The 72,089-nt window shown below is 41.9% G+C and overlaps 1 long non-coding RNA gene across 1 annotated transcript; it reads left to right on the forward strand.

Moving 5' to 3' along the window:
* The first annotated feature begins 29,763 nt into the window (after positions 1–29,763).
* Positions 29,764–48,279, forward strand: LOC122221126. The gene is made up of 3 exons (XR_006203086.1): positions 29,764–29,903; positions 44,049–44,065; positions 47,751–48,279. It is a non-coding gene; the product is annotated as an uncharacterized LOC122221126 (long non-coding RNA).
* Positions 48,280–72,089: the final 23,810 nt, after the last annotated feature.

A 72,089-nucleotide genomic window follows, 5' to 3' on the forward strand; every position in this document is an offset into this window, starting at 1 on the left:
AACCCTCTTGCACTGTTGGTGGGAGTGCAAATTGGTGCAGCCGCTCTGGAAAACAGCGTGGAGGTTCCTCAAAAAATTAAAAATAGACCTACCCTATGACCCAGCAATAGCACTGCTAGGAATTTACCCAAGGGATACAGGAGTGCTGATGCCTCGGGGCACTTGTACCCCAATGTTTATAGCAGCACTCTCAACAATAGCCAAATGATGGAAAGAGCCTAAATGTCCATCAACTGATGAATGGATAAAGAAATTGTGGTTTATATACACAATGGAGTACTACGTGGCAATGAGAAAGAATGAAATATGGCCCTTTGTAGCAATGTGGATGGAACTGGAGAGTGTTATGCTAAGTGAAATAAGCCATACAGAGAAAGACAGATACCATATGGTTTCACTCTTATGTGGATCCTGAGAAACTAACAGAAACCCATGGGGGAGGGGAAGGAAAAAAAAAAAAAAAAGAGGTTAGAGTGGAAAAGAGCCAAAGCATAAGAGACTCTTAAAAACTGAGAACAAACTGAGGGTTGATGGGGGGTGGGGGATGGGTATTGAGGAGGGCACCTTTTGGGATGAGCAGTGGGTGTTATATGGAAACCAATTTGACAATAAACTTTATATATTGAAAAAAGAAAAAAGAAAAAGAAAGGGCCTGGAATCACGCACTTGAGCGTTTGTGACAGCTCCCAGCTTGAGGGAAGCAGGAGCCAGATTTGTGAGGTCACTGCCTGAAAGTTGCCTCACTCCTTGGGGGGTAGGGGTGGGGGCGGAGTTTGGACCGGGCATGCCCAGATTGAAAACCAGGGCTCGATTGTGCCCCATTTTACCTTGCATTTTGCAGTGCAGCTGGGAAATGGATATGACTATGTAAAATTGAAGGAACGTGGTTCTTTCTGAAGATTCTGTTCTTCGTTTCCGGATGGTGGTCCTGTAGCTTTGTTTCACTGTGGCTCCACTGCTGCCAACTTCCACAGCAAGTATGACCAGTAGAATTACCTCATGAAATACCTATGGTTTAAAGGATGATGGTGTTTTCTTTCTCACCTTTACACTACATGCCCACTATAGGTCTGGATGGTAGGGTGAAGGCAGTCTGTTTATTACAGTCAGGAAGCGACTCTGGCTGCTGGGGAGTCGCCATCTTGACTGTTGCTATTTCCATCCCAAAGCAAAAGACAGAACTCCGGAGGATCTTTCATTGGCTCTTAGAAGGGAAGCGACTAGAAATAGTTGACAAACAGCTTAAATGGCCACTGGGTTTCCTTTGTCAGGCACACATTTGTGTGCTTCCCCTTATTCCCTGAGCTGTCTCTACCAGTGGACTAACCACTCACTCATTCTGGGAGTAGCCGGCTGTCCTTCCCAATGTTGGCAACACAACAGCCAAACAGCCATACCTTGGGGTACCAGGACCTTGCCGCCACGGTCAGACTTTGAGTGCGGGGTGGAAAGTCTGGCATCCCTAAAAGCTGCAGAAGGGAAATGATGATGCCAATCAGAAATGTGTTTGGGGGCTCACTCCACCATGGAGTGGATTTTGGCCAACGACAAAGAGAAAATTTTTCTCTTTCCTATCTTGCAAAAACTATTCTGAGATTTTACCTTGGAGCATTACAAACCTGCTGAGTCAACCGCTGTCTCTCACGGTGGCTCTTGGCCAAGTAGCAGCTGGCATCATAAAGTATCACTTCGAATCACCTCACCTTTTCTCTTGCCTTAAGTTTCTCTTCCTCATCTTCATCAAATTGGGCTTGCACCTCCCAAACAAAGGACTAGCCTTCATCTCTGCTTGAGGCTCTGTTTTCTCAAAAACTTGGGTTGAGACATCTAATCGCATTTGCTCCAGGTTCTGCTTCTACACAGTATCATGAGGAAAGCCTGACCAATCAAAATGGATTCAACATGGAACCTGACCAGGTCACGTTTGTTTAGTAGTTGACCGCCAGTGGACCTCAAAATTGCCACACTAATATTTTTGGTCATTTTCATACTTGACAGCTTGCGCAGTCAGCTTATTTAATTATACCAATAACTGATTCGATAATAATTAATTTTTTTTAAATCGTCGTGGCGCCATTGACATTTTGGAGTGGATAATTGTCGGTTGTGGGAAACTGTCCTGTACGCTGTGAAATGTTTAGCAGCATTGCTAGCCTCTACCCACGACATAACCAATAGCACCTCCTGTTGTGATAACCAAAAAACGTCTCTAGACCTTGTCGTATATTTCCCGAGGGGTGAAAGCAGTCCTAGTTGAGAATTGCACCTGTGAACATTTTGGCAGCTTAAACTGTCCAAGGTAATTACTTTTTAAGCCATGATTTAAAGATACTGAGTTTGTCTTTCATATTGTTACCCTTAATATGAGAATACTATTTACGTAAATATGAACTAACAACTTCTATAGCCTATTTTCCCCAACAAATTAAATACTAGTAATATGAAAACAAGGAGCAATATCGTTCAAAATTAGTGAAGATACGAACTGTAAGACTTACATAGAGGGGTAGAAAAATGATAGATAGATACATAGATAGATAGAAAAGAAAGGATAAAGAAAAAGGAAGAAAGAAAGAAAGAAAGAAAGAAAGAAAGAAAAGATTACAACACACCAAGAGTATTTATAAACAGATGTTATATTGAATATGCTTAAGGGCAGATGATATCTCTTAAGTGCATAGTCGCTGTATTTTTATAAACATGAATAATGCTAATTTTTTTGAAAGTTATTTGTTCTATTCAATTCTTTATACTGTAGCCCTGAGATCTTGTTGGGATAATATTTTCTTTTCCTCTTGGGAAACTTTTTTTTTCTTTTTCCCCTAGGTAATGAAGAAGCATACCTTGTTCAAATTGTCTTGAAATTCAAATGAAGAAGTCTAAATTAATGAGGTTTTACTATGCTTGAACATATGCCGGAGACTGATATCAGATCATCTGCAGATTCTGAACCAATAGCAATTATGTTTGTATCTTCAGCAGTGTCAACCTGAATTAAAAATTGGCCAACTTTATTAAGAATGCCCCCAACACACTGCTTAATTAATTTAGAGATACAATCAAATAATGTAGTTCACTGCAGCTTCTAAAATGATAATGGAGAAACACCATGCTACCTTTTCTTACTTTATTATAAATTCAAGCTTTCTTAAAGTAGATCATAATAATTGCCCAATATAAGTTAGACCCAGTGGGAAAAACTCACGTGGCAGTTTTTTGTTCAAACGTGTTGCTAATTCCTTTATCCATAATGTTCGTTTCTTTACTGTTAAATTTCATTTACACTAATCAATTGCATAGTCTATGTGTTCTACCTAGCCCTCTTCAATGGTCAGACTGATGGGATGGGTTTCATTAAATTGATTCGCTTGCTTGAGTCACTTTTTCCATGTACATAGTCCCTGGCTAAAAATAGGTTCAGATAAAGCTGAAGATACGTGTGGGTGTAGACAAGATGGAAAAAATATGTGTAACACGTCTGAAAGGATGTTTCCTACATGATTAATAGAGGCTCTCTCTGAGCGGTGGGATTCAAGAATTCTTCTTAACTTTTTCTTTATACTTTATTATTTGAATTACTTACCAGAGCTATTGTCCATCAAACTTTTAAAAATATTCTTTCAAAACATTGTTTCATGATTATCAGAACATTATCAGTAAATAACTTTTCCAAAATGCTATTAATTTTCTATTTTTATTTTTAATATATATTTTTGAGAGAGAGAGAGAGAGAGAGAGAGAGCACGTGAGCGGGGTGGGGGGTAGAGAATCTTAAGCATGCTCCCGGCTTAGCATAGAGCCTGACACAGGGCTTGATCCCATGACCCTGCGATCGTGACCTGAACCAAAATCAGGAGTTGGACGCTTAATCGACTGAGCCGCTTGATGCCCCTATGAATTTTCAATATACATTTAATTTTTTTCAAAATACTCCTTCAGAAATGAAAGATGGTGCCCTGTATTTGAAAATAGTATGCATGAGTATAATCATAGACATTAAAGTGATTTCTTCTCATGCTTTTATTTAAATTTGAAATTATGCTGGTTGAACCAAAAAAAAAAAAAGTCTAAGAATTTAAAAAAATGTAATGCTGCCATTTTCCAACATTTTTGTTTTATTTGGGCATTCTGGTCTTCATCTTTTCACTTTTTTACAAGTGTATTTTTACTTTCAATGAGATTAGTTTGGTAAATATACAGATACAAATAAATGCATCCTGTGAACAGCAGCAATGATGTCACACATTCTTTGAGGAAACTTTGTGATTATATACATAATACATTTTTTAAATGAACGTTATATATAACTAAATAATATATAATTGTATGACAAAATGTTTTCTGTGTATTTAAAATGTAAGTATATAAAATAAAATGTACATTTTATATTATATGAAATTATATATCACATAGATTATATAATATATATAAAATACTCATTTATTTAATGAATTGCTCTCTATAATATCTAGAACACACATACGTGGATGATAATACATCAAATAAATCAGTCCTCAAAGGACATAGTGTTGAATTAAGCCATCATTTTTTTCATCAGTTTTATATTATTACTTAAATACATACAAATATAAAACTAAGTACAGTATCTTTATCCTTACAATTTCTTTAAAACTAAAAATTCTAAACAATTCTAAGTGCATTAAATGAAGGCAAAATCATAAAGCCGGTAAAATTCAATATGGTATTATTTTTAACATGGTAGACGATTTTATTTTGGTAAACCTAAAAAGGGGAGGTACGCCGTAGAAATATATAGCCTCAGATACGGCTCCACATTAAATTTGTGTCTGTATTTCAACTTTAATATTGTCATTACAGATTTTGTACGTCATATAATAATCTACGTACTGTGTATAAAACAATTGCTCTAAGACTCGATTTGCCATTCCGGGATTATTGAAACTCAAACTTTATCCAAACTTTATGCGTAAGCAATGTGCCAATACCAATTGTAATGAATCATTGGCTATATCTGTGAGGCTTTCTTGTTCACTTAAATATAACGTTGGTGTTGCCGCACTGCTGATAACTGCATTACGGGCATCTAATTCAATTGTTGCTCAAAGTACACGTAGAAAAATTCTTGTCTTGGCGTCACATTGACTGCTAATGAAATGGAGGGTGTTGTGTCACATAAAACCATGATCCACTCAATACTTTCTGTCTCCAACACAAATGTGGCCTTCATCCTTAACACACTTTTGTTTAAACAATAAACTAAAAAATTACATAATAAATAAATAAATAAATAACTCAGCTGCAATTTGCTTTTATTTCAACTTAATCCATCAGAAACAAACAAACAAAAAAAAGTGCAAATTACAGCACTGAACTTGAGTGACGAAACTTAGTTTACAGACGGTCCAGTGTATGTTCATGCTCTCTTGTTTATAGAAGCATTAAAAAACTAGAAAGTTGGGGCGCCTGGGTGGCTCAGTCGGTTACGCATCCGGCTTCAGCTCAGGGCGTGATCTCGCGGTCCGTGAGTTCGAGCCCCGCGTCGGGCTCTGTGCTGACAGCTCAGAGCCTGGAACCTGTTTCAGATTCTGTGTCTCCCTCTCTCTCTCTCTGACCCTCCCGCATTCATGCTCTGTCTCTCTCTGTCTCAAAAATAAATAAACGTTAAAAAATAATTTTAAAAAAATTAGAAAGTTATTGTAGAGGATTAGAGGTCTCCAGAAAATGAGTCGGCAGAATGTGTTCCAGGTTATAAAATCTTAGTTTAGTGGGAGACATGAGTTTAAAACTTAACTTTCCAGTCATTACTTCAAAATTATTACTGAATGCCTCGTAAGTCCTAAGAAAGTGTTAGGTGCTGGTTGAGTGGAACAGACATGTTCCAAGCTTTCCTGGAACTTGAAATTTAAAGGGAATTAATGTAATAGGAGGAAAGTTAGACTCTCACTTACAATGTGACTTGAACAAGCTATTACTTAAACTCTCTGAGCCTCAGCTTGGGTGGCTGTACTATCACCATCAGAAGACGATCCTTTAACATTTCAATTTTGTTTTTTAATGTTTTATTTATTTTTGAAAGAAAGAGACACAGGGCGAGCGGGGAAGGGGCAGAGAAAGAGAGGGAGACGCAGAACCCGAAGCAGTCTCCAGGCTCCGAGCTGTCAGCACGGAGCCGACGTGGGGCTCAAACCCACAAACCTTGAGATCATGACCTGAGCGAAGTCGGGCGCCCAACCACCTGAGCCACCCGGGCACCCCTGATCTTTTAACATTTTCAAGTCTTGGCCCAAAGGAAAACATTACCAGTCAAGCTTACTTACGCCAAACTAAATCAAATTCAGGATAACTACTGGTAAATCCATTTACAAACTAGTTCAATTTCTATCATAGTGCAACCATTACGGTCAGCAATATCAATGATTTGATAGTTTGTGTTCCCATCGAGACTAGCCTGTTTGAACTCTCACTCCCAAATAATGGTTCTGATGACATTGGCATGCTTGTTATTGAAATCGGTCCTGGCTGGAGTGTGACAGGCCAACCGTCTCGCAGTGGGCTGAGGCACTCCAGATAGATGGGGGTGATAACAGAAAAGCAACTTCTTTAGCTGAAATTCCAAGGAAATTTTCAAGAGAGGTAGCACCTGGTTTCCTAGCTTGGAACAAGGAATGAGAATGACCGGGCATCTTGCTAGGGCAGAATACAGCATGGGTGCTGTAATGATCATCCTGACTTCCATCTGAAAGACATCACCTCTCACAGCGGGTGATGGAATGCTTGCATCACGACACATGAGGAATTAGCAAGGCAGTAAATCACTGCAACACTTACGGTAGGACAGGCTTTGCTTCGTTTCGCTTTTGGTACAGAAAAGAGTTTGAAGAGTTTGAACTGCTAATGCCCTCAGCTTACTTTAGCTCTAAAACCACTTCGCCTAACATTGGTGGATTTGTGCTTAGAAAGTACTATCTAATTTTAATATTAGCTTAAGAAAAACATAATTACGAAGGTAAATCTGTTGAGGGGACAATCAAATTATATCTTCCGTGTGTGTGTGTGTGTGTGTGTTTGCGCGCGTGTGTTTAACCAGATGCCCCAAATGATGACCATTCTTCCAGTACAATGATCATCACATAGTAAGTTTACAATAAACATTTGATGAATGTGTGAAATAAACTCTTCTAATATTCAAAATAATCAAAAGATGAATGTTAGCACTACTGATGTCTAAAATTGCCTGAAATCAGTGTTGGGATCAAGGCAGCGTTTATACAAATAATTTTAAATGACATCTATTTTGAAACTTTTAAAAGACCAATCCACCTTTTTTTTTTTTAAGTTTACGTATTTACTTTTGAGAGAGAGACAGAGAGGAAAGCCGAAGCGATTTCTGTGCTGACAACAGAGAGCCTCATGTGAGACTTAAACTCGAGAACTGTGAGATCGTGACCTGAGCCAAAGTCAGCAGCTCGACCGACTGAGTCACCCAGGCGCCCCTATCTGTTTTGATTTTTTAAATCAGTATATATTACTTTCCGAGTTTGAAAGTAAAACCAGGCTTCACCAGAAGAAAATTTAAAAATATACAAGAGTCACGACAGGATTGGTAACTGTCAGTAATGGGCTTACCCACTGATAACACTGTAGGATTAACGCTTGTATGAAGTTCCCAATTTTTATGCATCTGTGTAATTTAAGTCACACCTATGTGTGCAGAATATTACAATGGTGTCGTGGATTGAACTAGGCTACTTTGTTGTTGCTGCTTTCAGATGCTACCGAGATACCAATCTACTCTTACTGGGAAATAAGGCAAATATTTTCCATAGTAAGTCCAGCTAGAGCATCAAGCAAATATATTAAATTAAATTAAATTAAATGTTTAATATAAAAGCACATTAGCATGCTATGTCTTTAAGAAAAGTCTACTAAGCCAATTTAGTCTTGGGTCAACACAATTCATCAAGAAAGGGCATACAGGACTAAAAATGCTATAAAATGGCTTCTCTCCCCCCCACCCCACCCCCCCGCCCTTAGTATAAAATATTGCTCATTTACGTCCTTTTTATTCAATCTCATTCTTCTGGCTTTGCCGCAGAAGGCAGAGATGCCTGGAAACCTTATTTAAAAATTTGGGAAAAGGAGTGCAGGAAAGTGTAAAGATATTAATGTGTTTCATTAATTGTAGAGAGTATAACCTCATTTACTCAACTGCCCTGGGGACATTGTTGCTCCTTTAAATGGAGAAGCAACTGGTAAATTGGGAACCACGGGTCTTAATGCTTAAAACAGAGCTTCTAGCTCAGAGACAGAAAGTCATGTTCCAAAGAAAGCAGAGTTTCTGCTTTGCCCATTTAAAGCTGAACAAAACGCAGTGCAACTGAAAAATGCAGGGGGATGTGAAACCGCTGTGAAATCCCAAGGGGGAGAAAAAAAAGAGTCTGAGTAAAAGTGGAATTTTCGATAACCGCGTCAGCATTATCTTTCCCAGTGGTGATTGCCAAAACTGTATTTGTTTATAGTTAGTTGAAGATAAAGAACTAACTTGGAGCCACGGGGAAAAAATATTCTCTATTTCCCTGAGAAATAAAAGTGTTCAAGAATCTCTTGCAAAGTCTGGAGATCGTGCCGGACGGGCCTGCCTGTGGGGTATTTCCTGCCTAATGTTGCAGTCCTGAGGGCTCGTGATGGGCTCCAGAAAAACATCAATATTAAGTTGTGCTATCAATTTGAGAAAAGTTCGGGGGTGGGAATGACACACTCAAATGCAGTTTTGCCTCATTAGACGTGAACCTGAACAGCCGAGTGTCTTTCTCAGGCTGAGTTTCTTCAGATCACTCTTGTGGTTTGGGGGGAAATACTGATGACCCATGGCTCGTGAGCCTGTAATTCGTTCCCCCGTGAGTCATGAAATCTCCGCCAGGTTCTGTGTATTTCTTTATTTCTTTATTTTTTATAGAGCTCTGAACAAAAACAAAGTCGAACTCTTTCGTATGGTGTGCAGGATGCTCCAAGCTCCGGCCTTGGCTCTGAAGGCCTTCTTTGTCTTTCTCAGTATCTTTCTCATGAGCCAGTAACTCTGACCGGCTGGTTTACTTCTGGCTCTAACTGAACCATGCTATCTGGACGTGCAGATGGTCCAGAGCTTTGTGGCTTCAGCACCTAACGCAGATCTTTGCACTCAGCAGGCATCAATGCCTGTGTTTACCCGGCCACCACGAGCAAATGTGAAATGCTCATTGTCAAACACAGACACAGCCCCTGTGGATAAAAACGGCCTGGTGCCCCATTTTGGAAATGTTTCATAGGACCTAATTGGCTTTCATACAGCATATGTATGGTGAGCATTTGTCTTGCCTTGTGATTTTCAAAGGAGACAGTCTAACAATACAGAAAAAACACCCAGGGTGTGCAGTCAAGCTACAAGTGAAAGAGATTCAAGGACTTTTTGTGAGCTCCTATTCGAGGCCGTGTACGGTGTTTGCTAACTATGCGTAGGAAAGAATTCCTTCCTTTAAGGAGATTACGAGAGATGGGAAAAGATAGACGTGCCCGCTACCGTTGATTTTTATCAGATAGACTGTGCTAGGTACTGTTGGCAGGCTGAGGAAGGGTGATTCATTCTCACTGGTTCCACCAAAACCTGGCACTGAATGGTGACCTGGAAGGACAGGTAGATTTCATAGGTGGAGTCAAAGTACGGGGTGTATCAGGAGGAAGAGATAAGGTGGGCAAAGATCCAGGAGGGCCAGAGGGTATCTGTAGCTAAGCACCATTGGAGAGGGGTAAAGATTGTCCGGGAAAAATGTTGAAGGAGTAGAGAATGAGCCTTCGTTTTCCCAGGGGAGTTTTTGGGGCTATCACAAGGATGCGATGGCTACTGTTGATGCCGAGGAGGCAAAGCTGGAAGGACCCACCGTTCTGTGATGCTGTCGGGTCCAGAAGTGGAAGAGTTGAGGCTGTTACGGAGCAAGAACCCAAGGCCACGGAGGTCCGCGGGAGTGCTGGACAGTCGAGCCGTGCCTGGCGTCCACGCTTCCCTGGGAACACAGAGCAGGTCACACGATCTAACACAAGTCTATGGACGGTTGATTCATCTACGGAATGGTTGGATGCCACAGGGGGAGGAAAACAAAGTATATAAGAAATGTGCAAATTAACGAGCTTACATTCTAGGTGGGGGAGATGTAAGACGCACACACGTTAACAGTTTGTTTCCTCGGCACGGAGCTAATGAACCTTTCCTGAGCACAGCTACGGCGTTGAAAGTAGAAACTCAAAGATCAATCTACCACTTGCCTTTAAGGCTCTCCAGGTCCACCGGGGAAATGTGTGTATGGAGACAAGTTGTGATTTGATGGGACCGGGATCTTCAAGGACTTTGCACCCTTAAAAATTATTGAGGATCCTTAACGATATTTTGTGCGTATGGATTATATCTGTCAATATTTCTGAAATTAGAATTAGAAAGAAACACCGTTTAAAATATTTATTTACAGGGGTGCCTGGGTGGCTCAGTCAGTTAGGCATCTGACTCTTGATTTCTGCTCAGGCCATGGTCTCATGGTTCGTGTGATGGGGTCCCACGTTGGGCTCTGTGCTGACAACCTGGAGCTTGCTTGGGATCCTCTCTCTCTCTCTCTCTCTCTCTCTCTCTGCACCTTCTCTACTCATGCTCTCTCTTTCAAAAATAAATAGATGAAGATAAATACATAAATAATAAATAAATAAACATTTAAAAATTTGTTTACAAAACTTATCTTTAAATGATAATTATAAACTCATCACATGTTATATCAGAGTGATGATATCATCCCATCTCATGTAGCTTCTGGAAAATTCCACCGCACGCCTGTGAGGGAATTACAGTGAAAAAGGCAAATCATATTTTAGTATTTGTATGCAAATAGTATGGATCTCACAGATCCCCAAAAGAATGTGGGGAACTCGGGCAGCTTCTTGGACCACAGTTTGAGAATCATTACAACAGGATAAGAGCTCTAATGGGAACAAAAAATGGGCACCATGCCGTGGGAACCGAAATTAGGGAACCATCTATACAGTTTGTAATACACGAACTCATAAGAAATGTTACAGGTCTCAGCCCCATATCATGTCATTTAGTATTCAGACAACCATATCAGGTGTAATTCAATACCTGTAGTTTACAGATGGGAAGCCTTTGAAGGTTATAAATATATTGGTCAGAGATAAACAGCAAGTTAGTGGCTGGTCTGGAATGCAACAAGGCACAATGATGATTCTCTCTAGCAGGTCAGTGCATAATTAAATAGCAACATCCGATTCTTAATTAGTCCTTGATTAGTCATTGGACTAAGCTTTTTATGTCCACCATTTGTCCCATTTAATTCTTGCAACAATAGAAGGTAAAACCTATTATTATCCCCATTTTATGTGTGTAATGCTCGGGTAGAGGTCAGGTAACTGGTCTGAAGTCATCAAATTACAGAGGAGTAGACCTCCCGTAAATATCCAGATCTTTCTGATGACAAAACTCAGTTCTCGCGCTATAATTCTGCCTCCTTAAAGAGTAACTACCCTAATCAAATAATAATAAAATAATAGCTAAGGTGCATCAAGTAAAACCCTTTCTATGTAAAACAAAACAAAACAAAACCTCCTTAATTCTAAAAAACAAAAACAAAACTACAAACAAAAAAGAACAACACTTTCCTATGTTTACTCCTATTTTGTAAATGGGTCCTTGTTGAAGATTCAAAATGCTGGAGAATCAAAGGAGTAAGAGACCCGAATGGCACATAAGAACTGAAAACAAACAAACAAAAAAGTTGGGGAAGTCATGGGTCAGGAAAAGACCACGTGTCGGCCAGGTGTCAGGTGTGGGTCGCGTTGCAAACGGGACGGAGGGGACTCTGATCTCCCTACTGGAGGAAGCAGTTAGCTCATGGTTTGAAAAGAACTGCGACCCTCATATTTTCAAAAATCAATATCCTTTGTGTCATTCAAAAGGGGACCGGTCCAACTTCTGCCCGCCCTATTCCTTTCCTTTCTTCCGCACTCAACCAGACTGCAAAGTGGATTTCTCCGCCCAGAGCTCTAACCGGGGAAGATGCCTCGGGTTCTGCTCCCGGTGGCGACATGTCACCGCGGTCGGCTATCTGCAATGCAAATCGCCAGGCTTTGGCATCCAAGATTGATGTCCCCCGGCAAGAATGTACTTAGTTGCTGGGCTGGAGCTGAGTGGAAGCGACACAGCCCTCTCCCCAGCCTCGAGTGCCTGTCAGAGGTAACAAAGCAGGGCTGGGGGAGATATGAGCCATGTACCTTTTTTAACAGCGCGTGGTATTAATGCATCTAAATTTGGTTGGGGCCTCCAAGTCTGGGCCGAGGGCAGATGGCATACCCGAGCTGGGGCAGAGGGCAAGGGGGCTTTCCACAAACTATTCTAGAGACTGGTGAGAAGACACAGAGCCCCGTGAGGCACAGCACCTGTCCGGGTCAGACTCCCATGCACATTCCCAGCGTTTCTGGGCAGCTCCCAGTGGTGTCCGGTGGTCTTCAGGCAAGGACCAGAGATCCCCGGGAAGCCGAGCCTGACTGCTGACATCCAGCCATGTGCTCTCCGTGCAGGGAAGGCGGGGAACTTGAAATCGGGCCAGGCCCTTCAGGTGCAAGAAATTCACAAGAAAGCCTGGAAACGATCTGGAGAAAAATTAAAAATCCATCTGAAGCCCGTCTTTTCCTTTGGACGGTAGTTGTGGCAATTTGGGGGTGGGGGAGGGAAGCAATGGATTTCATTTAATCCACTGCCGTCTGTGGTGCTTTCGATTTGTTGGCAGTGACGTGGGAGGAAGAAATTCTCTTCTGCCAGGGCCCTGGAGATCACACTTGTGTAACCATGTCTTGGCTCATTTTCTAGTGAATCTTTCCTTAGAGGAATGCTTCTAAGCACCCCAAGAGAAAGAAAACGGAAACTAGTGTGAAATAATGTATAACCATGTATCTCCTTTGGTAATTATAAATTACAGGATCAGTACAGAAAACCGAATATCAGTAGAAAGAAGAAATCACTTGTTTGGGAAGTCACCAAATATCTAAATATCTAAAAGCAATGGCTGCGAAAATTTTGCGCGTGGCTTTCTAAATACACACACGCATATGCATGGAGCTTATAATACAGCATGGATACGTTGTAATTGCAAAAAGCAGGAAGTAGCAATTTTCTATCAGGGCTTCCATCAGGGGCTGAGCATTGGATTGCACACATGTACCATGATCAGGCTAACGTTCTCCCAGAGCTGTGCGCTTGGATTTGTTTTGCTATTTAAAAAAAGACAAAACAAAACACAGTAAATATTATTGTGCTTTCATCTTTAGGCATTTCTCTGGTTAAATATAAATTTTTTTGGGGGGGGTAATTTTGGACTCTGTTATTTTCTATAGACCTTTCTTATTTGTCCTCATGAATCCCAGACCTGTTAAGTAAAATGATTGATTTGGAGGAATTGTTCTTTTCTTGGTCAACTTAAAATTGACAACATTTCTACCAACATTCCAACTTGGACCACCTTGGGAACATGCAGCAGGGAAAGGATGATGTAAATGATAAAATCCCGGTGGGGGCGCCTGGGTGGCTCAGTCGGTGAAGTGTCAGACTCTTGATTTTGGCTCTGGTCATGATCTCACTGTCCGTACTGCTGGTGTGGAGACTGCTACAGATTCTCTCTCTCTCTCTCTCTCTCTCTCACCCCACCTCCATGCTCTCTCTCTTTTTCTCTCTCTGTCTCTTTGACCCCATCTCCTACGTTCACTCTCTCTCTCTCTCTCTCAAAATCAATAAACTTTAAAATAATAATAATAATAATGATAATGATAATAATGGTATCCCAGCATTGCTGTTTTTCTCCTGCCATTTGCAGGTTGAGTTTCCACATCTATTCGTGCATGTACCATGTGCAAATGTGTTATCCCCAAAACTCATTTGTAAATTGGCCGGTTGGAACTGGAGAAGTGTTTTTTCTATATAATATAAAAAAATATGTGTCAGTCTCCCAAGAGGGTGAAACAAAGCATACAGAAGCCTTGCAATGATGATATTTAACATTATTGAACACCTTCTATTTGCTAAGCAATGGATACATCAGCCCTCCTCTGAATGGGCCCTAAGTTATAAAATATATAATATATATTAATTTTATATAATATATATAAAATATATAATATTAATTTTATATAATATATAAAATATATAATACATATTAATTTTATAGAATATAAAAATATATAATATTATATAGAATGTATAATTAATATATATTATGTATTTATATTTTATATCATAAATATATATTATATACTTATATTATATATAATAGTATATAATATATATAATATTATACTATATACTATAATATATATAATATATATACTATAATAGTATATATAATAGTATAATAGTATATATTATACTTATATATATATATAAGTATACTTATATTGATAAGTATACTTAATCAATTTAATGATGTATTAGAGGACATAAAATATTTTGAAATTTGCTGTTCTGCTTTCTCCATTCTTTTATTCTCCTAAAGCACTAAAAATAAAAGTGAGATTATATGGGAAAGAGTTTTCTTTACCAAGAGAAATAAAGGGGTGAATTTGAGGTGGAAAGTGATCCTGTGAAGAGTCTAAAGAGCCCCTCCCCCTCCGCCTGAAATACTGTCAAGGACGTAACTAAGAGCCAAGACCAAGGATAACCCTACTCCTTCGCTATGTCGCATTGTCCTTTACAATTTATGAAACTTTATTCCTTGATTGAACAAGTAACATATGTATGCTGCACACCATGTGTGATAGTAGGCTTTCAAAGACACATGGGTTAAAGGCAGACTCTCTTTTAATCAAGAAAAATAGTGTTATCTAATACGACTATATACAGTGGTACCTAACAGACAGTACATTCCCATTAAATGTTTCATATTTTTTGCGTTTATATTTAATTAATAGTGGCTCCCCCTACCCCCCAAAAATGTTTCTTTTGTTCTCTTGACTTTCTTTATTTTTGTTTCTCCTGTTCCCTTCCCAGTGTTCCACCCACCCTCTTCTTTGCCTCCTTTCCTTGGGTTCATGTCCTTGAGTGCCTTCACCAAGCATTGGCGTCCTCATTCTCTCTCTCTCTCCCCATGAATGAGGAAGATGGGCAGAGGGAGAGAGAGAGAGAGAGAGAGAGAGAGAGAGACTCTTAAGCAGGCTCCACACTCAGCATGGAGCCCAACATGGGGCTCAATCCCTGACCCTAAGATCATGACCTGAGCCGAAATCAAGAGTCAGAGTCGGACACTCAACTGACTGAGCCACCCGGGCACCACCCCCATAAACACTGTATTTTTATTTATTTATTTATTTATTTATTTATTTATTTATGGTCTTCTCACTATCTTCTCTGATGTGACCTCTTGGCTCAGTGGGAGAGCAGAGGAGAGAGGACAGGAGGAGACATCTTAACGGGAGCCTAAGACCATACTCTCGAATGCTCCAGAACTTCTAAAGGACTTTTAAACTTTGTAGAAGCCTCTTCTCTGACTATAGGGTTAGTATTTTTAAATTAATTTAAAATAATAATCATAAAAATATGCATACCTGCTTAAAACATTTTATTTCATCTTAAAGAATGGAAACTATCCAATGAATGAAGGATATAAACCACATCGAAATATATTATCAATGATTTTTAGTTTCACATTCTTTAAAATGGTGCAATAACCTACAGAGCTTGCTAAGCAGAATTGCAGAGCCTTTTCTTTGTTTTTACTATTATTTTCCATGAGTGTCATCACCCATACTGAGTTCTCAAGAAATATATTTTTAAGTTTATTGATTTTGAGAGAGATAGAGACAGAGCAAGGGGGTGGGGCACAGAGAGAGAGAGAATCCCAAGTCACACGGGGCTCGAACTCACAAAACGTTGAGATCATGATCTGAGCTGAAATCAAGAGTCGGCCACGTAGTCGACTGAGCCGCTCAGGCGCCCTTGAGAAATCTTTTTGATAATTATTATAAACTGCATGCTTGTGCCCAACCCCATGTATATGTTGAACCCCTTATGGGATGGCTCGTGGAGGTGGGACCTTTGGGAAATGGATAGGTTTAGATGACATCATGAGAGTCCAACCTTCGTGATAAGATGAATATACTTATAAGAAGAGGAAAGACACAGAAGAAATTAGCAAGAGGGCTCTTACCTGGAACCGAATTGATCTGTACCTCGACCTTGGACTTCTCACCCTCCGGAACTGTGAGGAATAGATATTTGTTGTTTAAGCCTCCCAGTTTGTCTTGCTTTTGCGAGAGCAGCCCGAGCTAAGACAGTGATTTTCCTATTGAATTTTCCAGTGAATTTCTATATTTTTCCCTCAAGCCATCAACGCAGTTTTCATAGTAGCAACAACCCATACTCCTAGTTCATCCATTTATACGTTCATTAAAGTATGTGTTTGCAATGGGATAAACCTGGAATACAGATTTAGAGCAAACCTACCTGACTTTTGTTCAGCATAGTAGTCAAGAAAGATACTCTTCTGAATGTTGCTGCTAAGCGGAAGTATGCTGGCCCACCATGCAGTCTCCTCTGCACAGAAACATAGGTGCATAGGGGGAAGTGTCTGATATCCTGCAACTCATCTGGGAGTCTGGTTCAAATCTTACACTCCTCTTTTTTGCCTTTGGGGGTGCCAGATAAAGGAAAGTTCTGTTCTCAAAGGAGGAGCGATCAAGAAATGGAATTGCTAAGTCTTTCCCTATGAGGTAGCCTACATTCTCCCCCTATTTCCTGTAGAAGTACGTGTGTTTCCAAGAGGAGGTGAAAAAAGCCTACAGAGGATCCATGAGACAGGGGCATGGAGAGACCACGAATGAAAAGTGGATGCGTCAGTCTCCAATGGCTGTCCAGGTGGAAGATAAACCTTTGGGAAAGGGGGATAAGAGGAATCACTGATAGAAGGCGGTGTTGACAAGTAACACTCACAGGAATGGGTTGGGTAGAGTCAGTCCTGTTATGATGGACGTTAGAGAATTCCTATAATGAAACCTTTATCACAAAGTGAGTGTTGAACTCAAGAGGGTCTAGACAATGCCCAACAACCAGAGGAGAATGAGGGAAGAGAAGGAAAAGATTGGGAAGCTGACTTTGTAAGATCGCATTAACGAGTGATTGTGATGAGCTACTTTGGGTATACTGATTTTGGAGCCCGTGTAGAGCATTATTTTCCTTTAATACTCAATAATAATGCAATAATACTCAAATTGCTTAGTACTTGTCCGGATTCTTTAAATCAAGATGCTATTTAATAATTTTAGTACTTCTGTGAAGGCTATGCAATTACCATTCCTGTTATTAATTGATAGATCTGAGGCTTACAGAGTTTTAATAACCCAACACAGATATCCTGAAATGCCAACCAAGGTCCCTGACTCCAGACCCCTTGCTAGGAACCGCTGTTGTACTTGGTACTGTCTACACTAACATGTACCCTGAGGGTCCTGGTTTTGTTTTTAACACTTAATTTAGGGGGAATAGAGGCATTTGGGGGGACAGAAAAATTGAGAGACATGCCCCTGGTTGCCCGTTGGTATACAGCCAAAATGCATTCCCCTTCTGCCTGGCAGACAGAGTGGATTCTAAATTCCTCTCCACTCTCTCTGTGGTCTCTATTAGAGATTCCGACAGTTACTAGATAAAGTTAAAGACTCGTGTAGTGATCGTCACACTAATTGGACCGTAATGTATAGCCTCGGTCAAGCACATCTTTCCCAGCACTTCTCTCCGCAGACGGCAATCGAGCCATTTACAGAAGATGCATTGGCTGCCAAGACCCTAGAGCAACCTTAAGCTGCACTGGCCTTTTAGTGGAAAACACAATTAATTTTTATACTGAAGGGCAATTAAGAGAGGGGTTAAAATAAAAATCTTTTGGAACGTTGAATGCCAAAGATTACATAGGAGATGTCTTTCCCACCTGTATTTCAGAAGCCCGCGAGCATACCAACTTCTGGTTGTTCCAAGTCAAGTTGCCAAATGTCCATTTCATTTCGGTAAATGTGAATTGAAATAAATAGCTGTGTTAGCCGTGTTGCTATTCTGAAAGGAGATCACTTACATCAACTCTTTTACCAGCAGTAGCTCTGAAAAACACATGTGTGCCCGGACACCTGTTACATTCATACATTTGTAGAAACAACTACACAGATTTTTTAAACACATGCACACATCCATGGATAACACACCATGTGTTACAAGTTGCTTTAGCTAATTTCAGCACAGAGAACATCTTCCTGGGGGGGGGGGAAATGTTTTTGTTTAAATAAAAGGACACACCAAAAGCAGGGGGAAGACACTTCTTTTATACATCATTTAGAAAAGCAGAGATTTAGCAACTGCTTGATTAGTTGGAAGGAAAAAAAATGTAGTAGTTGAGAAAACCTGGGGGTAGATTTTGGAAGATGTACATTAAAGCTATATTGGGTCACTTGTTAGCAAATTGTCTAACTACCAGTCAGTCACTTGGCCTCTCTAACTCTACTGGTCCTGGGAATTTACTTTTCAGTGAATTTTCTGCTCACATGTATTTTCCCATTTTTAAAAATGGATATATATTTTTCTTAACAACTTACAGAAGGTTTTATAAAATGTGTACCTTGGACACTAATATTTTGTTGAATGCATACGTGGTAAATACCTTTTCCCAGGCTGGGCTGTCTGAGTACATCAATATATGATTAGGATGTGGATAATATCGGTAGAAATGCACCTTGGTCCCATCCATTTTGGCTGGATATTTCATATGCTCTAATGCAGAAATGTTATGAGATACACGTAGAAGTGTTCCCTATAGCATCGTCTGTAATAAAAGCTAATTCTTGCCAAGGACTTATTATTTCCCAAGGACCCTTTTAAGCTTTTCATTTGTATTATGTAATTTAATCTTCAAAATGACTCTGTGTGGTATGATCTATGTCATACCCATATAAGTAAACCAAGGCATAGCAGTTAAACAATTTCCCCCAAATAACAGAGAAAAATAGAGGCAACCAATACGGATTATTGCCCAGGAATTCTGGCTTCAGAGCTCACATTCATAGCCTCCATGCCAAACTGTCATGGGTATAGGACTGACTCCATAGGCTGCAGTTGGTTATTCAATGAAATGTCATTCTTTTAAACAGTAGATTTACATATATCAGCGTAGGTAAATGTCAAAATGACAATGCCAAAGTGAAGGAAAACTTGTTTCAAAAAGGTATAAAAGTAAAATACTTAAAGGAGATACAAAACTATTATGTAGATATAGATATATGCACATACATGTTTCATTTATGCATTCATATGCAAAAATGTGCAAATATGGAGGCATTAACATGTCAACCACAAAAGAGGGGTAAGCTCTTCAAAAGGCGAAAATGAAAGACAATAAATATATTTCTTTCCTTAAAGTAATAAATCTGAAGCTAATATGGCAGAATATGACATCTGTTAAATCTGGGAAGGGGGTACAAGGACAGCCAATATATTGTTTTCTCCACTTTCATGTTTAAAATGTTTCATAAACCAAGAACTTAAAGGCCACAAAGAGGTATCATGTGAAGGTCCTTTGTAAAGCCTAGCATGATATACACATGGAATTTATTTATGTTATGATCATCAAAAGTGAAACAGAAGGGCTTGGTTTCCAAATGGTTGAGTAAAGATTTCTGAAAAGCCACTTTCCTATAAAAGCAAAATGAATTGTAGAAATTAAAGCCTTGCAACAATTCAAGAAATGCTTATTCAAGAAAAACAGCTGAATGTTAACAAAACCCGTGAGGCTTATACTACTTTGGCTTGCCATTATCTCATCACTGTCCTTCCAGAAACTAGATAGCTTTAAAAAGCAATAGTCTCACAACGGTGGTAGCTGTGAAATCAAGGAGTGTAGCGGGCACTGGAGGGGCCAACACAGGTTGGAAGCCCCTAAAAGTGTGAGGGAATTGTCTGAAAGTCCACTTTCCGTGCTTGACTCAGAACCCAGTCTCTGGGAACAGCACTAACCTGCAGGGTATTTGCTGAAAAGAAGCAGTAGCAATTGTTGAATACCATAGTTGCCTGAGGGAGTGATGCTAGTCAGAGGTAAAATCTTAGGGCCTCCCCAGGCTCTGCACAATCCGGAAGTGAAGGCTAAGGGAGACTGCTTGTCAGACCATTGAACACAGGCCCAACAGAGCCTCTCGCCAAAGACTGGGAGACTCACTGGTTCAAAGCACTCAAGGATTTCTCTGTCTAATCATTGGCCTTCCACTATGGTAACTGAGCGGATGTCAGTTACTACACATGATAAAGAATACAAACTTTAAAGAAATAGTCAAGAATATCACTAAAAAGCAATAAAACAAGTACCTGAGAACCTGAGTGGCTCAGTTGGTTAAACATTCGACTCTTATTAATTTCAGCTCAAAAAAAAAAAAAAAAAAAAAAAAAAAAAAAAATTTCAGCTCACGTCACAATCTCATGGCTCGTGAGTTTGAGCTCTGGTGACAGCTCGGAGCCTGGAGCCTGCTTCGGATTCTGTGCCTCCCTCTCTCTCTGCCCCTCCCCCAGTCTCACTCTGTCTCTCTGTCTCTCGAAAATAAATATACATTTAAAAAAATTAAAAAAAAACCGGAGTTGGCAGGCTTATTATATACAGGCATAACTGGGAGATACTACAGTTTTGGTTCCAGACCACCACAATAAAGCCAATATTACAATAAAGTGAGTCCAACAAATTTTTTGCTTTCCCAGTGCCCGTTAAAGTTATGCTTACATTATACTGTAGTTTATTAAGAGTGCAAGAGCATTCATCTCAAAGAAATGTACATGCCTTAATTTAAAAATGACGTATTGTTAAAAAACACTAACCATCCACCGAGCTTTCAAAAATCATCGTTCTGCTGTTGGAGGGGTTTGCCTCAATATCGATGGCTACTGACCGATCCGGGTGCTGGTTGCTGAAGGTTGGGGTGGCTGTGTCAATTTCTGAAAATTAGATGACAGTAAGTTTGTTGCATCGATCTTTCTTTCATGAATGATTTCTCTACGGCACGTGATGGCTGTTTGATAGCATTTTACCCACAGAAGAACGTTTTTCAACACTGGAGTCAATTCTCTCAAACCTGCTGCAGTTCTAGCAACTAAGTTTATGGAATATTATCAACTCTGTTGTCATTTCAACAATCTTCACACCGTCTTCATGAGGGGTGCATTCCACCCGAAAACCTACTTTCTTTGCTCACGCGTTAAGAAGCAACAATTCAGTAATTCAGACCCATCTTCAGGTTCCACTCGTAACCCTAGTTCTCTTGCTATTTCCCCCACAGTTGCGGTGACTTAGACCAATGAGAGCTTTCTCTTCAATCTACAGTGAACTTCTTACAATCTCCTGTTCATGTCGATATTCTGACCTCTTCCTAGGAATCACTAATGTTCATAGGGCACCTAGAATGGTGAATCTTTCCCAATAGATTTTCAATTAACTTGCCCAGATCCATCAGAGGAAACTCTATCTATGAAAGCTATAGCCTTGCGAAATGTATGTCTTCAACAATAACACTTGAAAGTCAAAATTACTTTTTTATCCATGGGCTGCAGAATGGATGTGGTGTTAGTATCCACGTAAACAACACAAATCTCATTGCATATTTTCATCAGAGTTCTTGGCTTGTCAATAAGCAGCAATATTTTGAAAGGAATCTGTTTCTGAACGGTAGGTCTCACCAGTGGGCTTAAAATATTCAGTAAACCATTTTGTAAAAAGGTGTGCTTTTCATTTAGGCATTGTTGTTCCATTGACAGAGTGGGCAGAGAGGAATCTGAATAATTTTTTTAAATTGTTTAATGTGTATTTGTTTTTGAGAGAGAGAGAGAGCGTGAGAAGGGGAGGGCAGAGAGAGGGAGACACAACATCTGAAATAGGCTCCAGGCTCCAAGCTGTCAGCACAGAGACTGATGCGGGTCTCAAACCCACAAACCGTGAGATCATGACCTGAGCCATAGTCAGATGCTGAACGGACTGAGCCACTCAGGTGCCCTGATTTACCATAACTTTTGAAGGCCCTAAAATTTTCAGAATACTAATGAGCATTGGCTTCAACTTACACTGAGTAGGGTGGCCTGAGGAGAGAGAGAGAGAGAGCTAGGACAAAGCAAAAAATAATAAAACAGGGTCTGCCTCAATTTCACTTCCAGTGAAAAGCTAGAAATGATTACGCTTAGTGAGGAAGGCACTTTGAAGGCCAAGATCAGCTGGAAGCTAGGCCTCTTGCCCCAAAGAGTTAGCCGAGTTATGAAAGCAAAAGAAAAGTTCTGGAAGGAAATTCAAAGTGCTACTCTGGTGAACACACCAATCATAAGAAAGTGAAACAGACTTATCGCAGATACGGAGAAATTTTACTGGCTTGGATAGAAGATCAAACAGCCACAGGACTCCCCGAAGCCAAAGCCTAACCCAGAACAAGGCCCTAACTCTCCTCAGTTCTCTAAAGGCTCAGAGAGGTGAGGAAGCTGCCCAAGGAAAGTTTGAGGCTAGCCGAGGTTGGTTCATGAGGTTCAACGAAAGAAGCCGTCTTCAGGCACCAAGATGAAGGGGCAAGTGACACTATAGAAACTTCAGCGAGCTATTCAAAATTAACTCAGGAAGGTGGCTCCGCTAAACAACAGATACAGGTGAAACCATCTTTTATCAGAAGGCGATGCCCTCCAGGACTTTCATAGCTAGAGAGGAAAAGCCAGTGCCCGGCTTTAAGGCTTCGAAGGATGGGCTGACTCTCTTGTTAGGGGCTAAGACAGCTGCTGACTTCAAGTTGAAGCCACTGCCTATTTAACATCCTGAAAATCCTTCAGGCTCTTAAAAATTATGCTAAATCTCCTCCGCATGAGCTCTATAAATAAAACAACAAAGCCTGGATGGCAGCCCATCTGTTTACAACATGGTCTACTGACTATTTTAAGCCCACTGTTGAGATCCATTGCTCAGAAACAAGGATTCCTTTCAAAATATTACCATTCGTTGACAATGCAACTGGTCACCCAAGGGCTCTGGTGGGGATGTACAACGAGATCATTGTTGTCTTGTTTTTGGCCTGCTCACACCACATCTGTTCTGCAGCCAATGGATCAAGGAGTCATTCTGACTTTCAGGTTTTATGATGCGAGAAATGCATTTTGTAAGGCGAGAGCTGCAGAGGTAGCGATTCCTCTGATGGATCTGGGCCTAAAAATTGGAAAGCTGGAAAGGATTCCCCGTTCTAGGTGCCACTGAAAACATGGTGATTTATAAGAAGAGGACTTTACCTTTTGCAACCATTTTTTTTTATTTTGCTATTTTTTAAAACTTTTGAATTTTGTGAAAGACACTGTTATTGGGCCTCTCTAAATTGTATAGGGTGAAAACAAAAGTTTTCCCTTGATCTCACACACACACACACACACACACACCCCACAGTGCAGATACATGACACTTTTAGCTGGTATGTCAGTAACAGAGGGTAATATAAAAATAAAGAAAGCTGCAACATTTCAAAAAGATGTTTAACAAGAGAAATCTTGCTCACACAGCGTGTATATACGCCAGATGCCTAATTTATATACATACAAAAGAGAATTGCCTGATGTATCAAACACGATTCCAAAAGGGATTAATCTATGAATTTAGGGTTAATCTAATAAAAATATCATGAAGTTTGAACAAGGTGTCGTTTATAGCATTTTCCCAATTGTTTTTGAAAACTATTCGAAATCTACTCGAGTAACATTAAATTACTTCCGTAGACTTCTCATACGTGCTCATGTGTTTAAACATGGCATAAAAATATACAAAAATGTTCATGTCATAAAAAAAGGTCTTTATTATAATTTTAAATGTTTGTATCTATGCCAAATTTCAATGGTTAAAGTAATAGTGGGTCTTTTATTTTTTTTTAATTTTTTTAATGTTTATTTATTTTACAGAGACAGAGAGAGACAGAGCATGAGCAGAGGAGGGGCAGAGAAGGGGGGGGGGGGGAGACACAGAATCTGAAGAGGGCTCCAGGCTCTGAGCTGTCAGCACAAACCCTGATGCGGGACTCGGACCCACAAACCGCGAGATCATGACATGAGCCGAAGTTCGGTGCTTAACTGACTGAGCCACCCAGGTGCCCTTGGACCTTTTATTTAAATCAAAAAACAATACTTTTATTATCTAACTCTAGAGGGTTTGATGATGTGGAAACAGTATATTCATAAGAATTACATTGAATAAATATTTATTAGAAAAATGCTACCTGAAAATTGTAATGCTAAGTCTACTTGAACAAAAGCAATCGTAGTAGTAATTAAATAACAGTATCGAAACCAAAAAGAGATGAGTCAAAATGACTTTATAAAGGCAGAAAACACATGCGGACGTAGTGCTGGGGCTGTGGGAGTTCAGGACCCGGCCGCCTCGAGCTCAGCCGAACCTGCGGGTGTCCCCGGATGCCTGGGTCCCCATGGCCCGACTCTTGTCCTTCCTAGGGGTGCTGACGATGCAGGAAATCCCCTGGGGACACTGCTGGGCCTCTGGGGGCTCCCGGTGGAGCAGCAGGAGCCCAGGGGCCGCTCGGAAAGGGCTGGAAGTTGGACTCTGCGTTGGCCAGCAGGTGCCTGCTCTGATCGTTTTCCTTCCTAAGCGCCTGGAGGTGTCTCTGTGTCAGCACAACTGCCTTCCAGCTTTCTTGAACGATTTTCTCACGGAAGAGGGTCCCCTTTCGACAGTAGGAGGCGTTTCTCTCCAGTTCTCTGCCCATGTCTTCGGCCATCGTCTTGTATAAGTTTCGAATCTGAGACACGGACTTCATGTTTCTACGCGCGGTGCAAAGTTTCTTCTCCATTTCAAAGCAGCGCGTTTCCTCCTCAGACAGTTTTGTCTGGAGTCGCCTGAGGTTCTCTGGATAGAATTCGGGCAGAATTTGAAGCTTCAGCTTCAGCTGCTGAATCTCACTCTCAAGCTGCGAATTTCCCTGACGCAAAGAGGCTTCCTCGGCTTGCAGGCTTATTATTTGTCTTGTGAGCTCTTCCTTCGTTCGCTTTTCTTCCCACAGTTGTCTGGCTATTTCCCGACTCTTCGCTTCCGCACTTTGAAGGGACCCGTTGAAATCAGCATCCTCAGCGACACCCTTCGGATCAGCCTCTGACCATCTCTGAGCATCTCCTGCTTCCTTCTTTCGCTCGACTTCCCCGGGGACGTGACCCAAGTGAGCTCCGAGGAGATCGGGCCAGGGGCTGGTCTTCGGCAGGTTTCCAGTCCTTGATGCGAATCGGCTGGCTGTCGCTTTCAGAGCCCGCTCCATCCGTGTGCGCCACGGCTCCGCCTTTCTTTCTCCTGCTCCTTGTCCCCCGCGTCTCTGCTTCCGTCTCGCAATTTCTTGGGCAAGCGGTTCTGGACCTTCTGCAACGTGGGAGTTTGCATTCAAATCATCCATTAGTTTCTTCTGAAGTTGTTCTCCCTCCTTCTCTGACGCTTTGAACGCGGGGGTGTCACCAGTCACTTGGGGAAGCTCAGGAGGCTGGCGCTTCTGAGCCTTTTCCAGAAAGTCAACGGGGTCCTGGCGTGACAGCCTACTGAGGTTTGTATTTATGGCTGACAGGCACAAGGTTTGTGAGGGGAGAGGACTGGCCTCCGCCCCAGGCCGCCCTAGGGCATCGTCAGCTTGGGTCATGGGTCCCACACTCCCACTGCGCGTTCCACAGACTTCAGTGTGGGCAGAACACCTTTTGCCTAGTGCCTTGACGCTTCCTAAGCTGCGTCGTCTCTTCACTGTCAAAAATAGCACCGCCATACACACCAGGATCTCCCAGGGGAACTCACGGGGACCGGGGACGTGTCTCCAGCCTTCAGAAATCGCCGGCAGAGCATCCCGCAGGTGCTCCAGGACCAGCTGGGAAGTGGATCCGATGGGGCAGCAGGCCCACCATGGCCACGGAGGGCTCCGTAGCTCTGCCTCCGAGGGCCGGGGTCCCGTGGGTCTCCGCTGATGGCTCAGAACCCTGGGGAGTGCTCCGTCTCTAAGGTAAACAGGTGCCTGACAACCGGAGCAGGTCAGTTGGGCCGGGGGAGGGGGAGGCCAGCCAGCTTCTGGAAGACAGTTCCCCTTAACTTTGCTCCGAAATAGAAAGCGGTCTCGCTTACACAGGCACTAGGGGGGTTGGAAACGGCTGATTGCAACCGGGAGCCCAGCCACTCTAGGCCAGTGTGGCCCGACAGCAAACCTAGGCCAGGCCATGACCCTTTCTGTGCACATGATCAAGTCAGGGCCGTGGTCTGGGCCCTGTCCCCGAGTGAGGCTCACTCTCCTGATTGAAAGCTTCCTTCTGATGTAGGGAAGCCTGGAGCTACTCACAAAAGTCCCAGGGATCTGTCTCCTCTGAGCCTCCTCTCCTTTGTGTGAGGTCACCTTCGGCAGGCAGGGACCCAGGAGTGAAGGGTCTCCCCAAACGCATCAACTAAGAGACCTGGATTCCAATCCTAATAAGTCCGGAGAAATCAGTTGGAACTGGCAGCATGTTACAATTTCATGAGTTTTCTGTGGAGCCAGCGTGTCCCCGTTCAATCCAGGAAGGGATTCATCCTGCTCTGAGGGTCATCACAGAGGTCCATGTGGTCTATCCTCGGCCCATGCCCCCGGGGTGGCCCCCAGGAGTGTCTCCAGCCCCTGAAGTCATCTTCAGACATGGGCCTCTGGGCAGGGGGCGGGTCCTTCTTTGGGCTCCGTTTGCCAGTTTTTATTTCAACAAAGCGCATCTCACTCTGCTGGCGTCTCTCTGGCAGGCTCAGCGCAGAGCCTCCTTGTCCATCCCCTGGGACCCCTTCACGAGCAACCTGTCCTCAGTCCCTTTGCTGAGAGGGTGACAAGAGAGCTGTCCGCTGAGGCCAGGCTGGGGGTCCTGAGGGCTGTCGGGGCTCAGACCCCAGAAGCTCCATGGGTGGAGAAGACAGGAGCTCCGACCAGGCCTGATGGTGTAGGGAGGAGGCAGCAAAATCTCACAAAGAGAGTTGTTTTCCTGTTTTCTAATCAGGTGATTTTTCAAAAAGCAGTTTTAGGTTTAAAGAAAAAATTGAGCAGGGACACATGGGTGGCTCAGTCGATTAAGCGTCCGACTTCGGCTCAGGTCATGATCTCACGGTCCGTGAGTTCGAGCCCCGCGTCGGGCTCTGGGCTGACAGCTCAGAGCCCAGAGCCTGCTTCAGATTCTGTGTCTCCCTCTTCTCTGCCCCTCCCCTGTTCGTGCTCTGTCCCCCTCACTCTCAAAAATGGATAAATGTTAAAAAAAAAAGTTTAAAGAAGAATTTGAGTAGAAAGCAAAGAGCACATATACAAGCATACTATGTTTTCTCGTGCGTCCCTTTATTGTGCTTTGCTGATAATATTTTACACATTGACGTTTCACGGCCACCCTTTGCGGAGCAAGTCTATAGGTACTATTTTGCCAGCGACATTTGGAAACAGCATCTGTCTCTGTCACATTCTGGTGATTCTTGCAATATTGAAAGCATTTGCATTACCTATTATGGTGATCTGTGGTCACCGATCTTTGATGTCACTATTTGTCATTGATTTGGGGTGTCCCTAGCCATGCCTAGAGAAGATGGTGAGCTTAATCATAAATGTTGTGTGTGTTCTGACAGTTCCACCAACAAGCTGTCACCCCATTTCCCTCCCTGTCCTCAGGCCTCCCAATTCCCTGAGACACAATATTGAAATTGGGCAATGGCCTAATTCCGCGGCCTCTAAGCGTTCTAGGGAAAGGAAGGGTCCCGCGTCCCTCACTTTACATCCAAAGCTGGAAACGATTAAGCTTAGTGAGGAAGACAGGTCAAAAGCCAAGATGAGCCAACAGCTAGGCCCTCCTGCCCCAGACAGTTGGCCAAGTTGCAAATACAAAGGACAAAGTCTTGAAGGAAATTCAAGGCTCAACTCCAGGGAGCACGCTGATAATGAGAAAGCGAAGCGACCTTCTTGCAGATATAGAGGAAGGTTTACTGGTCTGGATAGAAGATCAAACCAGCCACAACATTCCTTTAAGCCCAAGCCTAATCCAGAGCCAGCCCCTAACTCTCTTCAATTCTGTGAAGGCTGAGAGAGGCGCCAAAGCCGCAGAAGAAAAAGCGTGAAGCCAGCAGAGGTTGGCTCATGAGGTGAGGCAGGCAGCCGTCTCCGTGATGCCCAAGTGCAAGACGAAGCAGCAAGCGCTGACGGAGACGTCGCGGGAGGTTATCGAGAACATCCAGCTGAGATCATTAATGAAGATGGCTCTAGTAAATGACAGCTTTTCAGTGTGGACGCAACAGCCTTATATCAGAAGAAGATGCCATCCAGGACTTTCATAGCTGGAGAGGAGAAGTCAGTGCCTGGCTTCAAAGCGTCAGAGGACAGGCTGACTCTTGCTGGGGGCCGATGCAGCTGCTACCTTGAAGCCAATGCTCATTTGCCCTTCTGAAAATCTTTAAGGGCTTTAAAGATTATGCTAAATTACTCTGCCTGTGCCTTATCAATGGGTCAACAAAGCCTGGAGGACGCCACACCTGTTTGCGACAGTTTACTGAATATTTTAAGACCACTGTCAAGACCTATTGCCTCGGGGGGAACAATCCTTTCGAAATAGTACTGCTCATTGACAATGCGTCCGGTCACCCCAGAGCTCTGACAGAGATGTACCATGTCGTTTTCATGCCAGCAGGCCGACATTCATTCTGCAGCCCACGGATCAAGGAGTCATTTTGACTTTCAAAGAAAGAAATACATTTCGTAAGGCTGTAGCTGCCACAGAAAGTGATTCCTCTGATGGGCCTGGGCAAGTGAACTGAAAATTCTCTGGGAAGGATTCACCACTCTAAGGTGCCAGTAAGAACGCCGGTGATTCCTGGGAAGAGGTCAGAATGTCAACATGAACAGGCGTTTGGAAGAAGTTGATTCCAACCCTCATGGATTGTGGTTCAAGACTCCAGATGACGAAGTCACCGTGTATGTGCTAGAAACAGCAAGAGAACCAGAATCAAGAATGGGGCCTGAAAATGAAACAGGATTGATGCAGTTTCATGATAAAATTTTAACTTTTTTTTTTAATGAAATTTGCTTCTTGCGGACAAGCAAAGAAAGTGGCTTCATGAGATGAAATCTACTCCTCCTGAAGATGCTCTGAAGATTATTGAAAGGACAACAAAGGATTTAGAATATCCCGTAAGCTTAACTGATCAATCAGTGGCAGGTTTGGGAGGATTGGCTACAGTTTTGAAAGAAGCCTGCTGCAGAGCGATCGGCTGTGAAACACAGAGGCAATCAATGTGGCGAATGTTATTGTCATCTTTTAAGAAATTGCCAAAGCTGCTCCAGCCTTCAGCAACCACCACCGTGATCAGCCAAGAGCCAACAACGGGGAGGCAAGATCCTTCACCAGCGAGATTATGAGTCACTCAAAGCTTAGATGAGGGGTCGCATTTCTTAGCAATAAAGTATTTTTAAAAAAAAATTTTTAAGAGAGAGAGAGACAGAGCACGAGCGGGGGAGGGTCAGAGAGAGAGGGAGACACAGATTCCGAAGCAGGCTCCAGGCTCTGAGCTGTCAGCACAGAGCCCGACGCGGGGCTCGAACTCACAGACCGCGAGATCATGACCTGAGCCAAAGTCGGACGCTTAACCGCCTGAGCCACCCAGGCGCCCCTAAAGTATTTTTAAATTGAGGTACATGCGTTGTTTTGGGTTTTTTTTTAGACATAATGCCATTACGTGCTCAATAGACTGTAGTATAAACGCAACTTTCATATGCACTGGGAAACAAAACATTCCTTTGACTGGCTTTACTGCAATATTCACTTCATCTAAGTGGTCTGGAACCCAACCCGCAATATCTCTGAGGTATGCCTGTAGCTGCATAATGGAATGTTACTCGGTCATAAAAAGGAATAAAGGATAAAAGGATATTTGTACAACATAGGTGAACCTTGAAAATACCATGCAATGTGAAAGAAGCCAGATGAAAAATGTCATGTATTATGTGATTCCATATAAGTGAAACGTGGCAAATCCATAGTGACAAAAACTACACTACGGTTGCCCAGGGCGGGGAGCAGGAAGACTTAGGAGTGACTACCAAGTTTTCTAGAGTTTCTTTTAGGGGTGATAAAAATGTTCTGAAATTAGATACTGGTGATCTATGCACAAATTTTTGAATATACTAAACATGTGAATATACTAAAAACCCCTCTCTGGTGTCCCCTACACTAGGAAACTGGATGATATGGAATTATATGTCAATAGACCTAGTATTTAAAAAAACAAAACAAAACAAAACAAAAAAACATGTGAAGCTGGGGGCACCTGGGTGGCTCAGACGGGTTAAGCCTCTGACTTGTGATTTCTGACTTTGGATTTCAGCTCAGGTCGTGATCTTGTGGTTCATGAGAAGGAGCCCTGTGGGGGGCCCAGGGCTGAGCATGAAGCCTGCATCATCTCTCTCTCTCTCTGTCTCTCTCTCTGCCCCTCCCCTTCTCACACTAAACAAACAAACAAACAAACTTTTTTTTTTTTTTTAATATGCAAAGTGGACTCGTCTCACGTTGGGATGGGGTGTCTGTTTGCACTGTGAGTCCCGATCAAATTAACTTTCAGCAACTTCGTGCCATGGGGTCGGGGCTCCAGACCCCTCGTCTCTAACCACACACGGATCTCACGCTACTTTGCAGTGATTTCAAATGCAGGCACATGAGACAAATGTCGAAGAGAGCCACGCTGCCGCAGTCCTCGTGGTGTGAGAAATGTTCCCATCCGAGTTGAAAGTCAAGTCTCTGACCTTCTGGGGAGGTGGTATTTAAGAGCAATGATGAGTCCGGGATAGGAGACGAGGGTAATTGTTAAGGTGCCGTGGAAATGATCCGTGTCTGAAGCCCCAGGCTTGCATAGACCACTGATAAAATTCCTGCTGCCAGGGTAAAACAAAGCCGGGGGTCCAAGCTCTTCTCTCACGTGCTACAAAGTCTGCATCTCGGGCTGTGCATCATCAGAAAGCTGCTAAGATTCGTCAGGAAGCGGTACCTATGAAAATCCCGTTCTTACCATCTGATGGCCATCGTCCTCCAATGTTTTTGATGTTAGAATTGCTGTCTCAATCGCTATTAGCACAGCGAGAGATACGGAGTCCTGTCTCTAAGTTTGTCTTTTTCATGTTGAAACTCGATCCCCGTAGTAAGCCTCTATCCTGACTGGCTTACGAGATAAAATTAATATATCTTTATCAAGATCATTGGAAGTCAGGTTCACTAAAATGTCCTTGGGTGAAAGTCCTCAATCTTTGGGGGTATGGAAGAGCGGTTTCTTGGTATCTTACATCACCGACATTAGGAGGCACAGACGGTGAGAAAATATCACTAATCCAGATAGTGTATGAAGTTGTGCTTCAATACGATGCATGAGGGAGGAACAGACGTCATTCTTGTTTATCATCAGGGCTTCACCCTACTGTCCTGTCTGCCCCATCATACGGTAGTTCCTGCTAAATAAAGCACATGGCAGAGCACCTGTGGGCAGAGTACCCTGGACAACTCGGACCAGTCTTTTCTCTTTTGTTCTGAAATGAACAAAGACAACATCTATATGACTTCCAGCCAGCGCTTGGGATCTCAGGAGGGAAGCCAATGTTACTTCACCGATATCATTCTCTACCGGCCAAAAGCAGAAGAGCTTGACATTTTGGTTGTCCTGTACCTCGTGTCTCTGGGCAGGTGCATAACTTCAGTCACGCTCTTTGAAATATAGGAAACAGTTCCTGGATTCTTCTTGTTTCCTTCTCAAACCTTTAGGGATCAGAGCATTGTAGGTCAGGAATTGCTGGTGAGGTGGAAAGAATAAAAAGCCCTCCATTCTATTCCCAACCATTAGCAAAAATTTCTAGCTTGATAATGATGTAAAGCATGGGAAAGTCATTCTAAACTTATGACCCATACCCCAGTATACAATGCAATCATGAGTAGGGCAGGGTTTAGAACGTCAATCTTGCTTTTTGAAAGTAAAATTGGAATGCATAGAATCATGAAAGCTTGGATGAATTTTTTTTGGATGAATTAGTTTAGATGATGGTCCCCAAAAGGTATGTCCTAATTCTGGGGACCTGTGAATGTCATCTTATTTGGAAAAAGGGTATGTTCAGATGCAATTAAGTTAAGGACCTAGAGATGAACTCATTCTGGATTATCTAGGCAGGCCCTACATCCAGTGACAAGAGTCCTAATAAGAGACCCACCAAGGATTCAGAGAGAAAATGAGAAGACTGTATGAATGGAAATGGAAAGCAAAATGGAAGCAGAGACTAGGGTTTTTCAGCCCCAAGCCAAGGAACACCTGGTGCCACTTAAAGCCTGAAGAGACAAGGAAAGAATCTCCCCTAGAACCTTCAATAGGAGGACAGCTCAGCCAACACCGGGAATGGGGATTTTTTGACTCCAGAATATCGAGATATACATTTCTGTTGTTTTAAGCCATCATTTTTGTGGTAATGTGTGCCCTTAGCCACGGGAAACTAATATACTTGCTTCAACACCTAATAAATGGCTCTTTTACACATAGGTTCTTTCTAATTCTATGGTAATGGCATCAATACTGAGATAACTTTGTATCATCTGGCATCCCAGGATGACATCTTTTCAAGATCTCCTGCAAAGGGCTTAGCGTATCACCTCCACATCCTGGTTTAGATATGTTTCTTTTCACAAGTCTGTGTGGGTCCAGTTACCACTTACTGAGAATCTTTAAAGCAAAAGTAATAAACTTAACCATCCCTCACTTAAACAAGAGGGTATTGCTTTTTTTTTTTTTAATGTTTATTTATTTTTGAGACAGAGAGAGCCAGAGTATGAACGGGGGAGGGTCAGAGAGAGAGGGAGACACAGAATCTGAAACAGGCTCCAGGCTCTGAGCTGTCAGCACAGAGCCCGATGCGGGGCTCGAACTCACGGACCGTGAGCTCATGACCTGAGCTGAAGTCGGACGCTTAACCGACTGAGCCACCCAGGCACCCCGAGGGTATTGCTTTTAATCATGATACTCAAGGCAAAGATACTACTGTGTTGTACCAATATTTAAGTTCTTACTGTTAGGCCTTGGACCAGTAACATAATCTTCCTGTGCCTCTGTTTACTCATCTGTAAAATGGGGATATTAAGAGGGACATAATTGGTATTTACAGTGTAAACTTCATGCCGAGTTCCCTAGCACAGTTCTCAAAAATGAAAGCCTTCATTCTCAATATCATGACCACACCATGAATTAATTAAAAGAAAAAAAAAAATTGAAACAAATTCATTTTGACTTGAATTCTTTTGGGTCCTCTCTCAGCCAGTATAAAATGGTTCCACCTAGATTTAAAGAGTCAAAAGTAGATTAATGTTACAAATGTTACCCCATTACAAAACCAAATATAGTAAAACCTTGGTTCACAAGCATAATTCGTTCCAGAAACATGCTTGTAATCCAAAGCACTTGTATATCAAAGTGAATTTCGAGAACCCATGGCTCAATTGCGATCATGTGATGTTCGGCATCATGTAGTACTTGTACTACAAGATGTCGCTCATTTATCCAGTTAGACTTTACTTAAAATGTTTGCTCATCTCGCAGAACGCTCGCAGAACAAGTTACTTGCAATTCAAGGTTTTACTGTATAAGCAACCCCTACCATCAATTGCACCGCTCCCTAATAATTACCTCTGGTTCTTATCTGGCCACCACTTCTCAGATTTAAGATACAATTTTGGTCATGTTTACCCCACCCCACCTCAAAACCTTCCATGTTTCTCCCTGCCTATAGCAAGAAGTACAAGCCATGGAATATGCCAAGTCGTTACGTCTTTGTCTGTTCTACCGGGAATTTGTGTGCTTTTCTTCTTTCTGGTGAATCTTGCTTATGTTTGGTCGTTTGTTTGTTTGTTTGTTTTGTTAGTTTGTTTGATTTAGTTCGCTTTTTTTTTGTAATTAACACTCCAGTATCTGCTCTTTCTTTATTTTTATTTTATTTATTTATTTTTTAAGTTTATTTATTTTGAGAGACACAGAGAGCGAGTGAGGGAGGGGCAGAGAGAAAGGGAGAGAGAGAATCTCCAGCAGGCTCCGCACTGTCAGCACGGAGCCCGATGCGACGTTTGAACTCACAAACCGTGAGATCGTGATCTGAGTCGAAACCAAGTCGGAGGCTTAACCCACTGAGCCACTCAGGCGCCCCTCTTTGTTTTTAAATGGACTAAATTGTTAGAACAGTTTTATATTTACAGACAAATTTGGCAGATAGTACAGAGTGTTTCAATATATCCCAAACCCAATGTCCTCTATCACTAAGATCTCACAATAATTAGTATACATTTGTCACTATTAATGAACTAATATTGGTACCTTATTACTAACTAAAGTTCACACTTTATGCAGATTTCCTTAGTTTTTACATAATGTCCCTTTCCTCTCCTGGGCTCCCACTCACGACACCACATGGCACTTAGTTGTTATGCCTTCCTAGGCTTCTCTTCAGAGTGACAATTTCTCAGGCTTTTCTTGGTTTTGATGACCTTGACATTTTGAGGAGTAATGGTCAGATATTTTAGAGGGCTAACCTATGTTGGAATTTATGATTTTTCCATGATAAGACCCAGGTTCTGAGCTACTGGGAGGGAAAACAGAGTTAAAACACTATTTTCATAGTGTTTTATTGGAGAATGTGCATTAGTGACATGATTCATGGCTCTTGATGTTAACCTTGATCACCTGGACGAATAGTGCTTGTCAGGTGTCTCCACTGTATTCCCACTTCCTTTTTTACATTTTTTAAATTATTTTTTTAATGTTTTATTTATTTTTTGAGAAAGAGAGAGAGAGAGCAAGCACCAGTGGGGAGGGGCAGACAGAGAGGGAGACACAGAATCTGAAGGAGGCTCCAGGCTCTGAGCTGTCAGCACAGACCCCAAAGAGGGGCTTGAACTCATGAACCACAGGATCATGACCTGAGCTGAAGTTAGATGCTTAATGACTTCACCCAGTCGTTAAGCCACCCAGGTGTCCATGAATTGATGGTTTTTTTTTAAAAAAAGTACATTTTCTGCTCAAATTCAGTAAACATTTACACATTGAACACATCTGGTTTATGTAGTGCCATATGAGAAGGTCAGAAACAAAATAGATTAAACTTTTTTTTTTAATCTTTATTTATTTTTGAGAGAGAGACAGAGTGTGAGCAGGGGAGGAGCTGAGGGGAGGGAGACACAGCATCAGAAGCAGGCTCCAGGCCCTGAGCCGTCAGCACAGAGCCCAACACGGGGCTCGAACTCACAAACCGTGAGATCGTGACCTGAGCCAAAGCCAGACGCTCAACTGACTGAGCCACCCAGGCGCCCCAGAAACAAAATAAATTTAAAATGCAGAACTTAAAAAGCAGAGGTTCCAAAAATTATGCAGCCCTCGGGGCAAAATCTTTGTGCGGCTTGTTTTTGCAAAGAAAGTTTTATAGGAACTCAGCCAGGCCCATTCACTTACATCTCGTCGATGGCTGCTTCTGTCCTGGAGCTTGTATAACCTACGACGTTGAAAATATTTACTAGCTGGCCCTTTACACAAGAAGTTCGCGGACTTCTGTTCTAAAGCCTTTCCTTGATCGTGGAGCGTCACATATGCCAGGCACAGACAGTCCCCCACTTACGATGGTTCAACTTAGGATTTTGAGTTTGACTCTACGATGGGGTGAAAGCAATACGCATTCAGTTAGAAACGGTACTTGAAATCTTGAACTTGGAGCTTTGCCTGAGTGAGCACTAGGCAGCGGGATCCTCCCTTGTGATGCCTCACCGTGGCAAAGACCCACAGCACCCAGGTAGCCGTGCTGTTATGGGGATAAGCAACCGCTACACTCACTACCCTCCTGTACCCATGGAGTTCTTTTGTTTTTTTCACTTTCAGCACAGCATTCAATACATCACGAGATATCGAACACTTTATTAGAAATAGGCTTTGCGGTAGACGATTATGCCCGACTGTAGGCTAATGTCAGGGTCCTAAGCACGGTTAAGGTAGACCAGTCTAAATTATGATGCTCAGTTGGTTAGGTATACTAAGTGCATTTTCAACCTGCACCGATATTTTCAGCTTGCAATGGGAATATTGGGATGGAACCGCATCGTAAGTCGAGGCAGATCCGTACTTACAAAAATAAAAAAGATTTAACTCGAAATGGGAGAGCTGATATAAGGGCTTCCTATATTTTTGTAAGAAGTCTTTGGTTTACCTGTAAATCCGGAGGAAGAACTGATCGCTGTAATCAGGAGTCAATAAACACATGTTTATGAAAGACATATTATGGGCCAGCACAGTGTTGAGAGCAAGGAATTTATTGATGAACAAGACAGACCTCTGCCACAAAAGAGTATAAACTTTAACGGGAAAGGGCTGCCCTACCCAGTATGGTAACCACTAGCCAAATGTGTCTGGTGTGCACTTGAAATCTGACTACTGCGAGTTGAGATGTACTGAAATTATAAAAGAGCCAAGAGATTTCTAAAGACTCGGTATGAAAAAAAAAAAAAGAAGTGAATTATATCATTAAAGAAATTTTAATGTTAACCACATGTTTATTTTATTTTACAGGATCATGTGATCACATAAGAAAGTATATCATTAAAATAACTTTTATCCTCATGTCTCTCTCTCTCTCTCTCTCTCTCTCCCTCTCTTGACTTTTCAAAAGTGGCTACTAGAAAATTCGAAATTATAAAATGTGTCTCATATTATATTTCTATTGGACTGTGTGCTTCTAAACTTTAGAATTGTTCTGCCAGGGGCATCTCGGTGCTTCAGTTGGGTGAGCAACCGACCTCTTGATTTCAGCTCCGGTCATGATCCAAGATTCATGGGATCGAGCCCTGGGCTCGGGCTCCATGCTGAGCATGGACCCTGCTTGAGATTCTTTTTCTCTCCCTCTGCCTCTCCCCCCCCCCGCCACTTGTGCCCAATCTCCCAAATAAATTTAAAAAATAAAAACAAAAAAATGAAATTCTGCCGATGCGGTAGCCGTTAATGTTGCCATTTAAATTACAATTAATTAAAATGAAATCTACGGTAATTATAAATTCAGCTCCTCAGTCACACAAGCCACGTCTCAAGTACTCACCGGCCACATGTGACTGGTGACTACCACCTTGGTCAGCACAGATGCAAAACATGTCCATCTCTGTAGCAAGTTCTAACTGAGAAGGCTGTCCTAGAAAAATATGAGAAGGTTGCCTGATTTGTTTTATTGATAATGACAAGCATTCCGTTAAGAAAGTAAAGAACTAAACATAAAATGGGAAACTGTCATCAGGCAAACGTATCTGTGGTTTTAGAGGTGAATTCCCTTCAAGGGCAGGTCTTCGCACAGGCACATTGGTTTGCTTGCAGGGGGACAAAAAACAAACAAACAAACAAAAACACCTTGAATAGCCAATAGATGAATACTTAGGAAGAAAGGGAAGTAACCTCAGAACAAGAAAACGAGGACAAAATACTGCTGCACATTTAGCTCTAATGTACTGTAGGGAAAAGTATGACATCGGAACTATTTTTTAAAAAAAATATGCATTTTGGAGTATTTTGACTAGAGGACCTATGTAACTGTATTGTGCATTAAATGGATGAAACATCTTTCCCTGGATACGGAGAAAAGTCATTCTAATGGCGAGAAGCTGTATTTCTTTACGACCGCTGTTAGTTTCAGTGGCAGATGTAATATCAAGCCGATGGCCTCACAAAATACGCCAGAATTAGAGCATCCCTTGGTGTAGAAAGAAGGGAAATACACACACTAAAGGCATGAAACTAACAGCACTAAGGAGAACTATATCTGGGCCCCAGAGCTTGCTCCCTGGTGACAAGATTATGAGTTTTGGAGCTTTAGAGAATTGAGTGTGAATCTTATCTCAATGACTCACTGGGACTGGTATAAAGATATCAGCCCTGACCAAGCTCTTACTATACGCCGGGCACTTTAGATGTATTCCCTCACTGAATCCTCCCCAAACCCTACAAAACACGTTCTATCAGAACCCCATTTTGTGGAAGAACAAAATGAGGCTTTGCAAGATTAAAGGTCCTATTCTTTTTTTTTTTTTAAGTTTATTTATTTATTTTGAGAAAGAGAGAGAGATTGCAAGTGAGGAAGTGTTGGGTGGGGGGGGGGGGAGAAGGAGAGAGAGAGAGGAAGAGAGAGAATCCCAAGAAGGTTCCACATGAGCTGTGTGGAGCCCAAGGCAGGGCTCAAACTCACAAACTGTGAGATCATGACCTGAGCTAAAATCAAGAGTCGGACCCTTAATGGACTGAGCCACGCTGCCATTCCTAAAGGTTCTGCTCTAATGAATGGCATGGGCAGGCTTTGACAAAATACTCAAGATTTTCCTCCTCCCCATGACATTTTACCCTGGCATTTATGTCTCTTGCACAATCTTAGACTCATTTTCTTCATTCAGAAAATAAGAATAATCCTATTTACCTTGGAGTCAGTATTCAACCAGAAATCCAAGCATTTAATTGGTGTAGTCATATGGTGTAAATGTTAGTGATGTCTTGCATTCATTGGAATAAGACAAAGTTGCTGAAATTCTTGAAAAACCAAAGTATCTTTGGAAACAGACTGATAAATTTTTTTCTTGCTCATGACAGACCTAGGTGAGCATTTCGGCTGAGAGCAGACTGCTCCCCCTGGTCATTCATGGACCCCTTCCTCAAAATCTGTGTGGTTCCACCCTGCCTGGCTTTCAACTTGTTGGAAAGAAAAGTGGGGAGAAGTCACATCCTCAATCATGAGGCTTACACCTGAAGACACACACATGTGTATTCACACTTCACTGGGGAGAGCGTACCTTTTGACTCTCACCTCTGAGAGGGTGGTTGGAAAATGCGATCTTGCCATGTGCCCCATATCGATTCAACTACTATGGAAGGAAGAGTAGATTGTGGTGGCTACCTTGTGGACTGTATATTTGTATCTCCTCAGAATTCGTATATTGAAACCATAGCCCTAACGTGATAGCCCTGGGAGGTGGGATCTTAAGGAGGTATTTAGTCATGAAGATGGAGCTTCCATATTGGGATTAGTATCCTTGCGGAAGAGAAAGAGAGCTCATCCTTCCTCTTTGCTCCCTGCCATGTGAAGATAGGATGTGAACATGGCCATTTGCTAACCAGGAAGTTGGCCCTCACCAGCACATTGATATCAGACTTCCAGCCACCAGAACTGAGAGAAATAAACGTTTGTTGTTTAATCCACCCAGTTGATGGCAATGTGTTACAGCGACCCGAATGGAACAAGACAGGACCCAAATTCAATCGTCAGCAAGCCACCCTCTCTCTTCAGTGTGCTTTGGTTGCTTCCTTTTGGGTTCCACTCTCCACTCATCTCTGCTCCTATCCCTCCTGGTTTCCAGACCTGCCATTTTGGACAGGAGTCCCTGTGAGGTCTCCTCGAACCTATTTCCTTTACCCCACTCTAGATAAATAACCCACTGGCTTCCTAACACTTATGAAACACTCTGGCACACCTTCTTATACCCCTTCCCCACTCTTCCTTGGCAATGGACTTTTCTGGATCCATAAGTGCCTTCCACTGTTAATTCCGCGTCCCCGGGAATAACCAGACTTAGAGCCTGCCAATACCACTTCCAACTTCTGGTGATGTTGGCCAAGTAACTTCCTTTCTGAGCTGAATTTTCTGCATCTATATAAGTGGAATAAGGTTTTTTTCTCAGGGGAGTTTTATATGGGAAAATTGAGATGACGAACGAGAAAGTGTTTTGCAACTCGTAACACACAACACACTGTGACAGTGTGTTTTGAAATTACCATGAAGTACCAGATAAAATAGTTATTTGTTATTTTTTCCTGGGTAGTAAGGTAGATTCTAATTTTCCCAATTATAAAATATTTTATAGAAAGAATACATTGTCAATAGGTCTAATAAAGTGCCTTTGTGTTTAGCTTATCTTTTTAGTGGGGGATATAAATATACTAGTGTATTTCTAAATCAAATAACATGAATACTTCTAAGTTTTTCTCTGTATACTGGTAGCTTGCTTTCCAAAGTACTGATACAAGTTAATAGCAACTTAAACCAATGAGTAAGGGTTCTAAATTTCACTTCTCTGTTACTTGGGTGGAAGTGATCATTAATTTTTCATATACTTCTTTTCACTTAATATGTATAAAATGGTCCAATATTACAATGCTTTGCATCTGCTTGACAATATTTCGCACATTTCCTTATTATTTTTTTTTCCTTTGAATTTCTTCATATCATTCTTACTTGCTTTTTATGTACCTCCATTTTTGTTTGTTTCTTAAACATCTTGAAAAATAAGATCCCTAAATCTGGCAAATTAGAATCAGGCCACATGGTCTGATTTCTCTCGAGTGGAGGAAAGAGGATGCCAAGGGAGAACTGGAACCCCAGTATCCTTGTCTCCAGCAGACGTGGGTTTCCTTACTGATTGCCCAGGGCCGTATTCCCCTCAGCAAGTCTCTTTACAGGATAGTCACTGCTTCCTCTTCATGGAATTGTGCACAGCTCCTACAAGTTGTATGAAAACCACTGACTGTTGGTAGATTTGCACAGTGGGTAGTTTTTATAAATGCTTCTCTTAAAAAAGCAATGTCCCAGGGAAATCCCTGGGAGGCATGTACAGCAAAGCCTCGCTAGCAGCTGCCAGAATATGCTGGAGGTTCCCAGGGTTTGAATCTATTGCTCCCAGGGATTGATTCAATTTCTGTTCTGTCAGCAAGCTTAACCGCAGGCTGTGGTGTTGTGCTCCATGATTTCATAAACAAAAGGGATATGGCAAGAACAGAAGGCAGGATCCCAGAGAAAACGTGAGCCAGTGCAACCTCATGCAAATGCAACACATTGCTTGACCCCAAAATCTGCTGTGTGGGCTTGTAAACAGACAAAAGGAAGCAGGGCTCGAGGCTAATATCTGCACGTTAAAGTGAAAATATTACCGGTCCCAAATATTCAGAGCGGAAGCAAAATGGAGGCAACTGCTCTTGCCGATAAAACAGAAAATTACACGTTTGCCTCGGTTGCCATTGAGTTTTTATTTTCATGCAGACTGAGCGCTGGGCAATAGGGGAGAGCTGGTAGTATGGCGGGCAGAGCCCTTGGTTGGGACTTGAGGCTTGAGGTCACTGCCAGCCCAGCAACTCACCAGCTACGTGGACTCGGTTGGTTCCTCTACTTTCGATCTTCCTTTACCGTAGGAGAACTAAGGTATTGCACCAAGAAGTTTCTGGTGTCCTGTCCAGCCACTCCTTTAGGGACATTTTGGCCAACACCTCTTTTTTTTTTTTTTTTTTAAACATTATATTAGTCTTTTGCTAAATAAGAATTGTAAAGGACCACGAGATGTTCCTGTGTGATCTTGTGGGTGTATCCAAAGCATGGATGCCATAGCTGGACTTGTATTAGATTGAAACCATTAACAACAAGGAGCCCTGCCCTCGAGGCTGATAGGTTGGAAAGACACTGCTACAGCACTTCTGAGAATTCATTCAAGATATGAATGAAAGAAGCCTACATACGGGCTTTTAATTTTGTTTTTGCTTCGAACCAGCAAAAGGGCAACAGATCCTAGGAGGAAAACGAGAAACCGGAGGAGCCCATAAGAAGCTCTACACGTTCCAAGAGCACCAGAGGGGCTCTAGGAGCTATCGAAACATTTTAAAGAGACGCACAGAAGCCATACCTTCATCTGCAAAATTACAAAAACGCTGACATGACCTGCTTTTGATATGGATGATACAGATTCAGCATGTCTGATCTTTTCTCATCCTGACCTTAAGCTCTAACAGGCCACTTTAGACTTTGGGTTAAGTAAGGAGGACAATTATAAAAGTAGGTTGCTATGTGAAATATGACAAAGATGGGGCGGTTCAGTTGGGTGCCTACCATGGGGAAGGGCAGGAAGAAAGATATATGAAAAGGTGATGTCAGGACAACATGCTATGTTCTCCGATTGCTGTTTACTCCTGCTGGTCACAAAGGACAAGTCTTCTTGCTTGGTGTGGTCCTTCAGCAGAATCACAAAAGGCAACTGAGGAGTTACAAAGAAAGCGGTAAAGAGCTTTGCAGGAACACAAGATCATCTCAATTAAGTGCAGGAGGTGTTATGGACGTTGACGCATTTGGGGAGTTCCAGGCATGAAATCTGAGGAGGAGTTGCTAAGAGATGAACCCGAAGAGGCAGCAGGGATGCGGTGGAGGGTTTAATGTGCTACGCCAGAAGGCTTAAGCATTTTTGTGTGGACAATGGGGTGCCATTGCAAGGTTTTCGATGAGAGTTTGACAAGGCTGGTTTTATATGGTCCCCATAGGGGGAAGTAGAAAGCATCCTTGTCGTTGAAAAATTTAGAAACAATTCCCCTAAGTATTTAGGCAATTTTCCCCACGTTTTATTATTCCCTAGCACATCACAGTCCACTCCATGCTAACTGCCCAGTATGGCCTGCTCTGTTAAGCTACAGCGGGGTCAGTTAGTCTCGGTGTCTCTGTAAATTTATGGCCCATTTTCTACACTGATCCCAGACTTTCTATTACTGAAGTCGCTAGAATTCCAACTCCCTCTCCTCTTCCTAAAATCTGCCTAAAGTTTCTCTAGGTTCCCAAAGATATCTCACTTTTCATATGATTGGTGTGTTCATTATCTCTTGACTGTGTAACAAGCGATGCTGAAATGTAGCAGTGTAAAACACTCATTGCTTATAATCTCATAATTTCCATGCATCGAGGATCTGGGCATGGTTTACCTCGGTGCCTCTGATTCGGGGCCCCTCACAAGACTGTAATCAAGTTGTTGGCCTAGGTTATACCATCACGAGGCTCAATGGGGAAGAAGCTGCTTCCTCACTCGCTCAAGGGGCTGTTAGCAACTCTCAAGCCTTCGCCGACTCTTGGAGATATCAGCTTCTTGCCATTTGAACCTCTTCAGGAGGCTCCACACAGCATGATGCCTGGATTCTTCCAGAGCAAAGCTCCAAGAGAGAGAACCAGAAAGAACGAAAAAGACGGAAGTCACGGGCTGCTTTAACCCAACTCATAAACGAGAGCCCATTATTTTTACTGTATTCGAACTCATAAGAAGAGTAACTAGGTTCAACTTCTACTCAAAGGGAGGGAGTGACACGAGAGCATGAATGGTGGGAGACAGAGACATTGGAAGTCACCCTAGAGTCTTTCAACCGCAGGCGTTACTCAAAAGTTTCTGTTTCCCCAATATTATTGAAAACAGTTACAGTCCCATGCACACATACTGTCTTTCCATGTTGGTATAATTCCTCAATCTCGAATGTCACCACTGAACTCCATTCAAACAATTGCAGCTGTTTTAGTGAAGCTGCTAGTCTGCGTGAGGGCTAGATTTTGAGAATATTCACGTTTTCTGCCCTCATCTGTCAAGTGGGGATAATGATTGCTTCCTCACAGGGCAGCAAAGATGAGCGAGGGAAGCTATATATTGCATGAGAGATAGTGATACGTCGTAAAGTGGGGGGGGGGGGGGAGGGATGCTTGTGGATTTCAATGCTCATCTCCCAGTTCAGTGACATTTCTTCTTCTGCATAGAGCCCCAAGTGTGAGCAAAGTTGAGCACTCTACATGTGCTCAAAACTGGGAATGCCTGATCCAGTCCTCAGATCCTCACTCAGGATTATTGAGCGAGTAAGGCTCTTTGCAAGCAAGGTCTTTCATTGACCAGAGCCTACCTTCCTCTCTGGATCCACATTCTTGACTTTTCAAAGTTCACCTTAGAGTCTCTGTAACTGGAAGACAAGGGCCCATGTAACAGAGAACATAGGCTGGCCTAGAAAAGCCACTTTCACTGCCCTCAACTGTGTTGCTCCGGGAAATGATAGTCTCAGACAGTACTGTGTTCAGAAACGCTTTCATTTAACTCCTGCATTGACATTCTCTCTTGTATTTTTCTTGTGCTTAATACTGGACTCCTCCGTCAGATTGCAGCGTCCTTAAGGTAGGTGGCAAGTTTTACACTTTTTTGTGCATCTCCCTAACCTCTCGTGGGAATGCGAAATATATTGCTGGTATTGATTCAATCACATGTACTGGGAATTTGCAGTTGAAGTCCAAATAAAGGGACATTTGGTCCCAGGAAGGAAGCTGATCTTACCATCGTCACAAAAGGTCAAACAGCAACTGAGTGTGCCTTTGAATTGCTTCGGTTCTGAGAAACCAGTTTTGGAAGTTCTATCTCGGTGCAGATCACTGATTATTTGGGGCTGAAACCTGTTCCCTTTCCTTGACTAGAATAAACACAGAGAAGAGTGGTGATATGTACAACACTGAACAGGGTCACATTTTCTTCTAGATGACACGACTTACTTTCAGCTACTTGAGCTTGACGTTGGTGCCTCCTGTGTATTCATGTCTTTTTCTGGTTAAATACCCCCAGTTCCTCATACAGGAATTAACCAATTCAGCTAAAGATTTTGTCCATAGTCAATGTAAATTCAGTAGAGTTATTTGCAATGGTCTCTTCACCACCAACAGAAATAACAACTAAATTCACTCTACTCTATAGAGGGGGTGCTAGCTCAGCTACAGAGCCACAGGGATCCTGAGGAAGGAAAATCAATAAAGTAATGATAGAAGCCAAAGTCCTTGCCCTCATCAGGCTTATAAGTAAAGATCCAGACTCTGTTAAACTAAAATAAGAATGCAATAAAATAAAATAAAATAAAATAAAATAAAATAAAATAAATATAAGCTAAATAAAATAAAATAAAATAAAAGTTAAAGAGTAACGAAAAAATTGAAATCCTTTTGCAAAATTCTATAACGTTTTATTTTATTATTTTTTTTAATTTGTTTTTTAACGTTTATTTATTTTTGAGACAGAGAGAGACAGAGCATGAACGGGGGAGGGGCAGAAAGAGGGGAGACACAGAATGGGAAGCAGGGCTCCAGGCTCCGAGCTGTCAGCACAGAGCCCGACGCGGGGCTCGAACTCACAGACTGTGAGATCATGACCTGAGCTGAAGTCGGACGCTCAACCGACTGAGCCACCCAGGCGCCCCTATAATGTTTTATTCAGAATACACTTTGTCTTCCTGGCAATCAGCCTGTTTGTAAAAAAATATTCTACTGTAACCAATGATGTCACTTTCTATTTGTTCGACATATATTTATTGATCCCCTACTATGTGACCGGCCCTGATGTGACTGGAATTGAGAAACCAAGTCACTGCTCTCTCCTGAAAGCCTTTCTAATGGAGTGGATGCATGAAACAAAGATAGGAGTAAGAAAGCTCCGTGAGGGTGTGGTCCTTTCTCAATTCTGTTCTCCCAGGCAGCAGATGATTTCTGAGAAGGAGCAGGGGAGAGAGGAGGGTAGGTTTTATGAGGGACCTAGAAACTTATCAGCTGGGATTGTAGGAGTTGGAAATCTGGTTGAGTTCGGGATGAAACCTCCATCATTTCTGTAGTCGCCTGGGGGCTTTGAGATAGGTATTATCAATCCTCACTGTTTGGAAGGCTAGAAAGTTCAGGCTCCCAATGTCCCAAACTGAACAGGAATGTGGTCTTGGGACCTTGGTCATAAAGCTACCTTCTGTCTTGGGACTGGATCATAAGATAGGAAAAGAAACAATATTAGAGCCTAGAAGGACTGTACCTTTGCTACAGTTCCCATACCTGCTAAGACAGTGGCTTTACGCTCTGAAAAGGGATCACCAGCTACCTAGGATTTGACACAACCTTTCTGGGTCGTGTCTCTCCTCTCACCCTCTTTTCACCCAAACTGCACTGGTTTTTCCAACTCTTACTTCTTTGTCCCACCCTTTCCCTTTTTTCTAAGTGCTTCCCTTTTCCTGATCAGTTTTTGTTTTGTGTCTTTCTGTAAAAGTCTTCCTTCAAAAAATAAAACCCAGTAGAAATATTTTCTTTAACAAAAGATGAACAATTTAGGATGAGACCCATTTTCCAACCCCATAATTGCTTTGTTAGCATCTCCCCGCCCCCCCCCCCCCCACCCTTGATTCATAAGAAACCAAGCAGCATATAAAGCAGGGGGAAAAAAATCAATCTAAGTGTAAAATTTAAGTATGAAATAAAGGTCAACGTCGTTTGGCATGTTCTACGTTCTGCTCCATGGTTCTTGGGGCTTTATTATTATTATTTTTTTTTTTTTTTTGCTCAATCATATCTACTATCTTTCCTGTTTAACATATAATTACCCAGGATTTACATTTCTGAGTCGAGGTTTATCTTGCAACTGACTTCTGAGAATGACTATCTTACCTAGTCTATCAAGCCAGTCCTCATTATAGCAGGCACAGGGGTAATGGTATTTATTTATTTATTTTTTATAAGAGAGAGACAAAAGAGGATTTGCCATTTCTTCACTGAAAATCTGGGTAATTTTTTTTTTTAATATAAAAAAAAATTTTTAATGTTTATTTATTTTTGAGACAAAGAGAGAGACAGCATGAATGGGGGAGGGTCAGAGAGAGAGGGAGACACAGAATCTGAAGCAGGCTCCAGGCTCTGAGCTGTCAGCACACAGCCTGACGCGGGGCTTGAACTCATGGCCCGTGAGATCATGACCTGAGCTGACATCAGACGCTTAACCGACTGAGCCACCCAGGCGCCCCGAAAATCTGGGTAATTTAAAAGATTTTAAGAAGCTAGTAGCTTTATTTCTAGTGTAACTCTTGGAAGGAAAAAAAGAGAGCTGAGGTTGTGAATGTGAATAGCCATTCAAAGATAGAGTCCAATCAAAGGAATAGAAACTAGTAAGATAAGCTCTTTCGTATAGTTCCAGGACCTGGGCCCTTTATTTCCTTTTATTTTATTTTTTGACTATTTAAAATTTTTAATTTTTTTTTTTTTTTTACATTTATTTTTGAGAGAGAGAGAGAGAGAGAGAGGGAGGGAGGGGCAGAGACAGAGGGAGACACAGAATCCGAAGCAGGCTCCAGGCTCTGAATTGTCAGCACAGAGCCCAATGCAGGGCTTGGGCTCATGAACTGGGAGATCATGACCTGACCCTAAGTTGGACGCTTAACCGACTAGTTAGTTCGTTCTTTCTTTCTTTCTTTCTTTCTTTCTTTCTTTCTTTCTTCTTTCTTCCTTCTTTCTCAGAGAGAGAGCAGGGGAGAGGGGCAGAGGGAGAGAGAGGGAGAATCTCAAGCAGACTCCACGCTCGGCACAGAGCCTGATGTGGGGCTCGATCCCATAACCCTGGGATCATGACCTGAGTCGAAATCAAGAGTCAGACGCTCAACTAACAGAGCCACACAGGCGCCCCAGGAGGTCTTTTATTCCTCGTATTTACTTACTGACGCTTAAAAGAGAGAGACATTTAAAAACTGGAGAAATGAAAGACCCTGACCAATACTTTATATGTTCAAAGTGATTCTAATAATCCTACAACCATTTCCCTCAAATCTGCCCTCTCCCTACATTTAGTAACAGATGTCAGACTATAGAGAGGCTGAAATGGTGTTGAGCCAGAGCAGGGTAAACATCAAAAATTCAGTAGGTAAAAGTTTAAGTAGAATATTTGCCTCCACACTGAGAATTTAGGTTTTTAGGTATGGAGGGCCATTTTAGAGAGGTAGAGAAAATGCGGAAGTGATTAGCAGGTGATTATTAAACATGTTTATTTAAAAAAAATAATAAGGCTAATTAAATTACAGATTCGACTGAATCAAGAAACAACAATGAACTGAACCTAAAGAAAGAAGATAAAAGATGAAATCAGAAATTAATGAAGAAGAAGAGCAGTAACAATTGGTTATTCTGAAACAGATCTTTTGAAAAATCAGTAAAGCCTGAGAACAGTTTCTTGAAAAGATAATCTGTGAATGAGAAGAACTATGGACAATCTACATGGAAATAAACAATGATATCTATGCTAGAAACCAATGGACCTTTTATAAGAAAATATTTCAACCCAGGGGTTACAAGTTTGAACATTTTGTTAAACTATTTTCTACAAGGAAATGGGGGTGCACAAATCAATTTGAGAACTGTTGGAACATTTTTTGACCAACAACTCCGGAAGGAATTTTAAAATTGGTCCAAATACAGCATCTAATGTCCAACCAGAGGTATAATAAACCCTCGTTGATGTTACATGTAAGTCTTTTACACCTCAAAAACCAGATATTTATGCCATTTTCCAGAGATTCGAAAAATAGAGAAAGTTTTACAATTGTCATCATGAGATAGTAGCCAATAGTATGCCCACCCCTAAAACACTGGAGACGTTCCTAGTAATCTGGGGAAGAGAAATTCCAATAATTGCTATTATGTAACACTGTTTTTGAAATGCGAACATGACACGAAAAAATATAGACACATATATATGAAAGAAGGAAACATATTTATTATATTTTTGACAACCACCTAGCTAGAATATCTAAGACAATGAACCAAAAAAAAAAAAAGTCCTACTGGAATTACTAAAATAAATCTGTAAACTGGCTAGTTATAAAGTCAAATCATAAAGTAAACATTTTCCTATTAAGCAACGATACCAGTTAGACTATAACATCAAAAATCTACCATTTCTTATAAAATCAAAACTGTAAAATGCCTAAGAATATTTGTATCAATAAGCCTTCTTAGGATCCAATTAAAAAAATTACAAAAATTGGGTCACCTGGGTGGCTCAGTCGGATGAGCGTCCGACTTCAACTCAGGTCATGATCTCGTGGTTCGTGAGGTCAAGCCCCACGTCGGGCTCTGTGCTGACAGCTCGGAGCCTGCAGCCTGCTTCAGATTCTGTGTCCCGCTCTCCCTCCACCCCACCCCTGCTTGTGCTCTGTCTCTTCCTGTCTTTCAAAAATGAATAAACAAAAAAAAAAAATTTTAATTACGAAAATTTTCCTAAAGAATATTTTAATTATTTGTTAACTGTTTTAATTTTGAGAGAGCACAAGTGGGGAAGAGGCTGATAGAAGGGGACCGGGGATCTGAAGTGGGCTTTGCTCTGACAGGCTGACAGCAGTGAGCCTGATGTGGGGCTCGAACTCACAAACCACGGTATCATGACCCGAGCCGAAGTCGGATAACCTGAAGAATATTTTGAAAGACTCCAATTAAAATCCCAGAATGATGTATTTGAAGATTGGGTATTTGACAAAATATTCTAAATTTCATCTGAAATACTTTGTTAGAATAGCCAGGATTTGTATTTGTCTTTTTTTTTTTCCCCTACTGAAACATGTGTGAGCTATAAAAGTTCAATTACTTTATTAATAAAACATTAAATGGAAGCTACATAAAAATGTGTCTGTGTGTGTGTGTGTGTGTGTGTATACACCTTTTTATCTAGCTTCCATTTTATATATATATATATATGTATATATATGATGTTCATTGTATAGATATGTATACGTGTGTGTGTGATGTTCATTGGCTTATACACTGATGTGTTTATGTGTGTGCATGTGTATATATGTATATATACACACATATAAATACAGATACATGATTGTAGGCTTCTTATTGGTAGCAGGGAACCTTGGCATGGCTTTTGAAAGGCATACTTGTATACTCATTGGCTCAGTATTTCTCCCCACAGAAGTCTGTCTAAGGAAATAATCATGGGCATTCATAATGTTACAGATAAAATTATATCCACCCTAGGTTGTTCATAACTAACCAAAGTTAGAAAAAAGTGTAAGGTATCATATACGTGTGAATTTATGGTAAGTCACGATACAATCATTGAATCAAACATTATGCACACATCAAAACCAATGGGCAGGAATATTTAACGAAACAGATTTTTCTCATAAGGAAAAATTAAAGGAATAATTACAAGTGAGGGCACCAACAGAAGGCCGATTTGGGGGATTGGTCTTGTTCCACATGACTTAAAAGCACCCTAATCTGCTGAAAACCACAAAACCCATGATTTAAGGAATTCTACGACGGTTAACAAGGACTTTACCGTGATCTCTTTCATAAGCCACTTTTACTTCCTCACCGGAAGTCCCGATCTTACCCTCAGCTGGGTCCTTGAAGCTCGCTGTTCTTGGACTGTGTGTGTTTGCCTTCTCAACAATGTCGGGACAATGGGGTCTGAGCTAAAAAGTAGACGTGAGATACGGTGTGAGTAAAAGATTTCAGAAAGATATCTGAGGGTAGAAACCAAAACCAAACTGACAAAATGTGTTGAATGGGGCAACGGACAGTGTTGAAGTTCACCTCTTAGGGTTCTTAAGGTGATATACACATTCTTACAGCATGTAAGGTGTTAAAGTAATTTTCTTCTAAGGAGGAGAAGATCGAAAATGCCCTAAGACTTGATAAACCAATTTGTTCTTTTCAGTATTATTAATGAAATATATGTGTGTGTGTGTGTGTGTGTGTGTGTGTGTGTGTATGTATGTATATACACATATATATGTGTACACATATATACACACATGTATATGTATACATATATATGTATATATGTATGTATATACACATATATATATGTACACATATATATACACACATACACATATGTGTATATACACATATATACACATATACATACATACACACACACACACACACACACACATATATATCTCCAATAATTGAGGATTACTGAAGGCAACTATGAGATTGAGCCCCACATTGGGTTCTGCACTGATAGCAAGGATCCTGCTTGACATTCTCTTTCTCCCTCTCCCAGGGCCCCTCCCCCTTCAAAATAAATAAACACACATTTAACTAATAAAGTAAATTCTGCAATATCTGATACTGGAGTATTATGCAGCTACCACGAATATTTGAGTGTTCATAAACAGGAAGGCTTATGCTACAATATCTTCCACGAAAATATGAGAAGTCATACACGGATTGTGATCTCCATTTTGAGATTTACCTCTGGGGAAAATATCGGCAAAATTCAGAGAACTATGTATTTTCAGTCTGTTCGGGGTGGAGTATCAAATCTCAGCTCCCCCCCCCTCCCTGATAACTCGCTATTCTGTGTATGACGCTGAACCCCCCATGTGACAGGTACTGCACAATGCCCCCTGCAGACTGCTGTCCTGCCAGCCTGTGATGCACACCTCTTGACCCTCTCTGGCAATCCTACAATGTAGGGACTCTTAATAACTCGCTTTTGTAATGGAGATAGTGAGGCATGAAGGAGCTCAGTCATTCTGGTGGAGACCTCCCCGAGGAGGAGAGGCAGAGCTGGGATTAGGCATGAGTCTGCCCAAAACCAGCCCCCCATTCTTCCTATTCACCCCACACCCCACTCGAACACCCCAAAGTATGGGTATGTGTGCACCTCCAGGTGGTTTAGTTTTTTATTCTTGATAAGCCGGCGCGTTTTCCAAATTTCCTAACGTGAGTTTGTGTAGCCTGTAAATTAAGAAGGAAAGATTCGTTCTGGTTTTGGTTTGTTTCTTAATAAGAAAAACAGTGAAGGGTGTGACATAAAAAGCAGGGTAAGGGCTGCTGATAGAAATGATGTTGCTAATCATAAACTCTCAGCTACCCATACAATTTAGCTTCGGAAAGCAAGGTATTGTTTGTTTCGGGTATAAACACACTTTAAAATTGGGGCGCCTGGGTGGCTTAGTCGGTTGGGCGTCCGACTTCGGCTCAGGTCATGAGCTCACGGTCCGTGAGTTCGAGCCCCGTGTCAGGCTCTGTGCTGACAGCTCAGAGCCTGGAGCCTGCTTCAGATTCTGTGCCTCCGTCTCTCTCTGACCCTCCCCGTTCATGCTCTGTCTCATTCTGTCTCAAAAATAAATAAACATTAAAAAAAATTTTTTTAAATATTTCTTTTTGGGGGCGTCTGGGTGGCTCAGTTGTTTAAGCATCTGACTTCAGCTCAGGTCGTGATCTCATGGTTTGTGAGTTCGAGCCCCGCATCAGGGTCTGTGCTGACAGCTCACAGTCTGAAGCCTGTTTTGGATTCTGTGTCTCCTTCTCTCTCTGCCCCTCCCCTGCTCATGCTCTCTCTCTCTCTCTCTCTCTCTGTGTGTCTCTCTCTGTCTCTCTCTCTCTTTCTCTCAAAAAATGGATAAAAACTTTTTAAAAATTAAAAAAAAAAAAGTTTCTCTTTCAGGGGCTCCTGGGTGGCTCAGTCAGTTAAGCATTCAACTCTTGATTATGGCTCAAGTCAGGATCTCCCGGTTGGTGAGTTCAAGCCCGGCACCAAGCTCTGTGCTGACAGCATGAAGCCGGCTTCAGATTCTCTCTCTCTCCCTCTCTCTACCCCTTCCAGCCTGCGTGCTCCCTCTCTCTTTCAAAATAAATAAATAAACTCTAAAAAAAAAATTCTCTCTCGGTTCTTATAAGGACCCCCAACGTGGATCAGTTTGTGTTTCGTGACAGTCTTTGACTCGAACATATGGCCTTTAGGCAATGATCTGGCTAATGTCTCTGAAGTCCCCCCGGCTTAGTTGCTTTAGTTAAGGCTGCAGGACAGGTTTGTGCGCCTTGTTTCGTTTTGCTTTATTTGGATGCCTTGTGGGCCTTCCGTGGTCTCCGGCGTGGCCCCTGCTCAGGAGAAAGACACTCTGGAAGGGACCAGAAGCCCGAAGGCCTCGTTGCACCACTGGTCCACTCAACCTCTAGCCATTTCATTATGTTCGTCTATGAAATACATCGGCCGCGTGACCTTGAACTGGGCAGCCGAGAAGACAACGTGGTACATTTCAACTAAGCGCAAATGCTCTTAGTTCTCTGTGTCCCCACTGACTTCTCCATTTACCTGATTTGCTCCTTTTCTTCCGTTTCCTTTCCGTTCTTTTCTTACCCTCTGTGGCCCCGCGCTTGGGCTTGCCCACAGGAGTTGCTCAGAGTGAAGAGTTTCTTCTGCTGACCCGGAGCAGGTGCTGGGGTCGTGGTGACTCCTCTACCCACCCCCCCCCCATCTAATCCCCCCCCCATCTTGTTTGTGGAGCCCTCCCTCCTCAAGGCAAATACTACCTCGGCTGTGTCCTCCCATTAGATCTGACACGTGAGGAGTGACCATAATAAGTCAAAGGCATTGGGGTGTTCATTTATGGGCTCCCGCTCTTGCCACGCCATCCTCTCAACTGTCTTGAAAAGCCCCCGCTCGCTGGCTTGGCTGCTGCACGACGCATGCCTCGTCCCCAAATCTTGCCAGGCGGCGTGCTCCGGGATCCCGAGTCCCCTTCAGGGCAGGGGTCCCGCCTGCTTATGTGCCTCCGAGGCCTCGTTTGTAATCACCATAAACCGGGAGGAAGAGCCACAGGGCTACCATCAGCCCTGCGGAGACGGTGGAGCAGAGGAGCCTAATTACGGAAATTAAGGTCTGGAAGAGACGCGGTTTCCGAGTGCAAGATCTGTCGGCACCTGGAGAGCCATCGTCCGAGTATCTGTGGGTCGGGAGAACGGAAATCCGCTCGCGTTAATTAGCCTGCCTCGCCAGAAGAGAATCATTTAAATGCAAGAGATTATCTCGCCGCCCTTGGGATGGGGGAAAGTTGTCCTCGATTGAAAGTTTGATTCCTGTAGCCTGTGGGCTGGTACCTGACTGCAGCACGGGAGGCCGGAAAGGGCAAGGAGGGACAAACCGTGAACTTGGGCGGCTGACCACGCCTCCCTGAGTCCCAGGTTTCAGTTTTCTCCCTCGGAAAAGTGGTGACGAAAGTACTGGGTTGAGCAGACCCTGCAAGGATTAAATAATACTGAAGTCGATACGGTTTATGGCGGATGAGAAAAGTCGCAGGCACATTGTATCCTCCAGAAACAGCTGGGCATTTGCTATGTACGTGGCCCGGCGTCTGGGCACGGATAATTTTTGACCAGCTCCTTTTCATCTTGGTATTGCCATTTAGCCCGTTCTGCTAGCTGTTATTAAAAGGCTTCCCGACACAATAGCGAGGGAGGGCCAACAAAGGAAAGCACACAGCCCAGCGAAAGCTATTGAGAAATGTACATTCACCCTCCCCACACCCTTGACCTCCAGAATCAGATCAGTAACTTCTCTCCTCCTCATTTCCCCTTCCTGTGTCCACAGTGAAGGGAAGTTGGTTGCAACCTTTTGCAGATAATGTTACACGGGGCACACAAGAGCGGAAGGGAGAAAGGCATTTCAACAAAAGCCTGGAACTTCAGTTTAGGTAAATTCAGGAAGGAGAGCAATAGGAAATGACAGCGACCTTGCCAGGAACGAAAAGAAAAGGATCCTGGCTTCAGCCCCGGAGCAAAATGTTAGGTCATCTATAATAAGGGTTGGGTGAAAAACCTTCAACTCAAAATGAAAGATACGATGACACAAAGAAACTTATCAAGGCAACTTTGAAGGTGGTTCAAGAAGCCAATTCTTCTTTGCTAAAGAAAGTCCTCTGGCGTGAGTGTCGCCGATTGGCGTGTGCACTGAGTTCTGTGCAGGAGAAACTCTTCTCGATCTCAGGAGCCAAATGTTTGAGCCAAAATCTTCTTAGTGATGAGGGAAAGGAAAGGAAACAGAAACTTACCAACAAAATGGAGTAGATTAAGCTCACTTTTCCCCTCAATTAAATCTCTTTAACAGGAAGTGGCTATTTCTGACCAAATGTCTTGTCATTGAAACTTGTCACAATTATTATAAATGGCACTGACAGAAAACAGTCGGTAGTGATAAGTGAGCCAGTTGAAAATCAGAAGAGGCGCACCCCTCGCCCATAAATCACAGTCCGTTAAAAACTGGAAGATGAGAAAGATTGAGAGACATAGAGAGAGAGAGAGAGAGAAAGAGAGAGGGAGAAAGAAAGGCAGGGACAGACCGAAGAGAGAAGACAGAGAAACAGACTGAGATGTTCAGGCAGAGGAATACATTTTTTCTAGACCGGTACACATTTTTCTCCTTCTGCCCCTAAAACTGCTGAGCTTCTGGGAGAGACGTTTGTCATAAGATCAGAGCTGAATCATGGTGGACGAGGACAGGCTAATTTCACACATCCCAGGTCTGAGATGATGGACTTCTTTTGCCCCTAAAAGTTGACTCCAATCAAACATGAAGAGACTCACAATTCTACATTAATTTCAGATTGTTTTCCAATCAATCAATTATACATGGGCCAGTCATCTTGCATAAATGTTATCCAGACCTAATGCCTTAAAAGAAACCTCTTCTTGGTAAGGATAGCGTTCTGATTTCCACCCTAGCTGCTTAAGTTTATCATCTCAGCAACTCAAATTCTTTTTGTGACGGGGTCAGAAAGTAAGATGTTATAGGGGCGCCTGGGCGGCTCAGTGGGCTAGGCGTCTGGCTTCGGCTCAGGTCACCATCTTGCGGTTCACGAGTTCAAGCCCCGTGTCGGGCCCTGTGCTGACAGCTCCGAGCCGCGAGCCTGCCTCAGATTCTGTGTCTCCCTCGCTCTCTCTGCTCCTCTCCCCACTCATGCTCTGTCTGTCTCTCTCTCTGTCAAAAGTAAATCCACATTCAAAAAATATTTTTTTTTTTTCAACGTTTTTTTTTTTTTTTTTTTTTTTTTTTTTTTATTTATTTTTGGGACAGAGAGAGACAGAGCATGAACGGGGGAGGGGCAGAGAGAGAGAGGGAGACACAGAATCGGAAACAGGCTCCAGGCTCTGAGCCATCAGCCCAGAGCCTGACGCGGGGCTCGAACTCACGGACCGCGAGATCGTGACCTGGCTGAAGTCGGACGCTTAACCGACTGCGCCACCCAGGCGCCCCTCAAAAAATATTTTTAAAAAGTAAGATGTTATCAGTCCACAGTGGGAAAATCCTGGGGTTAACATACCCGAGGGGAGAGCAAAGAAACATGCACACACATTTTTGTCCTTAATAATCTTCCCAGTTTTGTGGTAAGGTAAATGGAAAAGTTCTGTACGTGGTTGTGCTAAATCACTACCTAGCCACTCCCTGGGGTCGATAAGGTTGATCATTAACCATCAGTAAGATGGTTAACATACTGGGTGGAAAGTCACTCGAACACGCTCGGGAGCCTTCTCTTTGGGCTGCAGGCCGTACTGACCGAGAGTTTCAAGTTCCCCTCTGAAACCACGGACTGTCTTCATGTTTTCCTGGGGCTTATTGAAGCCCCTCAAATGTGAATTTTCATCCACGCTGCTTGGGCTACATTTTAAGACCTTCATCTTTCAGGGCGGTAGAAATCCACCTGGCCGTTTTTCCATGATGCAGCCGACGACACGTTTTTAAAAATGCTTTATTTACGCAGACAATGATACCGAGCACCTACCACGCACAGTCATCTGCATGGTTTTCCATTTGGGCTTCATGTTGAACCTGCTGGGTGGGCATTAGCATCCTCGCTTTATGGATGAGAACAATTTTGACTCAGGGGAATTTAAGAAACTTACCCCACGTTTTCATGCCAGTGACAGCTGAAATTTGAACACGCGGGTTTCTGTTTCCAAAGGCTGTATTCTTCTGTCGTTGCATTCCACGGCCTTGTGTTTTGGAAACTTCCCCTCAGTTATAAAAGTCGCATCCTACCTGCTGGTCGGCCCCCAGCTTCCCTCTGTCGCTACACCAGTACCCACCCCCACTCTTCTTTCCATATTTGAGTCACCTGACTCATGCTCAACGTGCTACTCCTTACGGTAGCCAGCTATGTGCTCCCTGGCGAAGTCTTAAACTCTAGAAATTTAAATTAGAAAAGGCCTTTGCGTAGGAATTTTGGCTTTTTCTTTCTGTCGCTGTAAACACTGTCGGTAGACAACTCAAAAGAAAACCGGGAGTCCAAAAAGGCTCGAGGCATAAGTGACTTGAGTAAAATTATTTAGCCATTTAATGAGAGATTTAGAAAACCCACGTGGATTTCTCTCTGCTTGTAGTCAACCCTGTCCATAGCTACACAGAATTTTTTTTCACTTTTTTTTTTTTTTTTTAACATTTATTCATTTTTGGGAGTGAGAGAGACAGAGCACGAACAGGGGAGGGGCAGAGAGAGAGGGAGACACAGAATCCGAAGCAGGCTCCAGGCTCCGAGCTGTCAGCACAGGGACGGACGCGGGGCTCGAACTCACAGACCTTGAGATCAAGACCTGAGCTGAAGTCGGACGCTCAACCGACTGACTGAGCCACCCAGGAGCCCCAGATTTTTTTTTTTAATCAATTTAATTATATGCATGAAGCTCATCTATATGCCCCAAACTTAAGCCTTTGGAATGCAGATTTCCCATTTCTCCCCACCCGCTGACTTCACTTTAAATTCTTCTCAGCTGATGCGGTTTCAAAGCGAAGTATGTTTTCCTTCTTTTATAGCTTAATGTTACACAGGGATTTCTCTGGCTCTTCGGATCCCGAGCCACACATGACGTGTCTCCATCAAAAATCAGATCATTTCTGGGGCGCCTGGGTGGCTCAGTTGGTTGAGCGTCTGACTTCAGCTCAGATCATGATCTCACAGCTCGTGAGTTCGAGGCCCGCATCGGGCTCTGTGCTGACAGCTCAGAGCCTGGAGCCTGTTTCAGATTCTGTGTCTCCCTCTCTCTCTGCCCCAACCCACTCGCATTCTGTCTCTGTCTCTCTCAAAAATAAAAATTAAAAAAAGAATTTTTTTTTTTTTTAAATCAGATCATTTCTCTCAAAGAGAGCTGGCATTAGGACAAACCTTAGAGATGAAAGGAAGGGTTAAGTTTACTTTCAATATTAGGGAATGATTCGGAAATAAATGTCGAGGTTAAAAAGTCCAGATGGTAATTTCAGTGTATCCTTACTATAAACATGATTTGATTTATGAGAATTGCTAATGGTATCTCAGTTTAGATCTGGATGGTTTTGCTTTCTCTCATCTGAGTTTTAAATTCGTCGGATTCTTTTACTCCCACTATCAATCCTTCACTACAAAGAGACACTCCTAATCAAGAATTTGGGAGTATTTTAAAATGCAGAAATTGATAAATGTTAACAACCCTAATCCATGCAAATTACTGTCTGTGGTCGTTATTTATAACCTGGCGGATGTGCTTATTCCAACGATTCTCAAAGAGCTCTGACAATTCATGCGTCCAGTTGTGAATCATCTTTTGTTCTTTCCCCCTCTTTCATAAGGGATCACACTGAATTAGTTTGCACTTTTTTTCTTTGCCTGACATGGCAATTATTAGCTTTCGTGGCTTTGTCAGAAAAAGGAAAAAAAAAAAATCCACCGGAAATGTTTATCTCCTGGGGCAAATCTCAGGGAAACAGCATGTTTATCACTTCAAGGGTCTGTAATCCAAAGGCAGCCCCAGGCCCACCAGTTTTATAACACAAGAACGGGAGGAGAAACAGACACATGATTGAGCAGCTACGGTACAATAATCCTCTGTTGTGAGTCTCAAGGCCTCCCCAGCCCGTCTTTGTTCTCTGACCTCTGCTGATTAAATGGACAAGCTGAAATAATACTAATTCCATCTCTTATTTGCATCTGACTCTGCCAACTAGCAAAGTAGTGGTCTGGAGAGTGGCCATCCCATGAGATTAGGTCGCTTTCTTCCATAGTGAGAATCAGCGTGTTTTACGTGGTGGCTAATGCTGACTAGTATCTAATTTAAAAATGATACCAGGAAAGAGAGTCATTTGAAATAGAAGGATGGCTGGAATGATCAGATCAGCTGCATTTTACTTAATCACATGTGAGGATAAACACAACCAAAAGGTCTTTTCTATGATGGACACAAAATTTTGTGTCGCTCTTGACGTTCTTTCAAGATTCAGTTCTATTACCATTTCCATTACAAAACTTCTCGGTTTCAATTTACAGAATCGAGGCTGAGAAACTACTCCTTCCCCTGTGCTCTCAGTGATACTGTGGACACACTTTGATTCCTTCTACATTCAACACAATTTTTTAAAGTTCTAGGCACTTGCTAGAACTTGAAATACAATCAGGACCAAGATACAGTTTATACACTCCAAAGAGAGAAGAATGGGCAGTTGCAATAAATCATCCACAAGTTGTAAGCTCAAGGTATGACAGGGGCACGTAAGAAGGGCATCTTCCTCGTTGGGTTAAGGACGTGACCCTCCAGAGTTCATAAAGGCAGTCTAGTCCCAGTGAGTAGGAGTAGGGAGAAGGCAGAAAAACCCTTCGTATAAGGAAAAGATGCACAGTGCTTTGTCTTTCCAGAAGTGAAAGAACAGTTTTTGTCCGAGAATTGCAAATGGGAAAAAAAAGAAAAATGGTTCATGGATAGAATTCCATACCGAGAATTGATTAAAACACACACTGGACAATTGAGCAGAGATCAGTTCATAAAAGTTAAGGATTTACATTTATTATGAGGACAATGGCAGCTGGGCCTTATAGGTGGTGATCATGGAGATCTGAAGACCGTAAATGGTTATGGGAATGGAGAAGGGCGGAGAAAGTTGGCGTTTCTTACGAGACAAAATCAAGAGATTGTTGACTGTTTGGGTAGGGGGAAAGAGGGAGAAGTAAACTCAAAGGATGATATATGTTTCTCAGGTTTCTGTGCTGAGAAACAAAGAGGCGGTGACAACTTTGTTGGGAGAGAAAACTGAATGGTAGGAACTACTCTGCGGGAGAAGATACCGAGTTTGGTTTTGGTGTTGAGTTGAAATGGCCTGTGAAACATTCAGCTGAGATATCAAAGAGATGGATATTTCCATCAGAAGTGGTGGGATTACCTTCAGAAAGACATGTAGACTGGAGGTAGGTATTTGGGAGCAACCACCTATCAGTGGAACCGGCAACTGGTAAATACAACTATTTGGAATTGTGTAGAGCCTAGGAAGCCAAGAGGGCTAAGGCTGGTACACTGAGGACTAAGAACTAGCCAGGGAGGTAAAACCAGGGGGGGGATTGATTAGGAAAAAGAGCATTTCGAGAAGGAGGTGAGGGCAGGAGCTGTACATTTCAAGAAAGTAAAGTATAACCAAGAACTAATAAGGATCAATGTAATTTTTGGAAGTAAACGGAGTCCTTGGTGGACTTTGTTGGAGCATTTCCATAGGACTGTGAGGGCCAAAGGCAAGTTACAGAGATGTGAAGAGTGAGGGCAACACAGAAACACATAGAGTAAGTTTTCAGAAGACTCAGATGAGGAAGATAACTACCTTTATTATGGATCAGTAGTTCCTTTGACTGCACAGAGTGTCCCCATGTCTCACCGTCCCAATCCACAATACTAGATTGAATTATTGTAGTCAGCTGAGATTTGTATTTATTTAGAGATTCTCGGTGACTAACCTAGTGCCTGGAGCTCCATAAATATTGTTAAATAAATGAGTGACTGGAGCAGAAGTAACGAGTATTTTTTCTACCACTATTTTCCAGGGAAACTCCAATTACTTGGATGGAAATTATTTTGGGGGACTGGAGTCCAAATCTATTTGAAGCGAAGTAAGTCTTCATAAGGCCAGGATACCACGTATTTAATTACACTTTTGCTGAAACTCAGTGATAGCCTTCTCTCTGATGGAAAACTGGCTTTCTAAATAATTAAGTGAATTAAAACTTGTGTATGACAGGATTATTATACCCACAACAGTCCCACTGCAGATACACGAGACTGTCGTGGCAATAACCGAAGAACTAAAATAGATGTCGGTGTAGACAGCTCCACATTTACTGCCTGAGGCTCAGAACCAATCATAACTCTAGGTGAACTCGATTCCTCGAAGCACCCAGGGAAGCCAGAAGAGCCTTCCAGGTGACCTCCGGTGGACTGGCTTCTGGGATATATCTAGCACAGACTGAAATGTGCTGTCAGAACTCACCATTTAAGTATTCTCAACTCCATGAAAATATTCCTTTCAAAGAGAAGGCACTGCGGAATGACTGCAGGAAGGGTCTGTTTTATAACTTTGGGGATGTGGAGCTCAGGAGGAGCCATGGTGTTGGGAGATGTGGATTTCGATGTGACCAATAAGGACATGGGGACCCGAGCAGGGAGAGCATTGTATCATCGTAAGGGGAGAGGACTGTCCTTGAGATGTGTCTTCCAATACCACCTCTCTCCTTTAAAATATTTCCCGTTGTATTGTATTTATTGTTTTCGGACTTCGCCGTGAATGTTCAGCCACAATTTATTGAGCGCCTACAATATACCCTATATCCCACGCAACGGCTAGATTAAACTTGCATCATCTTGTATAGCGCCCACCATCATGCAGAGGTGAGGAATTAAGGCCCACGGAGAAAACGGTCCTGGATTACACATCAGTCGGAGGCAGGGCCAGAATGTGAATCCATACTTTCTGAATCTAATGATCTTCCCATGACGATCTACGTGGCTGTTTGATGCATATATTACCCACAGAAATCATGTTTTCGTGCCTTTCTCAAACTTTTAAGATTCCATGGCTTAAAGAACCAGTCACACCATTATACGGGGACACAACTGTGAATGTTGTAAAAGGCGTCAGATATATAACCCTGCCCACAAATGACTTCTTCAGAGTCTGCATGAAAACAGACCAGACGTATAGGGTTGGCTGATTGTCCTCTGAACTTGGCTTTCCCCAAATTCCAGTATCTAGAAATTCATGAAAAAAAAAATGTCTGTATTAAGCCCGCCTGATGTTAAACACATGGAATCATAGTTCACATGTGACATGGCAAATATAGCTTTACGTGTTTTAGAAAGTGCGTTGGGCATATTTTGCCTTGAGGCATAATCTCTGACAATCGGAAATTCGAGTCAGTTTTTAATCTGTAGGGGGTAGCTCAATTACATCTTAGGAGAAGATTTGCAGTTTAAACGAGGTATAGCACACTAACCCCGTGTTTTGACATCTCCTGCAAGAAAAAAGGAATCTTAAGTGGCACCCCATGTTCATAGAGCATAAGCTACCCAAGTCAGATTTCAGGAAGAAAAGAAAGGGAAAAGCTAGATGCTATCAGGTTTCCGAGAGATCAAAGAAGACGAAACCCTCTTTTTCTCCAGAAAAGCATGGGTGGAGAAGGCTGTGGAAGCCACTCTATGATCTTTAGGCAAAGTGACGTGTAGTTGAAAAGCCTCAAGTGGCTTGACAACCTCAGCTCTTCATCCTTATTTTAAAGCTTTAATTATTGTGGTTATAAAACACACATACAAAAGAAAAAGTATCAATGACACATACAGAAGAAATGAATGAACTGTAAATACACGCAAGGGTAATCAGCATCCATGATAAAAAAAAAAAAAAATTAGAATGCTCCTCGTTCCCAGCAAATTCCTTTCCAGTCGCAGCCCCCCTGCTTCCTTCTGCTCAAAATCACCACTCTTTTGACTTCTGAAGGAATTATTTCTTGTTCCCTTTATACGTGAACCACGTACAAATGCATTTCTAACATGACAGCTGAGCTTTGCCTGTTTTTGAACTTTTTTTCACACGGACCCTGTTTGACCATTTTGACTGCGAAAAATGTACTTTACCTACTTTAGGAAGTAGGGTTACAGAAAGAAACCGTATTCTTTTGTATCTGGCTCAAGTTATTCATACTATGCTTGGGAAATTCGAAAGTTTGTGTGGGTAGCTGTAATCCATCAATAACCTTGTTGCGTATCCCACTATTACATGATCATAAATTATGTGCTTACTGTATTATTGGAGGCTGTTTGGGTTATTTTTGTTTTGGTTTATTAAATATGTGTCTGTGAATTTTCCTTTACCTGTTTCTTGGTGCATATTTGAATACACATCTCTTCAATGTTAGAAAAAAATGCTGAACAGTTCTCCAAAGTTGTTGTGACCAATTTGCACTCCTAGCGGTAGTGTTCGAATGTTTTACATAGTGGTTTTTATTTATCTGTTTTTAAATTTTCTGATGGTTGTTTAGTGATCAGCTTGTGGTTTTAATTTTATGATGTAAGTGATGACGTTGAGCATTCTTTAGTATATTTATTAATCATTTGGAGATAGCCTTCCCAAGTCCCATGTCCGTTGTTGTATTTGGCCTTCGTTTTCTTATTAATGATTTACAGAAGTTCTTTATATATGGTAGACACCAACCATGTGATATTTCTCTGAATTTGGTTGGTAGAGAGCAACTAAAATAGTTTTTTTATTGCTTGATTTGTATCAAACTATCCTGACAAACGTAGTTAATGATTCTAAAAATGTATTTGTTGATTCTCCGGAAGTTTATATAAAAATCATGTCATCTGTGAGAATGACGGTTCGATTAACTTTAATCCTTAGGCCTTCGATTTAATTTTCTTGTTCATTTCTTGGCTAGTACCCATAGTAAGCATATTTTTATTGTTGTTGCTTTTCCCAGTCTCAAAAGGACAACTTGAAATATTTCACCAATAAATGCGATGTTTGATGTAAGTTCTAACATCTACTCTCTACTAAAAAAAGGAATTTTTTTCTATTCATATCATGCTTGTATTTTTAAAAATATTATGAAAGAGTTTGATCTTTAACAGATTCATTTTTTCATCTATTAGAATACTATCATCTTAAAAACTGACTTAGCTGTTGCAGTAAATAACAATAATTTTAGATTTCAAATGCCAAACTAACCTTGCATTCTTGGAATAACTCCAAGTTAGCCATATTGAATTTCCTAGTTTTTTTTTTTTTAATGATTTTTAAATCCACATTAATCAGTGACATAACGTGACGATAATTTTCTGTTCTCCTGGTGTTGTTTCAGGTGGTACCAAGGTTACACTGGCCTCATAAAACACATGAGAGATTATTCCTTCTTTATTTATTTTCTGGAATATTCTCTGTGAGACTTTCCATTTTTCCTAACGTTCTGTGGAATTTGCTATCAAAACTACTTTGGGTTTTTCTTGAGACAACTATTTCAAATCATTGATGCAATGTTTTTTGTTTTTTGTTTTTTTAATAAATGGTATTCAGCTTTTCTGTTTATTTTCATATGCATTTTGCAACATAGTATTCCTGTAGGAATTCGCATCTGTCATCTGAATTTTCAAATCTATTGGCATAAAATTCTTCAAAATCTCCTTTTCTCTTTGAATGTCATAGGCTTGGTTAGTGATGGCCCTGGCATAAATTATTCGTTTCGTTTCATATATTTTTTTATCAAACTGACCACAACTTCTGCAATTTTATTATTTTTCCCAATAAATGAATTTTACTCTGTTGATCCTTTCTATTACATAATCATTTTCTGTTTTCTTAACTTTCACTCTTTCCTTATTTCATCCTTCGTATTTCCTTTGAGTTCAGTTTCTCGTTCCCTTTCTAATCTGAGGCGGATTTTAAGATTACTTTGCAGCCGTCCTTACAGATGTGCATTTAAAAGGCTATAAATTTTCCTTGAAGCATGGCTTTAGCTGACTTCCAGGAGTTTTGGGATATTATATTTTTTTATTATCACCCAGTCCTAGATACTTTTTAAATTCTCACTTTGGTTTTTTCCTTGACCTCTGGATTATTTCTTCTATCTCCTAGAATATAGCAAACATGCTTACTTTACATTTCATGTTTGATGGCTCCAATCAATATCTCAAGCCCTTAAGAGACTTCTTGCAATATCCAAAGTTTCTTCGGGTTTTTCTTCAAACTGCTTTCTTTGATTTTTCTTAAAATATTTAAAAATTTTTTTTTACATTTATTTATTTTTGATAGAGAGAGACACAGCACAAGTGAGGGAGGGGCAGAGAAAGAAGGAGACACAGAATTGGAAGCGGGCTCCAGGCTCCAAGATGTCGGCACAGAGCCTGACATGGGGCTCGAACCCACAAACCGCGAGATCATGACCTGAACCGAAGTCGGAGGCTTAACCGACTGAGCCACCCAGGCGCCCCAATTTGCTTTATTGTTCTTATAAGCTGTTTTCTTTTCATCGTATGCTATAAATTATACTTGAAATTGTTTGTAGAAATAACGCAAAACCTCAAATGACGTATCTCCCTGTAGACAATGATTTTTAGTTGCTTCGGTCAGGTAATGGAGGCAGTAGCACCTGGAATTTTCTTCAGCCAATTTGATACTTGAAGAGATTCCAAGCCGAGCTGCAATCCCTATGAAGCTCTGTCTCTTCCCTCTCCTTTCTAAGCTGGAACTCTTCTGAGGCATGGCTTACGTGAGTTTTTTGGTCCCCTTTCCTGAGTTCCAGACTCTACTCCCTGATTCTCTGGTCTCCATGCATGGTCAGAATCACTGACGATCCCTTCATCCTGAGGTCATCATGATGACAACTTCCCCTGGGGGAAGAGTGACGCCAAATCACTCTCCATGGATTCCTGTCCTCTCCTGTATCCTGGCCCAATCATTTTCCAGCGCCCCCTTGGAATTCTAGACCTGCAAAGAGAATATAGAATTGCCTTTTTCTCGTTATCCTTACCAGTCCAAATCGCCTGGGTTCACCATTCCTAGAAGCAGAAGCCCAGCCAGAGATGTTTTCCTTCCCTCATATAAATAAAAGACAAGAGTCTCCTTGCTGTGGACGTACCAATTTAACTAGGCAACATAAGTTACCAGGCTTAACTTACTCAGTGTCTTAACTTTTGTCCTGATGCAATTGAACTTCACTCAATTATATCCCCGTAGCATACTGCTCCTAGTGACTTTTCCTGCTATAGGCAGATGGTGTTGTTAGTTCTACTGTTAATTCCCTTCTACTGGACTTGTTTAAAACACGCTCATCTTCAATCGGGAACCTGGATTCTGCATGCATTACAGTCTAAAATGCCTGGCTAGCTTCCTCAGGAGAGGAAATCATGAGCTGGTCATTTAGATTTGTGTCGCTTTTCTGGGACTTATTGCAGATTTATCTAGAACCAGCTACAGGAGCTCCCTCTCCTGGGAAGCATTGCCCCTGCCCCTTTTTTCCTGGGGGATGACTCTACTAAAGCACAAGGAAAATGAAAACGTGGGGGCCTTCACCTGAGAGAAGGTAAGACTCTAGCATTGTATGAAATTAATCCCGAAATTAATTCAGGATTTTCAATGAAGAATCTGGAGTCATCCACTCACGTATATGTCACAGTTGTGCAGATGACCCAGACTTCCAGGAAGCTGCCAATCAGAACAAGAGAAAAGAAGTCAGTTTAGAAGACTGCCGGAATACAAATCCTTCTTTTTTCCAATTCTGGTTATAGGGAATATTTCTTACCCTTCTTGGACTTCTTCTTTGGTTTGGAAATCTCCTCCTCCCTGCTTGGATTCTCCTTCCCATTTTAAACATGTGACCTGAAATGGTGCCTTGGTCAGTATACTTCCGTGGTCATTATATTTGATCTGGGTGTGGATACCTCTCACACTCTGAGGACTGCATTTTCCTCTCCCCAGACATTGCTTGAGTCGGGGATATGTGACCTGGGCCTGGCCAATCAATCCAGACCCTGTCTAGGATTATGTGATTTAACCCAATTTTATTGATTTTTTTAAAATAATTTTTTAATGTTTATGTATTTTTGAGAGAGAGACAGAGACAGAATGCGAGTGGGGAAGGGGCAGAGAGAGAGAGAGAGAGAGAGAGAGAGAGACACAGAATACAAAACAGGCTCCGGGCTCTGAGCTGTCAGCACAGAGCCCAACGCAGGGCCTGAACTCATGAACTGCAAGATCATGACCTGAGCCGAAGTCAGATGCTCAACTCACTGAGCCACCTATGTGTCTCTAACCTAATTTTGTACGTCTTTTTCTTTGTGATGGCAAATCTAGGAAGATGTGAGCCCAAGTATCTGGCAGAATGAGACCATCAGAGGTAATGAAGCTCACACAGAGAAAAGCAAAGGTGAATAATAACGGAGCTTGTGATGTTGGCAGAGTACCACACCCCGCTGACCAGGAGGCCCTGACACCATTCCTTGCCCTTCCATCAGAGGACAAAAGGTCCATTAAACTCCTCTCTTTTGGTCCACGCTACTTTGAGTTGGATTCTTTTCATTTGTGACTAAATGTACAAGGTTACCAAATAAAATAGAAGATGCCCAGTTCAAGTTGGATTTCAGATAAACACCAAATAATTTTCAGTTTTTTCCCCATGAAATCTTTGAATTTGAATTAGTTTCCAATTAAATATAATGTGGATAAACAGGAAGAAAAAGTGTTCCAGTATAAGTATTCCCCAAACATTGCACAAAACTTACTCAATACCAAGTATTATTTTGGTTTATCTGAAGTTCATGTTTGGAATCCTGCATTTTAATTTGCGAAATCTGACAACCAACCTTGACTTCAAAGAATCTTGACCAATGTGTGGGTCATATTCTGGTTGTGCGTCTTGAGCTTTCATGGATAAAATCCTTTTCACTAAGTCTGTGTTCCAAATACATAAGTAAAATTGTGCTCATTTTTGTTCACTACCTGATTCTTATTATGACTGGTTTGCTTTTGCTTCAACGCCATTTAACAGTTTTACTTTTATTGAATTTCTCCTGTGTACAAGACACTGTACAGGTTGCAGTAGGGATAAAAATAGATGTGCAATCCATGTTTCTGAGGACCTTAAAATCCAGTTAAGGGAGAAAAACTAAATTTGTGGCAGTAATTTGTGAAAAAAAATATAAAATGGGACAATATCATCTCCCAATTATTCAACACTTTATAATGTATAAACTATTTTTCAGATAAATGTTCTCATTGAATTCTTAACAACTTTGGAAAGAGGATTATTCTATTTGTTGTCTCTCTCTCTCTCTTTTTTTTTTTTAAGAATAAATTGAAGTTCAAAGATGTTAAGTGATCTCCCAGGTAACATGCACGATAGCCAAATCTTAATTCCAGTTATTTTTACCTCCACGTTTTCCATTCTATTACTGTGCCATTAATTATGAGGAAAATTTTGGAATATAAGGCGTGGCATAGAGACCGAGGACAATGTACGGAAATGTTTGGAGGGTCAGAAGACAACTTTAAGGAGGGGACAGGATGTGAGAAGTTCTTCAAAAAATGGATATGATTTAAACAGCAGAACTCAGAAGATATAAAGGGTATTTCGGAAGAAGGAACACAAGAGGTAGGAGGGAAGACGCAGCAAGCATTCAAAAGAGGCCACTAGAGTGAACAGCCCTTCAGGGTAGACATCCAGGAACGTTATGAAATTAAAACTTATTAACCTCCGTCTACTCTGTGTCTGAACTCACATGGGTGACAGAGAAGGCATGGCATCCACTCAAGTCACTGACGGGAAATCACAGCGTATGCCAGACCACTAGCCCGTTGACTAGGCCACGCTACTCGGCCACCATTTCATGATTTTTCCTTCTTCTGCAAACTTCCCAGCCACCCTTCTTCATTCTCACTCTCAAATGATGCCCTCTACTTCTTGTTCACTAGGAAAATGGGAACCACTAGGAGAGAATTTGCGGACGACAACCAAATATCAATCTTTGGACTCATCTTTAGCCCTAACTCCGTCCTGGTATATATATCTAGTTCCCTACTCATCGCATCCATTTGGCGAGCCAACAAGTTTTCCCAGCTTCCTGTAACCAGACTCAGATTGCTGATTTTCTTCCCCCAAGCCTGCTCTCAGCAAATGGCAACGCCATCATTGCACGTGTTCAGGCCACTATCTTAACTCTCCTTCTGACACTCGGCATCTTATCCATCAAGAATTCCTTTGGGTGCAATACTCAAGATATAGCTAGAACGTAACTGTTTTTCACTAACTACTATCTTCTTCATTTCCCCAGGCATCGTTATCATCACCTGGCTATTGCCATTGTCTCCTAACTGGACTCTCTTCTTCTAGGCTTGCCTTTATTCAGTGCACTGACAACAGGGCACTTGAGTGACCCATGTTACCTTTCTGCTCAGAACCTGCCAGTGGCAACTTCCCATCTATCTTCTGCACAGCCTAAATCCTTCCACTGGCCTGCTGGATTCCAAAAGACCTGGCCTTCTCTTGCTGTTTCAACAACCTCAACTTTCCTCTCTTTCTTGACTTACACTCCAGCAACCCCGGTCTTGCCATATACCACCAAAAACAGGTGACCTGCTTCTGCATCAGGGCCGAGTGCAGCATGTTTTCATGCATGCATGCATTTCCTTCCCCAAATGCCTTACTCTCTTTCTTTCGTTCCATGACACTTCAACTCTCTTACTCTCCCCTCAAACATTGCAACTCCCCACCAATGCTTGGATTTCTCTATTCGTCTTCCCTGCTCTCTTCACCACTACTACATTTATTATAATGGGATACATTGTATGTATTTCACTTATTGTCTATCTCCCCCCACTGGGACATAAGCTCCATAGGGGCAGGGACATTGTTTTGCCCATTGCTGGCTTCTCTGCCCTGAGTAGTGTGCCTTTCACATGGTGGACTGAATAATTATGTGTTAAATAAATAAATGACTGTGGTCATACCGGCCAGACTGCCATCTATGACAGTTTTTGAAATCAGGCAGCGAAGTATAACGCCACTGAGCCACGAAGGTCCTCGGCGAGATGAAAATATATGGGAATTCATATGGCAGAAACAGGTAGGCTATATGCTAGATTGGAGAAATTAAGATAATAATTAGTTATCTGAGGGAAAAGCAGTGGTGACAGTGTCTCTTAGGTCCTACGTGGGGCCAAGGAAGAGGACTTTCTTAAAGTGTTCTCAAAGCTACAGGGTGATTTAGATATAAGACAAAAGAGACCAGATGGGAAGCCGTCACAGTATTCCAGGTTTGAAAAGATGTGGATATGAATTAAGAGTGTGAATGGCAAAGGGGAAGACAGAAAAGCACAAATTTGAGAGATGGTTACAGAAAGATACATCCGAGTGAAGGGAAAAATGGAAATAGAATGGACGTTACGGGTAATCGATGACCTTGAGGTTTCCAAATTAGGGTACTGGAAAAATAATTGCATCCGTGAAATAAGAGCTATCTGGCCAGGCTACAAGGTTTCTTTCCCCGTGTCTGACTTCTTTTGTACTTTTCGTTGGAGAGAAAGAGCAACGGTAGGCAAAAGAGGAAAGCTGAATCCATAGTCTCTAACGGCTTCCCCCTTTTCCAAATTTGTGTAAATTCATTTAGAGACCAGGCAAATACTCGAACACTCTCTAGGTGCCCCAGACCCTTTCGGATAATGTCAATTTGTGCTCCTCTGCACGGCACAATAGGGCCACATATTTCCTGCAGTCTTTTTTTTTTTTTTTTATCAAAAAGACTTTTTTCTTATTGTTGTCATTCCATTACGCTACCAGTAAAGGTGAGTTTGGGGGCCCTACTGCAAAGTGAAGTCAAGGTCACCGGGGAACTTTTTGGCTTTGCTGGGAATTCTCACTCACTAAACTCCCTGCAGTTGTGATCAGAACAGGTCACTGTTACGGTTTGTCAGCCATGCTCAGTGGTAGAAACTTGCACACCATCTGTTCTCAGATGCCTGGTTTTGCCCAGAGCTATTTGTTCCTCTTTTTTTTTTTTCTCCCACCAATTTCCACAAATACCAAGTAGGAAAATCTTAACACATTTTGCTAGTATTGGAGTGATTGAGTGTTACATGAATTAAACTTGGGAGACCAGCTCATTGAGGGACCGTGCTGGAGTTCAGACATGCAGAGAAATAGTAATTCCCATGCAAGCAACAAGAGCTTTCCTTTCGGTGCCTGTACAGACTTGTCTTAAAAGGTCGGAAGAAAGTGGGAAGCGGTTTCCTCTTCCCCGGGTGGCTCCTTTCGCCCGCCACTAAAAGCTGAAGCAAGGAGGGGCATCGGCATGGGCACCTCATGGTAATTACCTGCCTTTACTGAAAATTCTTATATGGGGATCTACACCAGGACTTTTACATATAAGATCGCAGTGAAGAAGGTATTCACTTGGTTCAGTCAAATCATTCTTTTCAAGATCCAACTCCTCTTTAAGAATTAAAGAACACAACTGCCTTCCTCCTATGATGACAAATCTACTCCAGACGTGAAGCTGAGGAGTCTGTTTTTTTCAATAAGCACTCAATGATTTTCAGGGTTGAGCAACGGTGGAAATTACCAGAGAGGGGAATTGCTAAGGTAACAAGCCAGGGAAACTGGTGTGAGGTCTGGCTCGACACGCCCCACCGAAGTCACTTGGGTCCGGTCAACCTCCGTGAATCTTGGACTCCCAACTTCGGAAGTGAGAAGAAGGGCATAAATCCTTTTAAAAAAGAAAAAATCTCAACTGCGGAAGGATCTGGTACCCCATCAATAGATAAGAAATTAAACTTACCGTTAACAGTTAGACGACATAAAGACTTTCACACGTGTGAATTACAAGGCGGTTCAAGGAGTCATAGAGCTGAGGGTCAATAATCATGTGCCACTTAAAATGAAAGCCTATAACCGTTTAAAATCACTGAGGTCCTGCTGTCGGACTCGCCATGGTAGACCACATAATTAACTAAAGCAAATGGAGAGCTGTGCCAAGGTCAGAGAGTACAGACATGCAGAAAATCCAAAAGACAAAGATAAGCCATCTGGGGCTAGGGATACACTATTAGACATTTTATAACATTTTTACCACTTGCTTATCTTAGCTTGGGGAGCTATTCTGAGTATTATATAATCCACGATAGGCCATTTGGAATGAAATTTTAGACAAATGTTAGCTAAAATTTTAATGGAAGTAAAGTTTACCATACTAATAATTGATTTTCTCTATAGTCTTTCATTGAGCGAGTATTTATGTAGTTCTCTGAGACATACTGTATAGCGTTGGCCACTGGGGAAATGTACGATAACTTTCAAAATATGGAATTTATAATTTAGTGGCGACAGGAGGAAACAAGTCAGAAAGGGCCATGTTCAGCGAAGGACAGAAAAACTTACAGTTTCCTCCCTTGGAGATACTAATTTTTGCCCACATATAGTATACGTATGAATGCATCATAGGCATTAAACGTGTATTCGTACCTCTCCCAAGATTCCAAGTCTACATACATAAAGCCAGTCAAATAGTGTTTACACTTCAGCATTGGTTTTGGCCCTCTCCACACTGGTTCCGCTTCTCCAAGTTTCAGGCTGAGCCTTCTGCACTCAGAAATTAAGGAATGAGACAAAGCAGTAGAGGCGAAAGTTTGGGGCTGGGATCCTTGATGGGCATCCAAGTTTGGGAAATAAATGTGTATTTCCAGTCAATTTAAATATAAATTTATATTTTTCATTTCTTCATCTGTAAAAATGGGTAGTCTCCAGTGAACCATCCAGAAAGGCCTTATATACCAGGAAAACTGCCTATTTAGTGAG

The sequence above is a fragment of the Panthera leo genome, chromosome B3 (assembly GCF_018350215.1).
Source record: "Panthera leo isolate Ple1 chromosome B3, P.leo_Ple1_pat1.1, whole genome shotgun sequence".
NCBI classification, from domain to species: Eukaryota; Metazoa; Chordata; class Mammalia; order Carnivora; family Felidae; genus Panthera; species Panthera leo.